Raw genomic sequence first — 72,089 nt, forward strand, 5'->3', positions numbered from 1 at the left:
AATTCAATAACTTAAAGACTTAATTTGTTTCATGAATGAGACTTTTCAAGTTTCATAACATGAGGACAAGTTATGAAAGTCTTCAAGAAACATTTAGATCAAATTTTAACTAATGCAATTATCATATAATTTATCATTTACCAATTTGACCTAATACTTGTGTAGTAAGATAATTTCAAATTTTCAAATAGTTGATTTTTCATATAAACTATCAATTATCATAAAATTTTGACAATTATCTTTTAATTAAGATGAGGATAATTATTTTTATAACATAAAAATCGATTTTTTTTATCAACAAAACAATTTATAGTAATTATCCAAATCCAAATTAATCCATGAAATCCGAAATCTGCCATCAGATGCATCACCACATCGTGGCAAGCATTTCCACGTTGTGGTGGTCATGTAGAATCGAAATTGACAAATTTTCCATCTTTGAAAATAATACCAATGCATCAATATAACTGAAAACACCCATGACTCTGATACCATTGTTAGGTTTTATGTACTATAACACTCCTATGGTGCACATACAACCCTATTACTTTGGATCTAAGTTTTCTAAAGTTATACATGCAATAAAAAGTTATACAAAGCATGAAACCTATCTAGCATACAAATTTGGTACATGAATCATAAAACTAGTTAGAAGAATACCTCTTATTTGTAGCTTGTAGTTGTTGGCCTTTCAAGAGCTTAGCACCTCAAGTGTGATGCCTCAAACAAGTCACAAACACCAATAACAATTGCATGAATTTGAGAGAGAGGTAATGAACCTAAAATCGGCTAGGCATTCACCTTAGGAGTCTTAGGGGTCGATTTTAGCAAGCTAGGGATCATTTTATAGTTTGGAATTCCTAGGGTTTCAACTTGTAAACCCTAATTCACTAGGGCTTTTAATCCAATAACTTATTAGCCTTTTGGACCAACTCTTCATGGACTCTCACAAAGATTTAGTCCAATCCTAATCAACATAGATCTTTAGCCCAAACTATAAGTATTACTGATTTACCTAATCAGTCCTCGTAAATTTAATTAGTCTCTTTTTATCACTAAATTAATTCCAGGTTAATTCTTGATCAATACCAATTAAATAATATGATTTCTCAATTAATAGATTATTCTTATAATATATTAATAAATCACAAATAACTTTTTTCTCAAATATCCAGCCTGTCAAATTGTTCTAGTGAAGGCAACCCGAAATAGACCATGCTACTCTCGGGTCAAGTACATACCAATTATAGTTATGGGCTTAGACACCTAATCCAACACTTTTATCCTGAACACAAAAATGATTGAAATACCAAGGTAATTTCGAATCAACTATAATCTATTCTTATGAATTTAAAAGACAACCACTCAAACTCTGATACCAATTGTGAGTTCAAGAAATAATGCGCAAGGACAAGGCTTGAAAACTCAAACCTTGAGTTAATCAAAAGATCGATGTTTGCTCTTAATTGATGTTTGATTCAAGTCTGGTAAAACCAGTCGATACTTGAAGTAAATGTTCAACAAAGTACACAAGTGATTAATGAAGAAACTTTGAGAATGATAAATGTAAAGACAATAAATGAACAATGAGAATGTTATGAAAGATTTTGATGTGATAGTAAAGTGAAAGTGAAGTAAATGAAGTTTTAGCTATCTTTGGAAGAACAATCCATTTTTATCTTGTCATTCAAAACACTCCTTATATAGGAAAGGAGGTACATTGTACAAACTTGTGATATTAACATAGGACTGAATAATAACCAGTTATCGACATCTGATTATCTATCTTACACAAAAGGCTAAGTCGTACGAAATGTTACATCACATAAAAGACAAGTATAATAAATCTTCAAACATATGACTGATCTCGGATCTTCATTCTTATTCGGACTAAACTCCATCTTGTACCAAAAGCTTATCTCGGACACTTCACATCTCGGACTCAAAACTGACTTCGGATCTTCACAATTTGTGATTGCTAGAGGTTCACTTTCAGGTTCCAACACATATTTACTTAGGAACATGAGGATTATATGAAATAAAAATACCCCCATATTTTTTACGATACCCTGACCATGAGTCGAATGTCAGGACAAAATTCTTTTAACGAGAAGAGAATATGATAATGGTAAAATTAGGTCAATGTTCGTTGGTCAAACCACCGTGCACCCACTTTGTAATAGACCTAATGTAATGCATCCCTCACTTTTAATGAAAAAAAAATTTACACTTAGAAATACATACGGAATAACACTTTAGTCTTTGATGAATGTAAATCGTAAACAAACATTATTCACAATACATAAGGAATAAGTACTACATTGAAAAAACAAGTCTTGTATTAAGTTTTTTTATGTACAAAAGAAACTCTAAGTAGATAGAGCACGTAAATATTATTATGTGGATATAAAGAATGCCTAAAACGAAAATCGTGCGCAAAAGTTATAACCATTTTAACGAAACAAATCAGTAATATAACTGATTTTCCCATAAATGAAATTTAAAATGCATTGTATTGTTAGATACGCATATCGTTAAGTATTTTTTGAACACATTTTTGGAATCAGACCATACTCTAGTATTTAATTCTACTTTCAAAGATTTTGTACTATAGTACTTTTGTGAAAAAAATTTAATCGCAACAACCGGAATACAACTGAATTTCAACTTTAAACATGTTTTTGACATACTTCCGTCTTTCGTTAGAAAACTTCATTTACATATTTAGAAACGCCATGTCTGGCACATCTGACTAGGGGTGAGCTTGGTTCGGTTCATTATTATTGGTTTTTAAAGCATTAAAACTAAACACAATACCCAAACCCATAGGTTCGGGTTCTCGGTTTTGGTTTTTAATGGGTCGGTTTCGGATTGAAACCCAAACCCAAACCAAATCACGAACTTACTTAGTGAGACTTAGAAACTTTCATATATATAGATGATGAAAAAAGTGAAAGTTATCTTCATGAATTGATGCGGGATCTTTGGTATGTTATATAAGAGATGAAGAGGGTTGTTGTTTGTATACACAGGAGATGTGGAATGCATTTTATGACTTCCAAAACAAAAGATGAGATAAATGTTGGTAGGGGATTTGAACCGCAGACCTATTGTAACACCCAGTTTTGGAAGCATTTGATTTTGGTCTCGGAGGCCAAGGGTAGGGCGATTCGGTATTTTATGGGTCTTGGGTTTTATCTAGAAGGTTTTAGGGTTAGGTGTGTAGTTAGGAGCGTAGGGCTTCTTGCCACCTTTTCGTGGGTATAAAGTTCGTCGGAAACAGAATTAGAATGAAGAAGATATAGCACTTTGAAGTTATTGGCAATATTGGTCCTTAATAGAGAAAGATGGCAAGAAATGACCATGCATCCAAGGTGGTAGACGCGAGTGTACGCCCAACGTATAAAGGAGAATGATCGAGGGTGCGGAGGGGCGTACGCCCAACGTACGCTCAGAGTTCCCAAACCCTAATTTTAGGGTTGAGCCCTATATAAAGAACCTTATGTCTCGAAGGCCAACCTACATTTCCACCCTAAAGGAGCTACTACAAAACCCTGATCCATATTTGAGTGTTCTTAGAGCTTAGAAGGTCACTAGTGAAGCATCTTGGTGTTGTGGATCCATTTTCCAAACAAGAAAGGAGCAAGGAAAGGTGGTGGTTCAAAGGAGAGGTTGTAGATTTGGTATTTTTGCTTCATTTCTAACCATTTCAATGTATAAAGATCTAAACTTGGTGATTATCTCCTTATATCTCTTAGATTGAGTTTTTGGACCATTTTGGTCCAAAGGTTGAAGCTTTGTGGTTCAATCCGATTTCGAGCACTTGGAGTTGCTACTCTCAGTTCTAAATAAGTCCCTAAGGCAAAAAGTTGCCATCTTGGATGTCATAATGGGTTCATGCATGAGTTAAGACCATTTCCATGGAAGTTAGTTATCATATTTCAAGTTTGGGCTCTATTGGTGGGTTGCAAGCCACCAAGTGAAGGACTTTATGGTTTAAGACGTCGAAAAGGACTTGGATTTGTGTTTGTAGCTTCTGGAGTAGAGCATTAAGCACTTAATGGGAAAAGTGACTTAACAGGGGAGTACGTTGGGCGTACATGCATGTACGCGCAGCGTACACACCATACAGCCAGTACGCTTAGCGTATAGAAGAGTGTGCCACGCGTACTCACCAATTATGAGCTTGATGTGTTTTGGGCCTCGGATTGGGCCAAGCAGTGGACTTTAGGTCTTTAGGACTTAGTGGGCCATCAGAAGTCGGATAATTTGGGCCAAAAATATGTTTGGGCTTAGGGTAAGGCCCGTTAGAGGGATTGGGCCCAATTTAGCAAATCGGGTCATTAGTGGGCCACTAGTGGGCTTGGGAATCCTACCTAGTGTTAGGCCATTTTGGAGCATGGTTTGGACCTTAGATATGTACCAAGTTGGTCTAGGGGGTAAAATGGTCATTTTACCCTAAGAAGGATTATTGTTTTGGACTAAGTGATATTTTGGTATTGGTAGCTCAGGGAGCCGAGGGAACAGCAGTTCTGGGGAATTGCCAGTTAGCAGCCAGCGAAGTATTAGCAGGACTTCAGCAGTGCAAGGTGAGTTTCCTCACTGTGTGCATGGTTCTAAGGCCACAATGTTGGCCCATTATGTTTGTGTATAGTAGGAAGACCCGGGGGTTAGCCATGGGCACTGTATGTTATATGTTCCGGATCACGATCCGATGTCGGGCGAGGCCCGAGGAATGTTAGTATGCTAGAGGTCTTTGTGATTCTAGCCGGGGCAAGCCCGAAGTATGTGTAACATCCCAAATTTGAGATCCAAATTGTTTTTCATTTTTAGAGTATATTACTTGTAAAAACAGTTAACGGAAAACAACATTGATATCATTTCAACATAAAGTCACAAATCACAAGTCTCAAACCATATGATCAAATAGTGTAATATCAGAGTACAATCCCAGGTTTCTTAAATGCGGAATATCATGTGTGAATGTGTAATGTATTGCTACCCCTCCATCTCCTTCCCCTTAGATAAAGAGGTACCTGAAACCAAAACTAAAAACCGTAAGCACAAAGCTTAGTGAGTTCCCCATCATACACATACCAAATAATTTATAATATTTGGTATCTTTCAAGCAGTATCTGTCAGGCTTAGCCAGGAGCTGGGCTCCTCCTCGGTATCTTTCAACCGGTAACCGGGAACTAACCTCCCCTTCGGTATCTCTCAACCGGTAACTGGGAGCTACCCTCCCCTTCGGTATCTTTCAACCGATAACCGGGGACTATTTCACCCTTACTACTGCTAAGCACAGTAAACATATCAAGGACAATAATCATATCAGGCACAATAAACATATCTCATATCAACCCTAGAAAATTATCACAAAGACAATCATCTATCCAACACTCTTACTTGTGGGTCGGCATTGTGGTCGTAGACCCACTCCTACTAGGAGAAAACTCACCTCAAAGTCGTGTGGTGTTTGCACTGATCTCGGTACGAAAACCAACTCTCCTCGAATCCTCAATCCCTACACAACAACTTTTCTAAATTATCAATTCATACTCGTAACCCTTACAAGAGCCAACTCAAGTCCAAGATAAGGTCAAGGTCAACACCTTGATCAATGGTCAATCCTCTAGTCAAAGTCAACATATGGTTGAATCGACTCACCGAGTTGGTCCACCTACTCGCCGAGTTGGTCCGCCAACTCGCCGAGTCCCCATGTTCACCTACTGCCATAATCTTGTCCTTACTCGTCAAGTCTAGCAAGAGCTCGACGAGTTCACCTTCAACAATGTAACGCCCGCGTTTCCAGGCTAGGCATTTTCGTTGATGTAATAGTCTAGGTTAACCTTTGTAACCCATTATGAAATAATAGAAGTGTATTATTTGAGTATTATGTGTTTTGTGCTTAATTGCTTAATTATGTGGTTTGATTAATTAAGAATAAAAATAAGCGTCAAAATTTAAGTGTAAAATAAACTTGATATCTTTGGATAATGTTATAGTAGTTGAAACAAGGTTTCCGAATATATAAAGAACGCCCAAATCTGACTTCGTATGAGGAAGTTATGATTTTCTGAAGTTTCGACTTAGCGGTATGCAGCCCGAAATACTCGATTTGAGATCGAGCGGTTTTTAGTCGAATCGATCTAAACGAGAATCGAAGATCTCGTTGTTGGTATCGAAACGATGAAAAGTTAGGCGAGAACGGACGTCAAACGAAGAAGTTATGAATTTATAACGAAGTTTTTCTGTCCCAGCCTACTAAAAATAATTAATAAAAATAAATTCAAAATTAGCCAACGGAGTCTAAACGAGAGTTGTAGAGCGTAGTCTCACCTATGCGTGGATATAAAGAACGTCGAAAACGGAGTTCGTATGAAGAAGATATGAATTTCCGAAGTTTATTAAGTAATTTGTATTTAAATTTAATCTTTAATTCGGATGTATATCCGAAGGAGTCACCGATCTGATCCGAAGTACGCCCAGCGTACCGCGAAGCTTGACGCACCTCGCACTCGAGTTCTTCGAATGACGCATGCAGTGACGCATTCGAAGTCCTACGCCCCGCGTAAGGCAGTACGCCCAGCGTACTGCGATGCCTCAGCCTCCTATAAATAGGATGGGAGGGTTCCGGGTATTTTTGCTCATTTCTTCTCCTTTTTGTGCCGAAGCTCTGCGCGTAAACCCCTGAAGCCATCCCGACACCCCGGATCTCATATCCAAATTAAGAAGGAAGTTTCACACTCCCGGGATCCCGAGAAGTGCGATTCCCGAGCCGAAGCTCTGCCCGCGAGAAGTTCGATTTTTGTAGAGATCTTCCAGATCTGCTGAGGATTACTACTTCTGCAAGCTGTAGTGCTGTCCGATCATCTTCTGATCAAGTGAGTGTATACTACCTTTCATAAACACAATAATAATACAAGTATGTTTTGAGTGTATTAAGTATATTGTTGTTTATATGCGTGAGTGTGTGGTTACTTTCTTCTAACGCATAATTATAAAGTATTTTATACGAAATACGTGTTATGTGTATATTTTGTGTTATATGTGTGAATGTATATTCACCCTCTTCTATCTCATAGATCTGATTTGTTTTCTATGAAATACGTGGTATGTGTGTGTGCCTCATCTGTTATGTGGAATATGTATTGATTAAAGCATGTTATACAGGTTTTTAAACTATGTATAAAAATGTATATTTTTATCTACTAATATGTTGGGTAGAACATGGGTAGATAGTTGGTGTGTAATAAACAGATGAGAGGCCTCGTTGTTGTTTTGATTCAGTCATCTAGTGGAGTTTAGATGATGACCACAGACTATTCTAGACAGTCATGTGGAACACTAGCAGGTTCGCCACCTGTAGGTGTTAATGAACTTGGGTGTTCATTCGTTGTACTCCATCCCCCTCATGGTTGCCTTATTTGACTTATATTGTTGAGGAACCCCTGAAGCATGTGTTGTCGCCCCGATGAAATATTCTTAGACTAGGTCTCTTATGTCAGTTGTCTTAGGGATGTAAAGTGAGAATAACGGGAATGGGTAATTGGGTTATTGTTGGTTGGTGGAATTAAATATGATTATTTATTGTGGGTTGAAAACCCTATATGCTCACCAGGCTCCCAAGCTTGGCCCACTCAGTTTTATTTGTATTACAGGAAGTGGCGCAAGGGCATAAGATGGATGAACCATCAAGTTGTTTTGTTTACAAGTCTGTATATGTATATATTTGTTGAATGACTTGTAATGTTATCGTTTATGCTTTATGGTCTATATATCGGAACATGACATCCCGAGTTTTGATTATATAATGAAAATACATTTCTTTATGAAATGCTTTGGTAAATATTATTTTACCACGTTTTGTTTTTGGGAACAAATTCCGCAACTCTTTCAAATCAAAAGGATTTACTCTGAAATTATTTTAAAAGCATAAATGAAAATCGGTCTTTTCTGGCCGAGATTTTGGGGATGTCACAAACAACACATCGGACAATCTTCAACCGACTCGGCGAGTTCGTCCTCGAACTCGTCGAGTTCATCTTCATCCATATGAAGATGTTCAATCTATGACTCGCCGAGTTCCCCTTGAACTCGCTGAGTCCGTCTTCATGTGGCTGGGACATTGCCTTGAACTCGCCGAGTCTGTTCATCCACTCGCTGAGTCCTATGATTTCCAGGTCCCTAGTGAACCAAAGAAATTGGGGAACCTTCGATCTTAACATCTGGTCCATAAACAGAAAGGGTTTGGGGGAAAATAAACCCCGACTCGCCGAGTCCCATGAACGACTCGCCGAGTCCCTCTTTGTCCAAAACTATACAGTCGATCATAATGGGTCTTAACGCATCCAAATCATAGATCTGGCCTCGTAGGGTCCATTTTATGCGTAAAACTACAAACTTGATGTACATGCATGGGGCCTTTGGCTCAAAAAGCCATAAAAGGAGGTCTACAAGATGCATGGGGTGTTTATGGCAACAAAGTTGGCATCTTTATGCCATAAAGACCCCCAATAGCCCCAGATCCGAAGTGCAACTCAAAGCACACCCACAAAATCCAATTTTTGCCTCTCTATACTCATAAAAAGGGTAGAAATAGCCCCAAATCAAATTCTAAGAGATAGATGGTCAAGGTTCCAGCTTTTTACCTTGAATGAGCTGAGAATGAAGTAAAACTTCTGGATCTCCTTGCTTTTACTTGAACTTCCAAGCTTTCTTCTTCTTCTTCAACTTCAAACACACACAAAAAGCACCAAAAAGGCTCAATAACACTCAATAAGGGTTTAGAGTTTAAATCTAGGGTTGCTTTGAGTTGGGAGGGTGATGAGGCTAGTAACATTAGAGTTTTGTGCAGACAGCTCCTACTCGTTGAGTCGGTCTCCCAACTCGTCGAGTAGATCATTAAACACCCCCGTATAATGTCGAGTCTACTCAACGAGTTGGGCCTCCAACTCGCCGAGTCACAGACTAAATTACAACAATACTTGAATTTAAATACATATTAGGAATCGGGTGTTACAAATCTCCCCCACTTATTTTAGACTTTGTCCTCGAAGTCTACTGTTGAGCCCTGAAAAAGCTCGGGGTAGTGCTCCCTCATCTCGTCCTCCAGTTCCCAAGTCCATTCCGAGCACTTGTGGTGTTGCCATTGTACCTTCACCAGTTCAACCCTTAGTTCCTTAGATCCTTCAACTTCCTGTCGAGGATAGCTACTGGTCGCTCAATGTAATTCAGGCTGTCATCCACCTGAATGTCCTCGAAAGGCACCACTGCATAATCGTCCACCAGACACTTCTGTAACTAGGAGACATGAAAAGTTTTCTGAATCTGACTGAGTTCGGACGGCAGGTCCAGCCTATATGCCACCTTGCCCACCCAGGTTGCAACCTTGAAAGGTCCAATGTATCTGGGGCCCAACTTGCCCCGCTTCCTAAACCGGATGACACCTTTCCGAGGTGACACCTTTAGGAGCACCATATCCCCGACCTGGAATTCCAAGTCCGAACGACGCTTGTCGACATAACTTTTCTACCGACTCTGAGCAGTCTGAAGCCTTCTCCGCACCTGCTGGATCCTCTCCGTAGTCTTGAGTACCACTTCGGTACTCCTCATGACTCTCTGTCCAAACTCACCCCAGCATATCAGGGTCCTAGACTTCCTCCCGTACAACATCTCGAAGGGAGGGCGGTCAATACTCGCATGATAGCTGTTATTATAAGAAAACTCAGCCACAGGAAGGAAAGTATCCCAACTACCTCCGAAATATAAAACACATGCCCGTAGCTGTAACAACGTAAATTTTCAAAAGAAATTTTTGATTTAAAAACATATAAATCCTCATGACACTTTTTGTTAAAATCTCATTTGTTCAATTCACAAAACATAACTCCATGTTTTAGTAATTAATAATCCAGGATCCTCATAACTCTTTCTCTGGTGTGAACAATTAACCGGTGTCGTCCCGCGATCCTGAGGACCTGAAACACATAACACATAACACAGTAAACACAAAGCTTAGTGAGTTCCCCAAAATACCACATAAAACACATATTAGCCACTCGAGGCTATAACTCTATGGACCCTTTGGTCCTAACTCTGTGGACTCTCTGGTCCTAACTCTATGGACCCTATAGTCCTAACTCTGTGGACCTTTCGGTCGTAACTCTATATACTCTGGAACCAACACACAGCATAAATCACATAGAAATAATGTAGTGCATCACATCACATAAATAGCATAAAAAATAATCTATCACATAACTCTAATTACCACTCTAGGTAAAGTATAGTGAGAAGACTCACCTGGCAAGCAGAAAGTAGCTATCCTCACACTTGAAGCTCGTGCATGGTGTATTTTGCTCTATACACCATTTTGACTCCATTGAAGCTCCATAGCTTCAAAGCTCCAAGGTTACTCACTCATGGCTGCCTACTTTGTGGATCTCTAGACCTCACAAGGTCCAAATCTACAATTGACTCGAAAAAGGGTTTGGATGCACCCAAAACCCCATCAATATGGATAAAAGCCTAACTTTACAACCAAGGAATTCTACTCAAACACAAGGGAGGCAAGAGTTGTACCAGATCTAAAGCTTGAAATGAAGATGAGACTGATCCACCAACTCTCCTCTGAGATCCTTGCAACTCCCTTGATCTTCTTCTCAAAGAAATGACCTCCAAGAAGCCTCTTTCCTCTCTAGCTCATAAATAACTCTAGGGTTTCTCTCAAGGGACGAAGACATTGTTGGGAAGGGGCCTAGGAGGCTATAAGTGCCTTTAAATAGGTCCCAAACCCCGAAGATTAGGGTTTCTCTGCCCAACACCTACTCGGCGAGTCCGTCCTCGGACTCGTCGAGTCCACTCATTAAATCCACGGAAGAAACCCGGCTCGACTCGGCGAGTTGGACCCTTAACTCATCGAGTCTCTCCTCTAATCACAAGATTAACCTACGCCATAATACCTCTGAAAATCTGGATGTTACAATTCTCCCCCACTTGAATTAGATTTCGCCCTCGAAATCACTCCGTAACCACACAAAGTTCATTAACACGAAAGACACCACCGGAAGGATCTCATACTACATCGATATCTTTCTCAATGGACACCTGAAACCACACAGAAAACTCCCAATTCCCAAAACTAAACCAACTCTTCGCCCGCTAATATACTCTTTCCTAATATCTGGAAACTCTAGTGACCTAACTCGCCGCCAGACCACCTACCCATGCGATCACCAAGATATTCGCTCCTCGAGTGTCAACCCTGATTACCCACTGATCCTCTGATTCTCACAAGACCGAATCCAACAATCGGATACCTCTCACTCATACCAACATGCTAAAAGATCTGAATCACGCCCCAAAAAAACGGAAGGGTCCACACCTCACTAGGGCTCATCCACTAACCGCTATCAGAACCCATCCGAACACAGAATGCTTAACACTCTGCCCTCAGACACAAGGGAAAAACCATACTCGTTCATAAGTGTCCTCATACATCACATTCGTAAGCCCCAACTTTGTTTCTCATATCCATTTTCAATATTGGGCACTAAGTCAACTCCTAACTCCATAGTTGAACCTCCAAAGATCACCTATAACATGTCCCGAAATGTCTCACCGACTTCCTTCTCACAACAACAATCTCGGCCCGGTGACACACAAGTCACGAAGCCCTCTTTACCCCCCAACGAATACCACAAACCCGTTAAATCGTTTCACCCTCGACCTCTTTCGAACACCACTCCCTAGATACATGCGCCTCGCGGTACCTCCCATACCCGAGTCTCGACCTACACAGGTCTAAGACATCAACTGATAAACAATACCCCTTAACTTGGGACCTATCTCAGAATCTAGAATCTCATCTCACCTACTCAAAGCACCACTAGAGCGAAACTCAAACTCGAGAGTCTGGTCCAACCCAGAATTGGAACCACTCGTCCCTATGAACCACTCAACTCATGACTCATGACCCGCAACCCATGTGTACATCACTTCCCAAATTCCTTCTGATTATGATAACCACACCTTACTCAGTATATAACGATTCCTGATCCTTAAGGAGACCACAGTCTCACTCCTGGTCCGACCATCAGGTCCCTAAAAACTTAATAATAAGGGTACCCAAGCCTAACACTCCTCTGTGTCATGCTCTGACTTGCGAATAATACGGCTTCCTGTTGTATCACGACACCCTCTCGTTGACTAGTGAATACTATGGCTCCCCGCAGTATCACAACACCATCTCGCTGACTAGTGAGTACTATGGCTCCCCGCAGTATCACAACACCCTCTCGCTGACTAGTGAGTACTACAGCTCCCCGCAGTATCAGAACACCCTCTCGCTGACTAGTGAGTACTACGGCTCCCCGTAGTATCACAACACCCTCTCGTTGACTAGTGAATACTACGGCTCCCCGCAGTATCACAACACCCTCTCGCTGACTAGCAGCTCTTTCTCTTATCATCCCACAGTCTCATACTCATGTTAACACCACATTGCGTCCTCTAACTCATGCTCCGTGGACTAACATAGATAGGTACCCACACTCATCCAAACTATACATCATAATATCTGACGACAACCGCCATAACAAAACACCTTTCCCTGCTGCAATCCACCTTCTTAAATGATCCCTCTTGATGTCAATACCCGAATGGCTCCAACTGGAACCATAGATATTTGATACACCACATGCCACCTCAACTCAAGACTCTAAAAATAATTCGGAAATCATGGCATCATACTCAGACACCCCGAAACACCATCGCAGAACATCACGATGTCCTGCCTTAACCACCGATCCCATAGTTACGGCATCATACATGGATATCTCAATGCATTCCCTCGGGATATCATAACTATCCTTCATTTCACACAATGCGCAACTTCAGAGTATCCCAACTCTCAATTGAAACATTGATGAATCGACAATGACTCGGAACATGATGACAACCATCCGCAACTCCCTCCTCTATTGCTTAAAACTCATGCAAGAATACACTGACCGACCCTGAGGTTGGTTGTCTAATTCCACATCTACTCTTCCCAAACTACATATAACAGCACATACATCGGAGCGGAATTTCCCAACCGCCGAACTAACCTTACAAGCCAAACCACCTCGAAGAATTTCTAACCACTACAAGTTCCCTGACCAACGGCCACCGGCCGTGGAGACACTCATCCTTTCACGAGTACGAGCCTCATGCATGAACTTACTCTACACCTCACCTTAACCACCAATAATGCTGGTATTCTGAATCCGTACCACAGGTCTCTATATCCAATTTTCTAACCGCTCTTGAACCAACCTCTGATTCTCTCATTAGAATACCCGGTTCTCCCCCACTCAGGGTTTGAACCATTATCATTTGACGCACCAACAATCTATCCCACAGACTGTTCCCACCAGTAACATCGCACCTACTCCTGGAAGGTGCTACGCACGCTCGATGATCTCCCGACAGAGATCAAGCAACCCCAAATAACCCCAATCTCAGATGAAATCCTTAGAACTTCCCATCATGACTGTCTCTAGTCATTCAGAAACTCACACCCTCCCATCACCGGACCTCCCCAACTGTCCAGTACTAACTCTGACTCTTAGTCTGGAAATAATGAACTATCATTCTCTTCATCCTCGACTCCTCAACCGACGCTCTATCACATCACTCATCATAAGAGTAGAGACTCCACTTCCACTCTCGATACCCATCATAGACAAAAATCCATCGCCCGATATACACTTCTTGATCATCCGTTGCTACAACTACATGTGCCCTACTATACTCGAGTAGGGTGTGTCCTGGTCCTTGACCATCTTAGTTCCCACCGACAGCCTACTCATGCTATATCATTACCTCGCAGCAGACATACTGCCAAATACTCTGGTGGAAGATCGCCATCACTGCTACCCCGCAGGGCTTACCCCCAAGCTCAAAACCGAAGATCTCGACACTGCTTATCTTTCCCACAGGAAACGGAAATAGCACCACTCAGATCACAGAAGGTGACGTCTCCACTATCGTTTGATTGCTCAACTCAAGCCGCAATCCTTCATATAATACCATCTCCACTCATCTTTTAGTCTTGCGACTCTAACTGACATCTCACTAGAAATCTCTCAGAAATCAACTCAAATCTCTTCTTAAGGTATGCTCTATTGAAACTCGTTCAACATGGCCCTCTGGCCCCATATTCTATCACATTCAACCATAGAATAACCCAAACACGACAGGATAACTGGAAAAAGCACAAACACTATCCGCTACGAAGCATAATACTCGAACCATGACATCACCCCTCGCTCTTCTACCAATCATGCTACCCAAACCATGACAACACCCCTCGATTTGCTACTGATCATGGTAGCCAAACCATGACATCACCTCTCGATCTGCTACTAATCATGGTACCCGAAACATGACATCACCTCTCGATCTGCTACTCAGAATTTCTGGAATACTCCCTGCACCAAGTATGGGTCCTCTACTTTCAGTAGTACAGGCCCACACTACCTGCCACATCTACCCATACTCTTTACACGGACTATCCTAGATTCCCTGAGTAACTGCTCAACCCTCTCAATCACCAATCCCCATACGCGTACTTGCTTCCCAACGAAATGCTCTACTTTGCCAGCGTACTCTTCTGACTAAGGTCATTTCCAAGGCTCTTCCTAGGTTCTCACATTTCTCCACCATCAGCTGCTGAAGAACTCCTAATGATGCCAGCTACCTACCTCCTAAATATCGTCATATTCACTTAGTAGTTGTCTCCCGTCACCGAGAGTTCTACAAAGCACGAAGCAAGCAGCATTCGGGCATTGAATAATCTCTACCAACACGATAAACCACTCTAGGTACAACTCCACTGGCTCTACTCACGCTCAAAAGATATCACCGAAATCAAGTAACTCTACCCCTCGTGGGTGTCTAACTATTCTCGCAGTAGGTACCATAAATGCTCATCTAGGTATCTATCCTAGATTACTTCTCTACTCAAGTCCCTTCTCTACAAGGATTCCCGCTGGCTAATCTTACCCAGCACATACTCGAAAGCACATCACAGATAACAGCAACTCCTAGACTAAGTCATCACAAATCAGGCCACTCTAGTCCTAAAATATGAAATACCTAGCCTGTCTATAGCAGGTATAATATCTCATAACATATAAGGTAAGGGTATTATGGGAAATCACCGTTCGGGCTCTGGCTGATTGTACACACTACTCTTTCTTATTTTCTCTTAAAACTCCTGCTCGTTTTAGAAAAATCACTTATTTTGAAAAACTTTCCTCAATTCCTCAGTTTGAGTTCAGACATACCCGAAGGTGCATCCGAATCCCTCAAACCAAGGCTCTGATACCAACTTGTAGCAACGTAAATTTTCAAAAGAAAATTTTGATTTAAAAACATATAAATCCTCATAACACTTTTTGTTAAAATCTCATTTGTTCAATTCACAAAACATAACTCCATGTTTTAGTAATTAATAATCCAGGATCCTCATAACTCTTTCTCTGGTGTGTACAATCAACTACTACCGTCCCGCGATCCTGAGAACCTGAAACACATAACACATAACACGGTAAGCACGAAGCTTAGTGAGTTCCTCAAAATACCACATAAAACACATATTAGCCACTTGAGGCTATAACTCTATGGACCCTCTGGTCCTAACTCTGTGGACCCTCTGGTCCTAACTCTGTATACTCTGGAACCCACACACACAATAAATCACATAGAAATAATGCAGTGCATCACATCACATAAATAGCATACAAAATACTCTGTCACATAACTCTAATTACCACTCTAGGTAAAGTATAGTGAGAAGACTCACCTGGCAAGCAGAAAGCATCTATCCTCACACTTGAATCTCAAACTCGCCACCGCCTAACACATAGGATGAATATCTCTTATAATAACTCTTTTTCACGACTCAGATAATCAAGGGCGGTTCCTTCTCTTTCTAACTCTCTAAAGTGGGTAGAAGACCATTTTACCCTTCAAAGGCCTCTATTACTTATGTTGACCAAAATCCAAAAGTCAACATAAGTCAAGCTCAAGTCAACAGTCCACATTTGACCCTACTCATCGAGTGCACCCATGCGACTCTTCGAGTCCCCTCGCATCAACTGAACTCTACCTAGGACTCACTCAGCTCGTCGAGTTGACTCCCAACTCGGCGAGCCAACACTGGGTTGAGACTACTCGGTCAAACCCACTGCGACTCGTCGAGTCACCCATGGACTCGGCGAGTTGGCTCCCACAGATTTCTCATTCAGCCATTTGAGGTCAAATCTGCAACCCAAAATCATAGATCTAACCCCCTACTACCCAAAAGTCACGCAAAGGTCTGAACTTGAGGCCCGTGTATGGTGTATTTTTCTCTATACACCATTTTGACTCCATTGAAGCTCCATAGCTTCAAAGCTCCAAGGTTACTCACTCATGGCTGCCTACTTTCTGGATCTCTGGACCTCACAAGGTCCAGATCTACAATTGACTCGAAAAAGGGTTTGGATGCACCCAAAACCCCATCAATATGGATACAAGCCCAACTTTACAACCAAGGAATTCTACTCAAACACAAGGGAGGCAAGAGTTGTACCAAATCTGAAGCTTGAAATGAAGATGAGACTGATCCACCAACTCTCCTCTGAGATCCTTGCAATTCCCCTGATCTTCTTCTCAAAGAAATGACCTCCAAGAAGCCTCTTTCCTCTCTAGCTCATAAATAACTCTAGGGTTTCTCTCAAGGGACGAAGACATTGTTGGGAAGGGGCCTAGGAGGCTATAAGTGCCTTTAAATAGGTCCCAAACCCCGAAGATTAGGGTTTCTCTGCCCAACACCTACTCGGCAAGTCCCTCCTCGGACTCGTCGAGTCCACTCATTAAATCCACGGAAGAAACCCGGCTCGACTCGGCGAGTTGGACCCTTAACTCGTCGAGTCTCTCCTCTAATCACAAGATTAACCTACGCCATAATACCTCTGAAAATCCAGATGTTACAGTAGCTTATCCTCCAGAGTCTGGATGGTCCGCTCACTCTGACCATCCGTCTGCGGGTGAAAAACAGTGCCGAAGTGCAGACGATTACCCAACTCTTCGTGAAACTTCTACCAGAATCTAGAAGTAAATTGCACGTCTTGGTTCGAAATCACCGAAACTAGCACTCTGTGCCGAGCTACTACCTCTCGGATGTAGATATTGGCCAACTTCTCGGCCGAGATGCTCTCCTGGATTGGTATGAAATGGGCACTCTTGGTCAACCGATCCACGATGACCCAAATCGAATCCACTCCCCTTGCAGTCCTGGGAAGCTTTGTGATGAAATCCATTGTGATATATTCCCATTTCCACAGCTGGATATCCAACGGCTGGGTCTTGTCGTAAGGCCTCTAATGTTTGGCCTTGACCTTCCTGCAGGTCAGGCATCTCTTAACGAACCAAGCTACATCCCTCTTCATGCAGGGACATCAATAATCAAGGCGAAGATCCCTATACATCTTCTACGCCTCAAGATGGATAGAAAACCTGGATTTATGCGCCTCCTCCATCAATACCTGGCATACACCTCCATGATATGGATCCCACACTCTATGGTGTAAGGTCAACAATCCCCGACTGTCATAATAGAAGGAGGAAACCTGGCCCACGATACGCTCACTCTTACGATGTTCCTCTTTCATAGCCTCCTGTTAGGCCTCTCGAATCCGCTCCAACAGCGGAGTCACCACGGTCATCCTCATGCAGATGTCTTTGATCAGCACTTCTTTGCGGCTAAGCACATCGGCCACGACATTGGCCTTCCCCGGATGATAGAGGATCTCACAATCGTAATCCTTCACCACATCAAGCCACCGACGCTGCCTCATGTTTAGATTCGGCTGATCCATAAGGTACCTCAAACTCTTATGGTCCGTGTAAATAGTACAACGGACCCCATAGAGGTAACGACGCCAAATCTTGAGGGCGAAAACAACTGCCCCCAACTCCAATTCATGTGTCGGATAGTTCGCCTCATGTGGCTTCAGCTGCCTCGAAGCATAGGCGATAACATGCCCCCTCTGCATCAATACCGCGCCCAAACCCGAGATGGACGCATCGCAATATACCACAAAATCATCAATGCCCTCTGGCAGGGCTAAGATTGGCACCTCGCACAATATTTGTCTCAGAGCCTCGAATGCAGCCTGCTGCTCTGGCCCCCAGCGAAAGACCACGGCCTTCCTTGTCAACTAGGTCAAGGGCACGGATATCTTAGAGAAGTCCTAAATGAATCTCCAATAATAACTTGTCAATCCCGGGAAGCTCTGAATCTCAGATGGAGACTTCGAGACCTCCTACCTCATCACGACCTCCACTTTGGCCGGATCGACTGAAATTCCGTCCTGATCGACAAGATTTCCAAGAAACTGCACCTCGCGCAACCAGAACTCACACTTGGAGAACATGGCATACAAAATCTCCCTCCTAAGAGTATCCAATACCTCCCACAAGTGCTCTTCATGTTGCCCCTGAGTCTTGGAATAGACTAAGATGTCATCAATGAAACTATCACAGACCGATCCAACATCGATTTACACATGCGGTTCATGAGATCCTTAAACGCGGCAGGAGCATTGGCGAGCCCAAAATGCATCACCACAAACTCATAATTTCCATATTGCGTCTGAAACGCAGTCTTCTACACATTCTCCTCTCGGACCCTCATCTGATGGTAACCCGAACACATATCTATCTTAGAGAACCAAAATGCTCCCTGAAGCTGGTCAAAGAGTTCATCAATCCTTGGGAGTGGGTAACAATTCTTCACCGTTACCTTATTCGGCTCCCGGTAGTCTATACACATCTTATGCGACTCGTCCTTCTTTTTCACGAATAGTATCGGGGCTCCCCAGGGCGAACTACTCGGTCTGATCCATCCCTTGTCTAACAGCTCCTGCAGCTGTGTAGACAACTCTTGCATCTCAAGAGGAGCCAATCGATATGGTTCCTTGTATATTGGAGCCGCACTAGGGACCAATTCGATCCTGAACTCCACCTACCTCTCCGAAGGTATCCCAGGCAGCTCCTCTAGAAATACATCCACGTACTCTCGTACCACTGGCACATCACTCACCATCGCCTGACCCGCCTCTTGAGTATCCAAAACATAGGCGACATACCCCGCGCAATCCTGTTGGAGGTAGCGCCTAGCCCTCGCTGCTGAACATAAAGCTGGTCCACGTTGTGGCCACTCGCCTTGAATCACCAGCTCTCCCCCACATAGGGTCCTGATTTGAATTAACTGTTGCGCACAGTCGATCACTGCCTCATTGGGGCTCAACCAATCCATCCCTATGATGACCTTTTTCCCCCGCAATGGTACAGGAACCAAATCTACCAAGTAGCGATCCTCGTACAACTTTAGAACACAATCTCTGAAAACCTCCGACGCTCGCACTGACCGGTCATCCGCAATCTCGACCTCTAGAGGGAAATCTAACATGCCTGAAGACTCAGGAAACCTCTTGCTAAGCGCAAGAGAGACAAATGATCGGGTATGACCCGAATCAAACAACACGTGAACCGGAATATCGTTCACATGGAACGATCCTAAACAAAACATATAACATAATACATCAACATCACAAGCGGCATATATAATATATATATATATATATATATATATATATATATATATATATAGAGAGAGAGAGAGAGAGAGAGAGAAGAAACCATACCCGTCACCACATCGGGTACGGCGCGTGCCTCCTTGGCTGTTAACTGGAAAGCTCGGCTCCTCATCACTGGAGCCTCTGACTGTACATTCTAGCCATCCGTAATCCGCGTAGTCGCTGGAGTTGGCGCCACCACTGTCGCTGCTGTTGTTGCTGTCAATCTAGGACAGTTAACCTTTTTATGGCCCCTCTGATTGCAATGAAAACAAATCAGATCCGAAGTCTGAACAGTGGGCACATGAGCAGCACAATCTCTGCCAAAATGCCCCGTCTTGCCGCACTTGTAGCAACCCGATCCCGACCCAGTGCGGCAAACTCCCTCGTGTGACCTACTGCATTTCCCACAGTGGTCCCGGCCCTGCTGGCCCTTCGACCTAGAGTCGAATCCCTTGGGTTTCTTCCCTGAAACCCCAACAACATGTCCTGTCTCCGCTTTCCTTTTCTTGAGGTGCTCTAAATCAATCTCTCTCTCCCTCGCCCTGGCAATCATGGAATCCAAAGTCGGGCAAGCAGAATAGCTGACATGCTCCCGAATGTCAGCCCTCAACATATCATGGTAGCGGGTCTTCCGCATCTCCTCATCTCCTGCGTACTGAGGTACCAACAAGGCCCTATCCCAGAACTTGGCGGTGATCTCCGCCACAGTCTCAGTGGTCTGCCTCATATCAAGAAACTCACTGGCCAGCTGCTGAAGCTCCACAACCAGCGCAAACTCAGCACTGAACCTGGTCACAAAATCTGACCAAGTCATAGCCTCAATGGTTGGGGCCCCCAGTGAATCATCCACTAACTCCCACCAATCTCTGGCTCGATTCCTCAAATCACCCGCAGCAAAGCAGACCTTCGACCCCTTTGGGCAGAAGCTCGTCAACTATGCAGAATCGATGTCTGCAATCCATCTCCTAGCCATAATGGGGTCCTTCACCCTGTGAAAGTCTGGCGCACCACTCCCCCGGAATTCCTTGAAGGATAGTGTGCGCATACCTGACTGGCTAGACGCCAAGTCACTCCTGAATATCCAAAGGCGATCCTCCATCAGCTCAATAATCCTCTCCTTGATCGACCCGAAAATAACTGTGGTCGCCTCAAGGATACCTCTCGTGATCTCATACGCGATGAACTCGAGTAGCCCGTCATCAACCTGCTCGGATCCCACACCCGAGCCTGTCCCTGATCCCGACCCAGATCCTGCTCTATGTCGCATGATCGCCATACTGAAAATAAACACAATGATGTCAAGGTCATACATACTCTCGAGAGGTCTCACACACTCTCCAAGTATCCTGGTTCTATCTCAGCCCTCCTTGATTTGAGTATGGATCCTCTACTTCTAGTAGTACGTGCCCATACTACCTTCCACATCTATCCGTACTTTCCTCAAGAATTGCCTTGACTTCGCCAAGTCCCTTTTTACTTCCCAACTAACCTCATCCTAGGCTTGTCCTAAGGCACTCTCCGACCTACTCTCCGCCATCAGTTGCACGACGAGTCCCTACCATCTTTCCCTAACTAGATTGTGGATACTATTACATATCCGCTCACTACTTAGTTAAAGCTAGCCGGAACCCCCCATTAGCACAAAGCAAGCAGCATTCATGCATTGAGTAACAAATACCAAGCATAACCTAATCAGGCTACCATACTGCTGACTAACCAGCCCTAGCATATAGCTTAGTAAACTCACACAATAGGCATATAAGGCATCCCTCCTAGATCCTTAGCCCTAATCTAGCATGCAGTTCTCATACTCATATCATATAACATAACATAGAATGTATGGGTATCTTGGGGAAACTTACTTGAGCTCGGTCGGTTGCACGCATCACACACCTTGTTCTTTCTCAAAACTCCTTATTTGAAATTTTAGAAAACCATTTTTCTTGTAAAAATCATTCAAGCCCTCGATTTGAGTTCAGACACCCCCGAAGGTGAGCCCAAATCCCTCAAACCAAGGCTCTGATACCAACTTGTAAGATCCCAAAATTGAGACCCAAATTTTTTTCATTTTTAGAGTATATTACTTGTAAAAACAGTTAACGAAAAACAACATTGATATCATTTCAACATAAAGTCACGAATCACAAGTCTCGAACCATATGATCAAATAGTATAATATCAGAGTACAATCTTAGGTTTCTTAAATGTGGAATATCATGTGTGAATGTGTGATGCGTTGCTACTCCGCCGGCTCCTTCCCCTTAGATGAAGAGGTACCTGAAACCAAAACTAAAAACCATAAGCACAAAGTTTAGTGAGTTCCCCCATCATACGCATACCAAATAATGCATAATCTTCGGTATCTTTCAACTGGTATCTGTCAGGCATAGCCAAGAGCTGGGCTCCTCCTCGGTATCTTTCAACCGGTAACCGGGAACTAACCTCCCCTTCGGTATCTCTAAACTGGTAAATGGGAACGACCCTCCCCTTCGGTATCTTTCAACCGGTAACCGTGGACTATTTGACCCCCTACTACTGCTAAGCACAATAAACATATCAAGCATAATAATCATATCAGGCACAATAAACATATCTCATATCAACCCTAAAAAATTATCACAAAGACAATCATTTATCCAACACTCTTACTTGTGGGTCGGCATTATGGCCGTAGACCCACTCCTACTAGGAGAAAACTCACCTCAAAGTCGTGTGGTGTCTGCACTGATCTCGGTATGAAAACCAACTCTCCTCGAATCCATAATCCCTACACAAAAACTTTTCTAACTTATAAATTCTTACTCGTAAACCTTACAAGGGCCAACTCAAGTCCAAGACAAGGTCAAGGTCAACACCTTGATCAATGGTCAATCCTCTGGTCAAAGTCAACATTTGGTTGACTCGACTCACTGAGTTGGTCCGCCAACTCGCCGAGTCCCCATGTTCACCTACTTCCATAATCCCATCCTTACTTGTTGGGTCTAGCAAGAGCTCAACGAGTTCGCCTTCAACAACACATTAGACTATCTTCAACTGACTTGTCGAGTTCGTCCTTGAACTCGTCGAGTTCACCTTCATCCATATGAAGATGTTCAGTCTATGACTTGCCGACTTCCCCTTGAACTCGCCGAGTCCGTCTCTATGTGGCCGGGACATTGCCTTGAACGCGTCGAGTCTGTTCATCCACTCGTTGGGTCCTATGATTTCCAGGTCCCTAGTAAACCTAAGCAACTGGGGAAGCTTCGATATTAACATCTGGTCCATAAACAGAAAGGCTTTGGTGGAAAATACACCCCGACTCGTCGAGTCCCTCTTTGTCCAAAACTATACATTCGATTATAATGGGTCTTAACGCGTCCAAACCATAGATCTGTCCTCCTAGGGTCCATTTTATATGTAAAGCTACAAACTTGATGTACATGCATGGGGCCTTTGGCTCAAAAAGCCAGAAAAGGAGGTCTACAAGATGCATGGGGTGTGTATGGAAACAAAGTTGGCATCTTTATGCCATAAAGACCCCCAATAGCCCCAGATCCGAAGTGCAACTCAAAGCACACCCACAAAATCCGATTTTTGCTTCTCTATACTCATAAAAAGGGTAGAAATAGCTCCAAATCAAAATCTAAGAGATAGATGGTCAAGGTTCCAGCTTTTTACCTTGAATGAGCTGAGAATGAAGTAAAACTTCTGGATCTCCTTGCTTCTACTTGAACTTCCAAGCTTTCTTCTTCTTCTTAAACTTCAAACACACACAAAAAGAACCAAAAAGGCTCAAGAATACTCAATAAGGGTTTAGCGTTTCAATCTAGGGTTCCTCTGAGTTGGGAGGGTGATGGAGGTTGGTTTGGGACGAGATAAAGTGTTTAAATAGGGTGCAAACCCTAAACATTAGGATTTTGTCCAGACAACTCCTACTCGCCGAGTCGGTCTCCTGACTCGTCGAGTAGATCATTAAAAACCCCCGCATAATGTCGAGTCTACTCAACGAGTTGGGCCTCCAACTCGCCGAGTCCTAGAGTAAATTACAGCAATACTTGAATTTAAATATGTACCGGGAACCAGGTGTTACAGTATGTTTATATGGTAGTATGTTCCGGAATAGGGTCCGATGCCGGGGCAAGCCCGAGGAAGATTTATATATGCATGTTAGACTATACTTGTTGTCTTTGTGATACTTGTATGTACCTAGTAGGGAGGTGAGTGTGGGCGAGGTCCTGTATCTTATCACTAGTTGAGTATGGATGGGGTTCCATATCTCAACATTAGCATAGTAGGGGCGAGGCCCGAGAGTAGTGAGTATCGGCATGGGCCCGTATCTCACTGACAGTAGGAGTGTCGACGGGGTTCCATAGCTCATCAGTAGTAGACCATGGGTGGGACCCAAGTTAGGCGAGACCTTCGAACAGAAGTACAGTAGAGTATGTTTCTTTATGTGCTAGTATGTTATATGTTTTTATGTATATAGCGGGCGAGGCCCGGAGACAGGCGAGGCCTAAGAGAGACAGATTTGTATACCGAGCGGGGCTCGATGCTAGGCGGGGCCTGATGCCTGGCGAGGCCCGATGCCGGAGCGAGTCTGATGTCGGGCAAGTCCCGATGCAGCGGGCGGGGGCCCAGTATGTGGTTATATGTATGGTATGTGGTAGGTTGGGGAACTCACTAAGTTTCGTGCTTACAGTTTTCAGTTTTGGTTTCAGGTACTTCCGGTAGCGGATGGAAGAGCTCGGGATGACTGCATGGCACACACCAAGAAGTTCAGCCTATGGTGTTTTACTCTGATAAAATAATCTTGTTTTGAATTAATATTCTGTTTTGAGAAAACAACTTATGTTATGAAAGGAATGATTTGATAATTATGGTTTGTTTAATGATTTAAAAATGAAATTTTTGGTCTGAATTTTTGAGATGTTACACCTATGAGACGAGTATCCTTCAACATTCGAGCACTTACCATCAGACCAACCTGTTTTATATGTTTTTAACTCCCGGAATGAATATATATATATATATATATATATATATATATATATATATATATATATATATATATATATATTTACGGAACATATATTATATTTTATAAAATTCAGTTCGGTTCAGTTTTTCTCGGTTTTCCTCGGTTTCTAATATTTCTGAAAGCGAACCCAAACCAACATTTTTAGTTTTAAGAAATTAAAACCCAAAACAAACGATTAGGGTTTAGTTTCGGTTTTTTAGTTTCACTTTCGTCAGTTTTTGTCGATTTTTGGGTTTCGGGTTCGGGTTTGCTCACCCCTACATCTAACTAGTGCTTTTGAAAATTTTGAGAAACTTCTTTTTCGTCGATTTTTGGCAGGCAGATCGAGAGGCCACACCTCCCATCTCCTCCCTATAAAGAGAGAAGGTCGGTTATGACATCCCTAATTTTCGTGGTCCAAAAAACTTTTTATTTATGCTTATTTTAAATCAAAGTGATATTTAATTATTTATAAATATGGAATTTGTCCCATAAAAAGTATTTCCAAAGAAAATGTTTTTCATTGATTATTAAAATTTGATATGTCATAACTCATAACTGATATAAAACATAAGTATAATTGTAATCCTTGTAGGCCTTACATTAACTTATTGTACTATTGGTCTAAACTCCTCGAATCTCTCAGTGGATTGTACCTTCGTACCACTACTTGTGATATAAAGAAACTGAGTGGGTCAGGCTTAGGAGCCTGGTGAGCACATAGGGTTTTCAACCCATAATATTTTAATAATATATTTTTCACAATAAACAAATAATCCTGATTACCCATTCTGTTATTCTTACTCTCTAATCCCTAATGCTAATCTCAAAAGACCTACCCTAAAGGATCTTTATGAGTAGACAATACCGCTTTGGGGAATCTGTAGCAATATGTATCAATAAGCAACCCTGAGGGGAATAGAGTACCCAAACGAACAACATTCCTTTTTCTCTGAAAAGTATGATCGTTAACACCTACATGTGGCGAACCTGCTAGTGTTCCACCAGGCTACCTAGAATAGTTATTGGTCGTCACTTATACTCTGTTAGATGACAGGTCGCGATAATACAATGTGTGACATCTCACCATTATTTTATTTTCCCAAAAACTTTTTACTACCCAGCCCATTATTGTATCTTTCTCAAAACCCTTTTACTTCCTAATGCAAACTTGAATATGATAAAGTAATTTATATACGTAAAATCATATCATATTATTGCACATAGCAAAGGTATTAAGAACACGAATAATAAGCACACATTGCATCTCACCATTATTCTATGTGTAAGTTGAAAGTAACTATGCGCTCACTGTTAAAGTGGATGCCTTAGAATTTGGGCAGCATTTCACCTTAGCACCTTGACGTTTCCCTTGACCTGAACTAGGTATCATTATTGCTAAGTCTTAGTCTGATATTCATTATGACTAATGATAGTCTAGATTCCTCAACAGTCTCAATGTCTACATCAAGATCTATCAAGTAAGGAATAACCAAGTAGGATCATATCGGAGGTAAGGTTCGTTTGGTATACAAAATATACTATTTGGAAATCCCACTTTAAACACCTTACTGAATCTAGCCTAGAAATTATCCCCGTAAGTAGATCAATCAGTATAATGACTTGGAATCACTAAAAAATCTTATTTATAGGTTCATAATAACGACTATGAACATAAATAAAAGATACACTTGAAAATAAAACAAGTGTAGCTTAACTTACAAAGATTTTAGCGAAAACCGAGAAATTATGCAGGTACAATCCCGACACAAAAGCTTCTATTTTTCAGACCCTCTGATGCACTAGAGCCTCACTACTAACCAATGAAAACCCCTAAAATTAGACCTAAAGAAATATGGAGGTTTGAGAGTGTTTTGGTGGGTTTGAGTGAGAAATAAAGTGAAAAACGGAGGGATATATATAGGCTGCTGAGAGGCACGCCGCACACAAAAAAGGGGCGTAATGTGTACTCTTGTCATGCTAGCTCCTCTTAGCCTTTACCACGTGTCCGATTTCCCTTGGGCCTCCTCCTCTTCTTCTAGAACATATCACGGGTCAGCTTATGATGGCGCCACGTGTCGCAACCATGTGGTGCCACGTCATCGTGTCTCTAGGAGGAAATGGGCGGCTGACCATGTGACGTGGCGCCACCAGGTGGTGACACGTCATCAGCCTAGGCGGTTTCTCGCAGATCTTGGACAGCCATAACTTTCGCATACGAGCTTCATTTTTAACGTTCTTTATATCCTCATAATCATCTCGATGAGCTATACAACTTTCATTAAGGTCTCAATAGCTAATTCTCACTTTAACTAAAATTCATATTTAGACCAGTTTAGATTGTTAAAGTATGTGCTAAATTCATAACTCCTTCATATGAACTCCGTTATCGACTGTCTTTATGTCGAAGAGTTTATATTTACGAGATCTTCAATTCTCGTTTAGATTGTTTTGGCTAACAATCAATTGATTTTAATTTCGATTTCTATGTCCGCACTGTTGCGTTGAAACTTCGAAAAATCATAATTTCCTCATACGAAGTTAGATTTGCATGTTCTCTATATACACACTCTCGGTTTTACGACTGTTATGAATTTCATTTAGATCACTTAGACTAATAAGTAATCTATCAAAATTCACTTTTTACGATACGTAGAGTCGTTTCGGTTTAATCGTGAAACTTCGAACAATCATAACTTCTTCATACGAAGTCGGATTTCAAAATTCTTTATTGTATGAAATCTTTGTCACATATACTATAACTTTGTTTAAGATTATTTATCCTACATAACCTTCTATAAAAATGTCGGTTTATTGTTTATTATATCTTAATTATCTAGCCCGAATATACGGGTATTACATCAGCCATCCTCTCTCTCTCTCTCTCTCTCTCTCTCTCTCTCTCTCTCTCTCTCTCTCTCTCTCTCTCTCTCTCTCTCTCTCTCTCTCTCTCTCTCTCTCTCTCTCTCTCGGTTTTTTAGCCACTGCATCGCCCTACACCTCCATTGCTCCGACAAACATTATAGACCCTCTGCTTCCACCTGTTGTCGTCACTCCCTCCTACCAACAGTGCCATCACAAGCTAGCAACAACCAAGGAAGAACCACCTTCAAGCGGTTTTCCGGCAACTCCCGAGTAGTTTTCTGACGGATTTGGGCAGTTTTCGACGAACACTTTTCAGCCTAAAATAGTTTCTTATCAGCCCAATCTACAACCCTCTCACGACATTACGTTGAAATGAGGTGTCATTTGTGACGTCCTGAATCACAATCCGATTCCCGGTCTCGACAACAGTTTCTACACACGCTTCGAAAGCGAGTTCATGGCCCCACCTTTGAACTCTTTAATGTGAATGCATGCAAATTTACTTGATATTATTTTATATAAACGTTTTAAATTGTTATTTAATTGTTTATATATTTGTAATAATTTTTATATATGGGTTTGTTAAAAAATAGTTATTTAAAAGATATACACTTGTTTTTAATATTTATTAGCCAAATTGTTTATAAATTTATAATTATAAATGAAATATTGTTATAGTTATAAAGTTTATAATTCGTTAAATAGTTGTTGTATTTCAAAAACAATATATATACATATATTTAAACTTGCTCCTATATTTCGAATTGTTGGTTTTACATTGGTTAAAACCTGGATTTGTTCAATTTACAACCGTTAAGCTGTCCGATTTTTGTTAAAATCTTTATGTAGTTTTTGTAAACGGTAGAACCTTTTGTTTAGTTACTTTAATATTTGAAGTTTAAAGTCACACACTGGCTCACTTTTAGAATTTTTTTTTAAATCACGAAATCCACGAGTTAATCCAAAGAGTAAAGGCCTCTTTACTATAATTGGTAATCCAAAAAGAGAGCGATAAAGTTTTGTATAGATCTATACAGGTTGACACCCCCACATGTGATTACTAGATACAATCTTTGTCTGGCGAGACATAGCGGGTTATAACTATCCATTGTTGTTTTCATCGATGAAGCATTTGGAGAATTTGCTTCGGCATGCCCCCTTTGTAGTACCAAGCAAAACCGCATTATATAATTCGATTATAAGCTCATGACAAAGACCGAATGCACTCTCAAAGCACTCATATAAGATGAAACAGACTTATATGTAGCTCGAGCACATGTTTAAAGCGGTTTATAAAAATCTATATTTTTATACAAGTATTATATACACTTATAAACGAAATACATAAACTCTTCTGTTATAAAACTTATATTTTTATAAACAAACATTTATACACAGCACGCATACTGTTATGGATTATAAATACGATAACCCATCTTTTAATATTTATCTTTAAGAAATTGTACTATTTTTCATATGGTCTTGTCTTTGCCATAATCAACCTGATTCCAAGAGCCAAAAAGGATCGGACAAACTCTTCAAACCATTCCAAACAGAACCAAAAGTGTAAGTCGTTCTACAATATTATTATGCACAACCTACAAATTATAACTGAGAATAAGCCTAGAAATATTATTCAGTCTTAAACAATTCAGACTTCGTGAACATTACTTATCAGATATGATCCCATAAAAACCAATTTCATAATATCATTATACATGCAAAATGGAAATGTCTCTAACAAAAAAAAACTAAAATTAAGAAACCTGACAACAAATTCAAACCCAAATTTATCTTGGTTGTGTGACATCATCAAGCTGCACTTTTGAACTTTGCATCATACTCGTATGGTTGCTGAATTTAACACAATAAATAAATAAATAAAATCATAAACACAAGCACATATAATAATTAATTATAAAGCAAGTAAATTACCAAAAATATTGCTGAAATCAATCTGCGTGCAAACCATCTTTTATGCATTGCCTGTTGAGCTCGTGAAGCCGCCTCCACACTTTCAAATCGCACATACACATAACCAGCACTGTGCCTGATAATATTATTATAAAATTAACATATTAAAATAATAAACAAATAAATAAAACAATGTTTATACTTTATATACAACACATACTTATCAACATGGATATGCTTCACTCTTCCATAATTACAACACTCGTCTTCCACATCATCTTTTATATCCAAATCAAAGTCCGGCTCAACCTGTAATTAAATACACCGCAAATTTAAATCTAAAGAAAAACATGCTGAATTTATTTAATAATTTAATAATTAAAAAAAAAGTAAAAAGAACAAAAAAAGAACCTCGGTGGATGGATCAAACATGTTTTTTAAAAGCAAACACTCGCTAGGGTTTCCAACAGGCTCTGAAACAATTTGGGCTAAAGCTGGAACAGGGACTGTTGTAGATGGCCCATTAATCGCTTGAATTGGGCCAGACCCATTCACCAGATTTGCCCCTACTCCAAGAGCCCCAGGAACAACACTGCAAGGGTAATATCGTCAATTCTGCTTAAATAAAATGAAATTAAGCATGCGATGTGTAACTTACCTTGATGCAATACCACTTCTATCAAGCTTTGCCATAAGCATTGCCCTTGATTGCGCATTTAGAGCCTGTAAAATACCCGATAAACCCTCTTAACTAGACTAAATGACCATTTTACCCCTAACACAACATTCCTAGAAAAAATACTCACCAAACCTCCACCATCATCATCATCAAAGTCTGCAGCTTTTGCTCCTGAATCTTGTGCAACAACATGATCAGTAACCGAAGATACCTACAAAAAAAAATGTAACATTGACCCTAAAAGTCAACATTCACATAATATATATATATATAAATAAATAAATAAATAAAACAGGCACAAAATTTCACCTTAATTGTCCTCCCAGCTATCTCAAGCTTCCCATTTAAGCTTTGTGCAGCCTTCGAATGCTCAAGTTGAGCAAACTATAAAAATAGTTAAAAAAAAAAAAAAGAGTTATATATTAATAATAAATAAATAAGAGAATAACTAAGAAGGAAATTTTGAAATAAGAATTTTAAAAAGTGACCTGAATAAAGCCGAAACCTTTACAATGACCTGTTTCAGGATCCGTGGGGAGTTGGACGAGCTCCACGGGTCCAAAAGCTTCAAAAATCTGTAAATGATTATGAAATATTTAAAACTTATATATTTTATCAGTTACAATTGACTGAATAAAACGTGTTGACTTTTCACCTGTTTGAGTTGAAGTTCAGTCATGTTGAAGTGTAAATTTCCAACATAAAGTTTCCGGTCAACTGCTCCGTAGGGACCCGCAATGCCACCTGTCCCGCCAGCTGTAGCATTAGATTGGACAAGATTCTTCTCGGCTTCTGAAGGTTTGACCATGACAGGTTGACCAAGAAGCAAATGACCCGAAAGGGCAATTGCCATTGGCACAGACATTGCATCATAAAACTCAATATACCTGAAAATTAAACAATTATGATTTTTGAGACATAAAATAAAACAAACAAAAATAGAATAAAGATTAAAGACATGTATGACATACCCAACTCCTTTTGATCTTCTTGAATTTCTATCCATGATCAGTCTCACATCTCTAACCTGAAAAGATGATAAAATAACAAAAAAATTTAAAACAGAAACATAGTTTTAGAACGAATATACCCCTGCTGCTATACCATCATTTAATTTTTTTACCACATTGGAGGGTGCTACTGCTACAGCTCACATTCACAAAGATCATTGACTAACATATGTCCATAAAAATTCACTCACCCCACTATAATAGAATCATGTTGGGATACAAGAAAGTCAATAGAGGAGCATTTACTGCAACAGGAAGGAGATGTATCTCAATAACAAGTAATTATATTGTGTAAATAATAAATCATAATTCATAAATTATAACCTGGTGTATATAAGTTGATCATGCACTACGTGTGGAAACTAAATAATAATAATACACAAAATAATTAAAAGCAATTGATTGACATTTGCCAAAGATAAAGAGTAAGCATTGTGTCCATTACCTTTCCTGCTTTTGAAAAGAACTCATAAACATCATATTCAGTTGCCTTCAGTGGCATCTGGAAAGTGAAAACAACAAAGAAAGTGGTTAATATTGGTTTTTATGGAACAAAAAAGTCAAATAAAGTCAAAATTATGAAATTTCTATCCACAAGATATACCTGGTAAGCAAAAACAGTCCTTTGGTCTCTTTCTGGATCAGCTTCAGGCTCTGCTTCTTTTTTATCTTTCAATCTCCTGCAATATAAACAACTTACAGTATAATGAGAAAAAAAATAAAGGGTGAACACTGATCAAAATGCCATAAGGGCCCATAACTACCCTTTTTTTTTAAATCTTAAAGTGCACATAACATGTTCTTAAACATCATGATATTTTCCCAGTGATTTGAAGAAACATGTGAACAATTATATTTTTTTTTACTGTTCTAAGACTGCTAGCTTCATAATGTTAAAGACCATGTTGGCAAAAGTCTCACTGTATCATATATGCATCATTTATAGTATTATATAACTGAATCATTCATCTCAGAATTCTGTAAAGTGACTTTGACTAGCTACATTTCTTGAATTTTTTTCCAAGATATGACATGTAAATGGTCAAAGAAAAGATAATCTGTCATTTAATCGAATTTTCACAATCGTATGTTAAGAAACTTAGATTGAATTAGTACTTAGTTAAGCTAACCTAATTTTTTGTTCATATTATCTACACAATGCTTTAAGCTCTTGAGTCAACTAAACAGTGCTTCCACACACTGCAGAAGAGTATAATCTGGTAATGGAATACTCCAACAGATTTTAATATTGCATATTTTTATCCAAAGATCACTGCAAGAAACTAAAATATGGAGTTAAATCAATAATGTCTTCTCAGAGAACAAAAACTTCATAGATTGAGACAGCACCATATGCATTGCCAACCTAAAAATTCAATACATCATTCGTTAACATTGAATTCATCCCACAAGTAACCTTATTATCTTCAAAGCCAAATCTTAGAGGTCAAATATAAAATAAAGAACCAAACAGACCTTATGCAACTCAATTTGTGGGAAAGCACTTTCTTCAATGAATCCGTGAAGAAATTTCCGCATTGTTATAGCTCATTAGTATGTGCAAATACTCCATCTACGATTTCAACCCAAGTTAGAAGCTACATACTTGGTTTGCTAATTAGCTAAACTAGATAGTTTTTATAGTCTCTTAGGGGAATTCTCCATGAACTAAGATGGATCAACAAGCAATTGCAAGAACTCTTACGTGAAACAACAACAAGAGGCACTCTTATCATAATAAACCCTTAACTAAATGCAGGGAGATAGTTAATGTAAATGATATACTGATAATCAAACCTATGATTTCAACTTTCAACTCACAATCATCCACTGGGAAACCAATCTGCGTATAAGACGACTACAGGAATGCATTGTGGAAGCAAAATTAGTAAAAGGAAAAGACTTTTTCACCTGCTTTCCCTTGATTCCAGTTCTCTTTCTTTTTCTCTTAGCAATTCCTTCTCACGCTCTCGCTCAAGCCTGGAGTGACTGCGGCTCCTTCTGGACCTTTCTCTTTCCTTCTCCCTTTCTCTCTCCCTCTTCTCTCTGTCCCTTTCTCTATCCTTCTTCTCCTTCTCTCTATCCTTATCTTTGTCCCTCGAACTCCTTTCTCTATCTCTCTCTTTATCCTTCTCCCTATCCCTCGAACTCCTCTCTCTATCTCGGTCTCTCTCTCCATCTCTACTGCTTCTGCGCCGATCTCTTTCTCTATCCACATCTCTCTCCGAATCTCTACCGCTACTCCTGTGACGCTCTGACCTGGAAGACCTCTCCTCACGGTCACGCTCTCTGTCTCTCCTACTCCCGTTCTCTTCCTCTCCTTTGCTTTTCTTACTCTTCCGATCTTCTTCTACGATTCGGTCATCTTCCTCGTCGCCTTCCTCTCTGTCCCTCCGTCTGTAACCCTTCTCGCTCTGTTCGGCGCCGCCGTCCTTGGCCTTGGAAGAAGAGCCGTTCCGGTTGTCAGCCTCGTCGACTGTCTTCTCCAAGTAATCATACTCGTCGAAGTCCATGAGATCACTTTGCCTAGTCCAAATTGGGATATGCAGGATTGAATTGATAGCCGAAGTTTTCGTGAATTCTTCGACAGAGATGACGGACTGGAATTTGGCTTCAGAGAAAGGATTAGATTTAGGGCTTCTTCTTCCGGTTGCGCGTAGAGAATATAAAATAACTTTATAGTAATATTTTATCTGAAAGGTTGTTATTTTATTTCCAGAAAATTCATTTAAATTTATAAAAGTTTTTATAAAATCATTTATCTTCCTTAATAAATGAAGGTTTTTTTTACCCCTTATCATTCTCTCATGAGATTTGATACGTTCATTTTGTGGTAATTTTGAAATAAATATTATCCACTTGTCAATTTTTGGTTTGTTTTCATTTTTAGTTAAAGTCATATACTTATATATGTAAAGTGTTAAATATCATATATATATATATGATATTAAATTGTAATAAATACGTTTCTTTCTTTCTTATTTTAAAGTTGTATATTAAAAAATATTTCATTTTTATACTTTAAGTTTAATCATTTTTTAAATTAACTCGTATAATATACGGGTCTCACACCTAGTATTTATTAAAGTTTAAATAATCTATAACTTTGATCGAACAAAAGTGGTAAGATCTGCAAATTTATCATGTAAGTAACTAGAGGTTGCATGTGTGTTAAAAAATAGTTACAAGATTGGAGAGAGTAAACTAACCCATTCAATAAATCCAAGTGCGGTAAACACCACGCTACAAACTCGGCATGACTAGTTTGGCACCCTAACAAGGCCCGACTTCCTCTTTCTTTCTCACTCATATATCTTCTCCTCCTCTCTTATTCTTTTTCCCTTCCCTTTTGACATGGACTTCAGCAAAATGAAATAGAGACGGAGAATGTTGTGGAGCTCGGTTAGTCCGGCACCATTCCTACGGCCTAATGATTTAAAGTACTTTTTCATATATTATAACTGAAATACAATTTTTACCGACGTTCGGATAAACATGATAAGCTATATGTTATTTTCTATGTGAAGAAATATATTTCATTTGAAAACTAATTAAATCATTAGGCCTTAGGAATGGTGTCGGACTAACCGAGCTCCACAACATTCTCCGTCTCTATTTCATTTTGCTGAAGTCCATGTCAAAAGGGAAGGGAAAAAGAATAAGAGAGGATGAGAAGATATATGAGTGAGAAAGAAAGAGGAAGTCGGGCCTTGTTAGGGTGCCAAACTAGTCATGCCGAGTTTGTAGCGTGGTGTTTACCCCACTTGGATTTATTGAATGGGTTAGTTTACTCTCTCCAGCCTTGTAACCATTTTTTAACACACATGCAACCTCTAGTTACTTACATGATAAATTTGCAGATCTTACCACTTTTGTTCGATCAAAGTTATAGATTATTTAAACTTTAATAAATACTAGGTGTGAGACTCGTATATTATACGGATTAATTTAAAAAATGATTAAACTTAAAGTATAAAAATGAAATATTTTTTAATATATAACTTTAAAATAAGAAAGAATGAAACGTATTTATTACAATTTAATATCATATGATATTTAATACTTTACATATATAAGTATATGACTTTAACTAAAAATGAAAACAAACCAAAAATTGACAAGTGGATAATATTTATTTCAAAATTACCACAAAATGACACGTATCAAATCTCATGAGAGAATGACAAGTGGTAAAAAAAACCTCATTTATTAAGGAAGATATAAATAAAAAAAAATCTTTAACAAAACGCATAAACATGTTAAATATGTTTTAAAAAATTCATTTACATATCAATTATATAAAAACAAATCATCTCTAATAAATGAATGTTTTTTTGTCGTTTGTCACACCATCATTCAATTTGTCAAATGTCATTTTATGATTATTTTGAATTAATTTTTTTTCCACATATCATTTTATGAGTTTTTGTATTTTATTAAATCTCACATAATATTTTAATGTAGCAATTGCATACTTGCCACGTGTCATCTATTAATTTAATCTTATTTTCTAAATTTCAAATTTTTTATAAAACACAATAAATCTTAAAAAATCGTATAAACTGCATAACTCTAGGAAAAATCCCGAATTTTTTTCATCTTTATCATTTTCGGATCATATAACATTCAAATTTCAAATTAAAAATCCATGTTATTTTGGAAACAATAACAATTTACGTTCAATTTCATTGATTGCATATCTTATCTTTTTTAGATTGTTTTCAATATTTAAATGAATCCAAAAAAATCAGGAATTTCAATATAATATTATAACTCTGGTTATATTCTGCTTTCTCGTCTTCAACATCCATTTTCCTCTTCAATATTACGATTTCTGCATCTGCATTCTGCACGTTGTCGACATAACAAATCTGGTGAGTTCATCTTCATAACTCAAAATTTAAAACCATTTTGTGAAAATATATTAATATCAATGCAGCTCTGTTTGCTAAAAAAATTTGTTATGAAATGATTATTCGTAATTTATGTTTTGATATTCTTTGATGTTCTTTGAAGTTTGATCTTCATGTTTTTGTTCGACATAAAATGTTCACAGGGTTATTTTAGTTTTTTATTGACGTTTTTTACTTTCGTTTTTTGTGTTTTGTTTTTCTATGAAGTGTGATAGGTTGTTAATAAAACTGTACCCAACAACAACAAATTGATGATCAGTATGATTGTTAATGATCAACAATGTTGATATTGTTTTTGTATTTGAATGTGTGTTTTGATGTATAGATTACCAACTTTGTGACAAATTTTATTTTGAAAGTTCCAGCACTAAATACCACTCTGGTCCTTTTATTTTTCTTAAAATTGAAACATATTTGTTTTTTTTTTTTTTTTACTTTTTGGATGATTCAAGTTGGTAAAGTTCTGGTGATTTTAAGTTATTATTTTGTTTTTGTTTACTTTTTTGCATATAATAGCATCCTAATTTTGTGTTTCGTTTTTTTTTTACTTTTGTTTTTTCTGGAGGGCAAAATGGGCAGATGGGTGACATTTTCAAGGTTGTGTTAGACAGAAAATGGTCCCTGGGGTATTTTAGTCTTTAATTTACTTTTTTATTTTCTGTTTTGTCTAACAAATAACTTATTTATTAATACATCATTTATAAGTACTTTATGTAATTAATCATAACATAAGTTAAAAGTTTTTTTAGTGGAATCGATTATGTTTACTTTTTTGTTCATTTTGGTGATTTTTAGTCACATCACATTACTCAGTAAACTAATAATTTCAGGATTTATGGCTTTCAGTTTTTATATAATTGATTTTTTTTTTTAATTTCGTTGTTCATCTTTATATATCAAGTAAACTTATTATAGTTTATATATGCTATATCAAGTAAACTATCCCCTCAAATGTTTAAAAGAAAACTTTTTATTTGTTTTTTCAGTTTTGGTAAATAAAAAAAATTGATACCAATACAACTATAGAAATAAAAATAATCGAACAGACCGATAATTTTAAACTTTTAGTTTATTTTGGTGATTTTATGTTATTTTTTAGTTTTTTTTTTTTTTGCATATAATAGCATCCTACTTTTTTATTCTGTTTTTTTTTTACTTTTGTTATATATGCTATTTGTTGTGTTAGATAGAAAATCGCCCCAGGGGTATTTTAGTCTTTAATTGACTTTTTTGTTTTCTGTTTTGGCTCTCAGTTTTTATATAAGTGATTTTTTTTTTGAATTTTGTTGTTCATCTTTATATATCAAATAAACTTATTATATAGGTTATATATGCTATTTGTTGTGTTAGACAGAAAATCGTCCCAGGGGTATTTTAGTCTTTAATTGACTTATTTGTTTTCTGTTTTGGCTCTCAGTCTTTATATAAGTGATTTTTTGTTTAATTTTGTTGTTTATATTTATATATCAAATAAACTTATTATAGACTATATATGCTATTTGTTGTGTTGGACAGAAAATCGTCTTAGAGGTATTTTAGTCTTTAATTGAGTTTTTTGTTTTCTGTTTTGGCTCTCAGTTTTTATATAAGTGGTTTTTTTCATCTTTATATATAAAGTAAGCTTATTATATATTACATATGCTATTTCAAATTTTTGAGGGGATAGAGTAAATACAAGTTGTAATATTTATTCTCATTTCATTGACTTTTCTAATTATTTTTACAGATATGGCTACTTCAAAGATTACATTCATAAAAGACATTGACCCAGTAAATTCGGATGTCACTATCAAAGTGAAAGCATTGAAGTTATGCACGCTCAATTCTAAATTTAATGATAACGAAAAGTACTCCATCGAAACGATTTTATTGGATGAACAGGTATATTCTTATTGTTTTCCAAAAAAAAATATAGCATTTTATCATTCATTTTTTATAAATATCTTACATGATTACAATTTGATAATGTTGTCTTCTATAATGTTTAGGGATCTCTAATTCAAGCTAATGTTTTCCAAAACTTATTTTATAAGTTTGAAAAAAGTCTTCGTGAGGGATCCGTTTATGAAATTACCACCCTATCTGTTGCAAAACACAATCCACATTCGAAATCTACCATCTTTTTTGATCTTCCAAATAAAATAACCTTCGTAAGGGAAACAGAACTTAAGGATTGTCTTGATTTTCCGAAAAATGTTTTCGGATTATCTTTTGTGGATTTTCAGAAAATTAATTCCAAGGTTATCCCAACCCAAAGATCTGTTGGTACGTTTTCATTTATTTAATAAATACTAATTATTTAATAGTTTACCTAACATTATTTACTAATTTTATATTAATACACAATGAATTTCATAGATGTTATTGGCGTGGTTGTCTCCCGTACTACTATTATCCCCTCTCAGAAAAAAGACAAGCAGAGAATCCATCTTGAGCTCAAAAACTTGGAGTTAGAAAATTTTCATTTTGAATATTTGTTATTTATTATAATTTTTTATCACCTAATCTTTAATTTTGTGTTTTTTTCAGTGGTGTACTACTTAAGGTCACTTTGTGGGGTCATTTTGCCAACAAAGTTTCTGATTATCTTGACAATCATAACACTGATGATTGTGTTGTTATAATTGTGCAGTTTGCAAAAATAAATGATTATAGAGGTTTGTCACATAATAATTGTCAATTTATTTCTTATTATAAATATCTTTATAACATTTATTATGTTGTCTATAGGTAATATCGTTGTTGCAAGTTACTATGATGTCACAACTGTCTTCATCAACACTGATATTGATGAAATCAAACAGTTTAGAGAAAAGTTGGTTACTTTCTTTTATGTTTTTTTTTAACTTATTGATTTTTTGTATTTATGTTTACTTTGTTACTTTCTTTATAATAAACATTCGTTTTTTTATTATATGACATTATATCACACTGAAATATACTTATAATTAAATATTAATCAGGTTGGCTAAGGATAATGAATCTTCACAATCATCCGGTACCATCAGCTTGATTCGAACAAAACATGTTTCAATCAATGATGATTTCCTAAAAAATAATGATGTTAAGACAATTTACAAAAGTAAAGAACCTGTCCAGGTAAATCAATTTTTTAGTTTTTTTTTTTCTTTTGCATATAATAGCATCCTACTTTTTTGTTTTGTTTTTTTTTTACTTTTGTTTTTTCTGGAGGGCAAAATGGGCAGATGGGTGACATTTTCATGGTTGTGTTGGACACAAAATCGTCCCAGGGATATTCAAGTCTTTAATTGACTTTTTCTTTTCTATTTTGGCTCTCAATTTTTATATAAGTGATTTTTTTTTGAATTTTGTTGTTCATCTTTATATATCAAATAAACTTATTATAGATTATATATGCTATTTGTTGTGTTGGACAGAAAATCGTCCAAGGGGTATTTTAGTCTTTAAATGACTTTTTTGTTTTATGTTTTGGCTCTCGGTTTTTATATAAGTGATTTTTTTTTAATTTTGTTGTTCATCTTTATATATCAAATAAACTTATTATAGATTATATAAGCTATTTGTTGTGTTGGACATAAAATTCTCCTAGGGGTATTTTAGTCTTTAATTGAGATTTTTGTTTTCTGTTTTGGCTCTCAGTTTTTATATAAGTGATTTTTTTAATTTTGTTGTTCATCTTTATATATCAAGTAAACTTATTATAATAGCATTCTACTTTCTATACAAACATATATTTATATATTAATGTTTATGTTTGTTAACATCTTGCTTTTTTTTGAAGCAGGTTGAAGAGTTCATCATTGTCGGTACTATAATAGGAATCCGCCAAGACAAACCTTGGTGTTACCATAGTTGTCCTGATTGTCACGTAAAGGCAGTTGAAATTCCAGATTACAATGAAGATGTGAAACTTTACAAGTGTACAAATGTTGAATGCAACAAGTCTACTAAAGTTCCTATCCCAAGTTTTTTTTTTAAAATAATTTTAAATAAATAATTATGTTTTTCTCTTTTTAATTAAACAATTTGAAATTGTTATAACTTTCCTTTTTAGATACATGATTCCAGTTTGTGTTCAAGACGATTCTGCTTCTACAATCTTAACTATGTTTGATCGGGAAGCATATGGGCTCTTGGGAATTTCAGCCAAAGATTTAGCAGAAAAACATACTAGGGTACATTAGCAATACATTTTCAAATTTATTTATTTTTACCGTTCAACTCCAAATGTAATAGTTATTTTTACCATTTTTTCAGCTTGGATTCAGTTTGGGCATATATCCTCCTGAACTCAATTTTTTGAAAAACAAACATTTAGCTTTTAAAGTGAGTGTCACGAAATACAATGTGAGATTTCAAAATAATGTCTACACAATCTCAAGGGTAACAGAGGAAAAGCAAATAATTGAGACTTTGGAGAGAAAGCTACTTCAGTTGCAAGTTATCATTTACTATTATTTGGATTTATTATGCAAATTTAAAATACCAATTACTATTATTTTAAAGTATTTGCACGTATATCACATATAAAACATATCTTGTCACATCTATAGCCTGCAACTTTAGAGTCTTTAAATGATGGACCATCCGACTCCAATTCCCATGAAAAAAATACTTACCAAGGTATAATTTAACACTAATATAATGCCAATATAAGTATTTTACTTCTTCATTTTTTACATAATATGTTTTCATTTTTTGTTTTAAGGATTGGGTTTCACATTCGGATGAAAATGTTATACCGTCTACCAGAGATATTTTGACACCAACAAGTTTTGATCATGTAAAAAGTACTCCGATGAATTTAACACGCAAGTTTGAAGAAGTGTATGATGTGGAACAATATTCGAATTCGTCATCAACAAAAGCACCACGTCTTTCAACTGGAACTGGAGAGGGGATCAAGCTTTTGATACCAAAAGTTGAAAAATAACAAGACATACATTTTTTGAAACATTTTTTGCTTTAGCTTTATTTATAACTTCCCATGAAGTTTTTAATAATTCTTCAAACTTGGTGATTAAGTTATTATGACATTGTACTTTGAAAAGTACAATTGACTACTCTTTTGCATTGATGCATTTTAAGACATTTATGTTTGGTTTTGTTTTTAATTTTATTGAATATTGTTTTTTTTCATTTCGTAACTATTTTGACATTGTATTTTGAAAATTACAATTGACTACTATTTTAATTTTCTTTTCATATGAATATATTTTTGTCCCTAAATGTTTGTTATGAAATTTTATGTCTTTCTTATAATTATTGAGTTTATCATTGTATGCAACAAATTTTATGTCTTTCATTTGTGTATTTTATGCCTTTCAGTTTTGGTACTGATGATGTCCATAACTTCAATACATTTAAATAAAATAGAGGTTTTATTCCTTTTTTTATTTTTGGAAAAAAACGATAATGTAAAATTTCATTCCTTATTTCTAGAGGGCAAAATGGACAGATGTGTGACATATTGTTATATCTAACATATATATATATATATATATATATATATATATATATATATATATATATATATTAATCATCGTTTTTTATTCACTAATACAGATAGATTGTTATATCTAACTGAAATTTGAGTGTTAGATACCCTTATCTAAAGCCTAAGAAAAACCTTATTTGATACCTTAACAAGAAAAAGCTATACGTATGGAAATTTGTGAACTACAAAGTTTTTGTTTAAACTTGTGTAATGATATTGAACTGATTGAAGCACAATAAGTAGAAATTTATAAATGCTCATAAACACATAAGTTAGAGAAAACTATACTGAAATTATTGTAGTGTGATAGTTTCTTCTCAACCTAATGCAAACAAAGATGCATCATAACCCTAAGAAACAAACATATAATTAAAATTCCTATTATACCCATTTATAATCGTTTGATTTTATTACATTTTATACACCCCCTTAATATGAACACCGACTTATTTTTAAAAATTCATCATTTTTGTTAATTTCAAAATACATGATAAAACACATAAGCGGGAAATCGAATATAAAACCAAAATTTCACATGTTGTATTTTGAAATTTACGCACATTAACACTGAAATTTCAATTTTCAATTTTCAAGTTAAATCACCTAAACAGTTTAATAAACAAAAAATCTTCAATCTATTAAAACAATTATTTCTGCATCTTCTGCAAAAAAATGAAAATTAGGTTTTACCTTGATTCCTCTTCTTCAAACGTCTTGCAGGATTAGAGCCATTAATTCTTGAAAACCTTTTATCAAGATTTTGACCTCCATCCAGGTATCTTTCTTCTATAATATCTATTCGTTCTCTTTCAAAACCAAAATCGGCACTGAGGTTGAAAAAAAAGTCATTATTGATACATAACTGATAATTTTTACCACAAAAAGTCGGATCCAGTCTTCAATTAGTAACCCTTTTATTCGCCTAGCACAAACCGACTCACCGATTCCACAATCGGCCGCCGTCGCTACCCTCTACATCTTCGTTTTGTCGTTGCTTTCTTCTTTGCCTGTCAAAGTGTTTTGTTTGTCAATGTATGTTTTGGGTGAGCCACATAAGTTTAAAATAATACTAAATGTTGTGGTAAAATTGCTTTGTATCTATTCGGAAAAGCTGATCTATTTAATATATGTAATATGTACATTCACATTTACATTTTTTTTTATAACTATGCGGATTAATACTTTTAAAATGATAACTTCATATATGTTATTAATTAACAAATATGATATTATATGCAAAAATAATTATAATAATAACAATTTTCATATGTATATCCAATGTAATTTTTTTTATTGTGATTATTTAACTCTCCATATATTCTTATAACATTTTTACATGTATATATATCATCTTTTTTAACATTTAAATACTGTTTTTTTGCAGATTTAACGAATAATATGGACTATAGTCATGCTAAAGAAAAGAGAAAACTTAGAAAAATATATTTGGATAAAAAAAATCCAAAATTTATTTTTCTACTTCAGTCCCTGATAATTCATCAACCGTATATGTTTTAAACAGGAAACAGAATGGTGATAGTATCAATTTTGTTTTTTTTATCAAACTTTTATTGTTGTCAAGATTATTATACGAACGAATTACATATCAATCTATTAAAATGATTTATAAATCCTTTTATGTATCTTGAAATATTTAAAAATTTTCATTATATTTTGAATACATTTTATTGTAATATTATTATCGTCTTTGTTACTTTTGTTTTATAGAACCGATGAACATGTATTATAATTATGCTAGAGAGAGAAAAAAGATTAGAAAGTTATATATGGATAATAGAAAATTCAAAAGAATCTCCACCGCATCAACCATTCAAAGTCCATATAATTTAGATGTTTTGAACATGCACATCGATGGTAATCGGTTTTCATACCTTCATTTCTTATAAATGATTACATATTTTTTTAACAAATGTTTACATTGTATAACAGAAATGTGCAATCCTTCTGGACAACTGCTACCTTCAACGAGCTCAAAAAATGTTGGTAAAGAAAATACAAGCAACTATAAAGCGTTTTCAAATCAACAAAGAAGCTTACAATCTCCTTCTTTAATTCTAAATGTTAGAACACCATTATCTAACATTTCCAATGGTATGAGTCATTTTTTACAAGCTACTATCCAACTTTTACTATTTTCGAGATTATTATATGAACAAATTACATATCAATCTCTTAAAACGTTTTTTTAAATCTTTTTAAGTATCTTGAAACATTTTAAATTTTCCATTATATTTTCAATACATTTTATTGTAATATTTTTATCGTTTCGTTACTTTTGTTTTATAGAACGAATGGACATGTATTATAATTATGCTAGAGAGAAAAGAAATATTAGAAAGTTATATTTGGATAATAGAAAATCCAAAGGAATCTCTACCGCATCAATTATTCAAAGTCCCTATAATTCTAATGTTTTCAACATGCACATCCACGGTAATCGTTTTCCATTTCTTATAAATCTATATATTTTGTTCTTTTCATACCTTGAATTCTTATAGATAATTATATATTTTTTTAACAAATGTTTATATTGTATAACAGAAATGTGCAATCCTTGTGGAAAGTTTCTACCTTCAAACAGCTCAAAATTTGTTGGTAACGAAAATACAAGTAACTATAAATCGTTTTCATATCAACAAATAAGCTTACAATCTCCTTCTTCAATTCGAAATGTTAGAACACCATTATCTAACATTTCCAATGGTATGAGTAATTTTCTACCACCTATTGTTACTATCATTCATTAAGTGTATAAAAATTCTAGCAAAAATTATACTGTCTAATTCTTTTATCGTTTTTTACAGCCATATATAGTTCTTATAATAACATCCAAACACCAATATCAAATAACAGACATCACTCTTTCTTTTCCAGTGGCATGCAATCCATCGACTCCTCGACTATAATTCAACCTTCTTCTTCTGATAATTTAACAAGACGAACCCAAAAATTAAAAAGGAAGCCTACCAACATATCTGCAATTCCTATGTTTGAATTTACAATACACGGAGAAGTTAATGATCAACATACCCATGCAAACATAGATAAAGGTGTATCAAAAGGTAACCATCACAATAAAAAAAGTTATTTGAATTTATTATTATCTTAAATTTATGCAATTGTTACAGCTACATAGATTGTTATATTTGACATTGATTTTTTTTAAACAGATTACATTGATCATGGTGACCAGAATGTTATATGTCAAATATGTAATGCAAAGTTATGGACAACAGAATCTATTAGAGGAAAAGATAAACAAAATACAAGTTTTTCACTATGTTGTGGTTATGGCAAGGTTGAGTTGCAAACCGTCTGTTGCATCTTCAATGCTCACATCTTGGCTTGAGTGTAACAAGATCTATAAACAAGCCCGAGATCTTACTTATGTTGAATTCCCTACAAAGTTTGTGTGGAAAGCTAATTCACGGAAATGAGAACCAAGGGAAGTAGGATTTTCAATTGGGAGATCTTACTGAAGTTATTGATTTTAGATAAGGATGGTAATTTGACTAATAAAACTTCCAATGTTGTGTTTAAGGAAGTATTTCAAAATCTATGTTGAACTTTTATGTTTATTTTTTTTAAATCAAATAAAATTGTACTTACTTACCATCCACAATCAAATGCTTTTTTATATTTATTAATTTTTTTGTACTATATAAAATTTCTAACTTACATCTCGTGGTTTCCACGAGTTTTAACCTAGTAAATGTAATATAATCCTCTCTAATAAATGAATGTTTTTTTTTGCCACTTGTCACACCCTCATTCAATTTGTCAAATGTCATTTTGTGATTATTTTGAATTAATTTTTTTTCCAAATCTCATTTTATAAGTTTTTCTATTTTATTAAATTTCACATAATATTTTAATGTAACAATTGCAATAAATGCAGTAATAAATTGATATCAATTTCATTAATAAAGTTACCTTTTAATTTCAAAATCCTAAAATTAAAGTTCATTAGTTTCTTTTTTTATTTAAATTATTTGTTTAAATTTAAAAGATAAAAAAACATTTCCATTATAATAATTCATTGTTTTTCTTATTTTCTTATAAATTCAAAGTTCTTAAATATTTTGACATTTATATATATATATATATATATATATATATATATATATATATATATATATATATATATATATATATATATTAAATTAACCCATATAATATATGAATCTTATAACTAGTTTCTAAATATTATAAAATAAGATAAAAATAGTTGTAAGAAAATTAGAAAAGTACAAACAAAACCTGAAAAACATAAATCATATTCATAAACAAAGCACAAATGTTATGAAAATACATTAAGTGACATCTTTTTCTCTAGTTTTAACATTAAGTTTTCCAATTTTGTCCAATGATTACCAATTTTCCGTTCGACATAACACTCTGATGATTTGGCGTTGACATAGTATGATAATATGTCACTAGTTTGTGACATCACATTCTCGGTGTCAGAATTGAAAGAAAAGAAAACACAAAAAGAATAAAAATACAAAAATAAAATACAGTTGAAATTTATGACAGTTATCCAAAATCTAATGATTTTTGTGTAATGTCAAGATTCTTTGTGACATTGCATACTAACCTATCTACTTCAACTTATCCACAATATCCAATAAGAATTCATATATACTTTTATTAAGCTTTAAAATATTGTATTTGTCCGTCTTAAAATAAATATTTGGAATTTAAATTTTTTAACTTTTAAAATATTGTATTTGCCTAAATTTATATTTTAAACATTCTTAATCAGTTTTTATATTCTATACTCATTTTAATTTATAAAAAAAGCTAATTGACCAAATTGCCCTTCAATATTAAAACCCTTTTGCCCTACATTGGATTGACCAAATTACCCCCAACTATATATATCCCTTCTTCTGATTATGTAAATGGAGATTGACGCCTTCCGATATGATCGACATTTGAATACACACAGATGAACAACTAACAACCAAACCAACGATCACTAAACATACATGACCAATAAAACATGAGACTAATGTAACACCCTTAAATTAGGGCTAGACGTTTTAAGTGATTTTAGTTGCAATTATTCATTTTATTGAATAATTAAAACCATCGCATAGGACAGTTATTTGTTATAAGCGTTACGGGCTACATAAATATCCATTTAATATATGCACATTATGTGAACACATATTATAAATATATATAATATTTATAGAAAATCTTATTTTAGAATTTATCGTTGATGTGATAAAATAAAGTGTAAAATAAAATATTATAAATAATCTTAATATGAGTTGTCGTAGTCATGATGACGATCTCGCAGACGTAAAGAATGTTCAAATTTGACTTCGTATGAGGAAGTTGTGATTTTTTTCAAAGTTTCGCGCTTAGCCCTACATGACAACGTGTGTCATAAAAAGTAAAATGGAAATTGGTTGCTTGTTAGCCAAAACAATCTAAACGAAAGTTGGTGTCCTCGGAAATACGCATCTATAGATATATAGAACATCGAGAACGGAGTTTGTGTGAATAAGTTATGTTTTGTAATAGAATAATTACCTAGTAAAATAAAGTATAAATCATACACACACACACACACATATATATATATATATACATACACACACACTCACACACACACATATATATATATATATATATATATATATATATATATATATATATCATAAGAAATGTATCAATGATGTGGTCGTTATAAGACTAACACTTAATACTTTCGACATTAATTTAATACAAATATCGTTAAATCTATTTAAAATAGTATTATAAAGGGTAATTTAGTTGTTTAAGCGTTGGGAATAATCTTTTTTAGTTGAAAGTGTCAAAGACGAAGTTCTGCCCACAGAGTTTCTAAGTTTTGCTAGAAAACTTTGTCTTTCGAAAGAAAAGCTAAGGTGTTAGGCGAAGCGTCGACCTAACAACAAATCATCCACTTTTAACAAGTGGATGCATAGTTACTTTCATCTTACACATAAATACAAACTATCTAACTGCTTAAATGTTATACCTTCTTACTATATGTATTTATGATACTTGTGCTAGACATGATTATACTTGATTTAAATCGAATTTTGTTAAAATACTATTTACTTATTTTATTGTACTTAATTTACATTGGGTTGAAAAAGGATGTGAAAGATAAAACAATTATGTGAGGTCGTGACTACTATAGTACTATTGTACTAATGAAAAAGTTATCTAGTAGAGTGTAAATGATGACCACGTACTATTCTAGACAGTCTAGTGGAACACCGACAAATTGATAATCTGTAGGTGTTAATGTATTATGTGTTCATTTGATGTACTCTATCCCCCATGGTTGCCTTAATAACATATATTTCTATGGAACCCCAAAGTTGTATTGTCTACTTGTTACTTACAGTGATCCTTAGAATAGGTCCTTTGAGATCGCCATATTAGGATCAGGAAGTGAGAATAATGAGAATGAGTAATCGGGCTAATTATTTGGTGTGATATATGTTGGAAGAATTAGGGTTTATGTTGGAGATGTGGATACCCCTTGGATCGTGTGAACACTTTTTGAATTGATATTTCTATCCTATGTCTGAGTTATAAGAAAATCATCCTAGGATAATCCAAGAGGATACTTACGAATCTAGGCACAGAAAACATAAGCCAAATTGCTAAAAGGATTCTATGTTAGTTTGAAGAAGAGTGAACTAATCATCATGTCTCTTCTCAAAGAGAAGTGTCGTTTATATAATAAACAAGATTAGGGTTTGCCTCTTAGGGTTGGCCATCATGAGTTGCTTTGGAAGCAAGCCAAGAAATTCGGAATTTAATGAGGATTTAGGGTTTCCAAAATTGACGAATTTCATCAGTTTTACCATATACACCCTCAAGAATTTCGTCAGCGGGACCCCAGCTAGGGGTTCTGCCCTTTAGACCCCGCTAGGGACGCTTCCCCTAGACCCCGCTAAAGGGCCGCTGCCCCTGGACCTTGACTTGTCGTCGAACCAGCTTCTAATTCGATCTTATACATGTTGCACTCTGCACAAACTCGTATATATATAAGTGTACAAATTATGAAGCCCTTTAACTCACATGTTAGTTCCAATTACATAAAATGACATGGTGACACTAAAATCACGATATATATATATATATATATATATATACACACACATATATAAGATTTAATTATATTATTGCAGGTTTAAAATCCTATGTGATCATCAGACTTCCAAGTATGACTCACTCAATTTATATGTATCACATGTACCAGTACGAAGGCACATGAATAGTGATTTAAGTCCACCGAGAGATTTAAAGAGTTTAAGGCCATTGGTATAATAAATAGTTGTAAGGCCTGTAATAAGTAGTTTATGCTTATGCTTTCTATATCAGTTATGACATCCGGGATTTTTAAATATTAATGAAAAACATTTATTTAAAAATTTCATGATGTTAATTTTATCTTACAATGAAAGTGTTTTGGGACAAATTCCGCATTAATATATTCTTTTAAAGAATACTCTGTTTTAAATAAACATAAAGAAAAAGTTTTATTATATTTGATCATGAAAACTGGAGATATCGCAACTAACCTTATGTAACTTGTCAAAACGTCCTAAACTTTCCGGAATCAATGGCATTTATAGGTACTAATTCACATTTCCACAAATCAAATATGGGATTTCCATTAGCACATTTAAGGAGACAACCATCTTCTTCTACCCATCTATACGCTTTTTGATTTCCAAACCAGAGTATTACAATTTTAAATTTTAACTAAAAAAACTGTCAGATACTAAAAAGATAGAATAAAATAAAGATGATATTAGTCCACTTGCAAATTGTCCATGCTTCACGTGCATCTCCTTGAAATCCTTCAAGAATGATGTATTCTAATGTAACATATGCTCGGAATCCAATACATGCTCCTTTTAGAATCTTGATTTTATGCCTGAATCCCAAGATTTTCCTTTCCGCATCACAACTTTGTGAACCTTAATAACTGCAACCAAGATCAACATGAGTATCACAAAATCAAGCCATGGAGTAAAAATAAAGTTATATTTACACTTCAAAAATCCAAATCGAAAATTTCGTTGTTTCTCGCAATCAATGCTATGAACAAGGAAGAGTCACATACATACCTTAGATTAGATTGTGGTTGATGATTCGATATCGCAAGCGATAGTCATTGATCTGTATTAACAACATGAGAAAATGGAACCTGAAGATGCTGATGAAGATTGGGCATTAAACTATGGCTCTCGTTCTAAAGAGCGCGAGTCTCTTGATCATTCAAGAAGGTTAGGCTAAGGGGCAAGATCGCCATTCAATTATATGTTAAAAGAGTGTCGATATTTAGGGGCAATAAGGTCAATCTATTTAATTTTTTAAAATTATAATGATTATAAATATAAAAATTAATTATAAAATATTAAAAAAAATACTTGGAAAAGTTTATGCGATATTTTGATTTTACGCAGGATAAATACGATATTTTGAAGTCTAACAATAATATATACGAAACTTTTCCAAAATTAAAATACAAATAAAAAATTTTCTCAATTTATATTTTGTAGTATGTATCAGATGTATTAGTTAACTGCTCCAAAAATATTGGTTAAGTGTCATGTTAATATATATATATATATATATATATATATATATATATATATATATATATATATATTATTAAACAAACAAATGTTTTTATTATTATAGAATCATTATTGATGGATAAAACAAAACATTCCTTTTAATTTCATTTGTTTATTTAGTCAAGAAACGATATTATTTTGGAAAAATACCGGGTATAAACATTATTTGGGGTTGAATTTTAAAATATAAAAAATTGAATTTTCGGGTATAGACATGGATTTCATGGAGGTAGCTCCGCGGAATGGCAAATGCGTAAACAAGAGGAAATTAAAAAAAACTCAATTCCGCGGAGCTACGAGCTACAGGGGATTCCACGGAGGTAGCTCCGAGGAATGGATCTTCAGGGAAAAAAATTCTCCTCAAATGATTTTTTTATGTAATGATCTCTAATTAAAAAACCAATTTTTTTCCAATTCACATTCATTCCAAACATCGTCAAAAAAAATTTATACTATCAGAATCTTTTCTTGAAAATAATTAGTTGGGGGAATGAATATAAACCTGAAGAATCGATTTGAAAAGAAGAAGAAGAAGAAGAAGAAGAAGAAGAAGAAGAAGAAAACTGAAGATCCATTCCTCGGAGCTACCTCCGCGGAGCTCCGCGGAATCCACTGTAAGTCCACACAGAATGGATCTTGAGTTTTTTATTTCAGGGAGAATTTCATATATACCCTTATTAAACATTAAAATATCATATTTGTCTGACCTAATATCTAATATCATATTTGTCTTTCTTAATGTTTTAAAATATCATATTTATCCAAATCTATTTTTTTAATGATTTTTAATAATTTATAATTCCTTTTTATAATCTTCGATCATTATAATTGAAAAAACATATCAAATTGACAATAATACCCTTACTGGAGTTATATCACAATTCACACTTAAGGATTTACAATCGAAGACTCCCATGATCACATCGCACGTATTAAAATTGAAGTCGCCTTCCTTCTTCCTATGTTGTCGCGCCTTCCTTCTTGCAACGAGTGAGATTATTTGAAAGCCTAATTTGATGATATGACCATGGAGTGTTCTTGATCGGGTTACGGAAAGGAGGTCACTTACGTTTCTCTAATTTTGTTCAAATCTGAACTGGATTCATTCTTGCATACATCGTTGGGAAATATGAAGCATATTTCGAGCAGATATTTAAGCGCCACCCAAAAGCTATGCAACATATACAGTTATAAATTGACGAAAGATAGTAAAGGATGATTTTACTTTTTCATTTGAACAAGGGTCTCCAGTGAGAAACTAACAGAAACCCCTCCGTTATCCAAGAAATGCTTTTTTTTTTTTTTTTTTGTACTTTAAAGACTGAGTTTAAAAGAGTGATAAGTGAAGGGAAATGTGCAGAGAGAAAAGAGGAGGGGGTATTAAGTGAAATGAATGGGCAAACATTTATATGAATTTTCTTTTAATGGCGAATGCAAACATTTATATGGATAACTGTGTGTTAGTTGACTATTGACTATTGTAGTATTTGGATGATATTTACGAAAACTAAAAATAAAAAAGTCATGTTTCCAGTTCCAGCTGAAATGAGAGCTTAAAATTGGAACATAGGAATTTGCGGGACTATTGATAAAAGAACATAATGAAGGCCAAATATATGGATTCACAAAAAAAAAAAAGAAGTTGATATTAAGATAAGATACTTTTGAATGGTGTAACGCCCGTAGATCCGGGCTAGTCAATTTAGAGATGATAAGCATCAAAAATGACTTTTTTATGGAAGATTATTTAGAAGGATTAATCTTAACCAAGTTTTAGTATATGTCACAAGGTTTCCGTGCATATAAAGAACGCCAAAATCTGAGTTATAACGAAGAAGTTATGACCTGTCGAAGTTTCGCGACAGAACCGAAACGACCTAGCGCGACCCAGCGCGACGTAAATAGTGAATTTAAGGTTGATAGATATCTATCCTTAGTGATATAAATGAGAATTGAAGATCTCATCGATAGTAGTGCAACGACGGAAAGACAGACGAAAACGGACGTCAGACGAAGAAGTTATGAGTTTATAACGGAGTTTTCCTGTCCCGGCCTACTAAAAATAATATATAAGTAATATAATTATAATATATTTAAAATAAATTCAAAATTAGCCAATGGAGTCTAAACGAGAGTTGTAGAGCATAATCTCACCTTCGCGGCGATATAAAGAACGTCGAAAATGGAGTTCGTATGCGAAAGTTATGAATTTCTGAAGTTCGGGGCGCGAAACCCCAAAACTGTCAGAGACCACGATGTGGCAAGCAGTGCCACGATGAGGCAAGTCTCCTGACACCTTCGGGAGGCCCCTAGATGCAACTTGGGATGACGCATGCAGTGACGAACAAGCCCACGACGTGGAAAAAGGTTGCCACGACGTGGCAAGGGCCAAATTTGCCCTATAAATAGATTTGAAGGGCCAACCGAGTTTGGTTGCTCATTCTCTCATCTCTCTCCCATATTACATTGATTTACGTGCAAAGAAGTACCCCCGAAGCCCCGGTATCAACCCCGAGACCCGAAGCAAGTCCCGAAGCCCAAAGATCCCGAGAAGAAAAGAGTTTCTGAGCCGAAGCTCTGCTCGCGAGAAACCCGGTGTGTGAAGTGATCCCGGTTTCACCGAAGAATACTACTTCTACAAGTCGTAGTGATGTCCGATCATCTTCTGATCAAGTGAGTGTATAGTCACTTTCATCTTAAACATAGATATGAAGTATTTTATAAAATACGTGCTATGTGTATATATATTGTTGTTTATACGTGTGAGTATGTGATCACTTTCTTCTAACATATATATATATATATATATATATATATATATATATATATATATATATATATATATTAAGTATTTGCTATGAAATACGTGCTATGTGTTTATATATTGTTGTTTATTTGAGATGAGTGTGGAATGGATGTTTTATATAGGTATTAAATGAGTTAATATGTATATGTATTTTATATCTACAAATATGTTGGATAGAACATGGGTAGATGAATTAGATGATGTGTGATGATAATTAGGTGATGAGAAATAAGTGATGAGAAATAGGTGATGAGAAATAGGTGATGATAATTAGGTGATGAGAAATAGGTGATGATAGAAAGGTGATGATAGATTGGTGATGTGAGATGAGAGGAGATACCATAACCTTGACCGGCGATGTGGCAATTTGGCGATGTAGTCATCTACCAGAGTATAGATGGCGACCACGGACTATTCTAGATGACCCCGTGGAAACACCAGCAGGCTCATAACCTGTAGGTGATGAATTACGAGTCCAAGCGATGTTGTGGCTACGTATTCATGCGATGATAGACTAACCCTTACTATGAATTACGAGTCCAGGCGATGTTATGGCTACGTATTCATGCGATGATAGTCTAACCCTTATTATGATTTACGAGTCCAGGCGATGTTGTGGCTGCGTAATCATGCGATGATACCCTAACCCTTACTAGACATATATTGAGGGAGTGATCCCCGAATTAGTATTGTCTATGCAATGTAGGCGATGATCCTTAGGAAAAGTTCTTAGGAACAAGCATATAAGGATATAAGATGTAAGGAGATGAGTGGTAAATATGATATAGGAGATGACCCTTAGGATAATATCTTTAGGGAAGATTAAAATAAGATAATGGGGATGGGTAATTGGATTGATTATTTGATAATTAAATATAATAATTATATTATTGTGGGTTGAAAACCCTATATGCTCACCAAGCTCCCAAGCCTGACCCACTCAGTTTAATTGTATCACAGGTATCGATACGAAGCTGCTTTGCACTGAGAGATTAAAGGAGATGTAAATCACTAGAGTAAATAAATGTATGTTCGGTTTATGCTTATGTGAACATGACATCCCGAGGTTTTATTATTTAATGAAAATATATTCTCTTTGAGAAATGTTTTGATAAGTTTTTATCATATCTTGTTTTGGGAACAAATTCCGCAACCGTTTTCTTTAAACGATTACTCTGATTTATAAAACAAAGCATAAACAAACCGGTCTTTTCTGGCCGAGAAATTGGGGATGTCACAAATGGGTGTTGAAAAAACAAAGTGGGGCAGCTTCATGTACATAGATGTATTAAACATATGAAACTTTGAAACTTTGAACGGGTAATACATGTGATGCGATCATGAGGAAGAGGGAATCCTTATGTATGAAATGTGATATAAATTAATCCAGTAAGGGCATTATTGTCCATTTGATATGTTTTTTCAATAATAGTGATTGAAGATTATAAAAAAGAATTATAAATTAATAAAAATCATTAAAAAAGTTGATTTGGGTGAATATGATATTTTAAAATATTAAGAAGGACAAATATGATATTTAGATGTTAGGCTGGACAAATATGATATTTTAATGTTTAGTAACGGTATAAACGAAATTCCCTTTTTTTTAATACACCAATTTATTTACGATTTTGTCATTTCGTGGAGCTACAGTAGATTCCGCGGAGCTCTCCGCGGAATGCATGTATATACCCAGAAATGTCCATTTTCATGTCTAAATTTTGAAAATACCCCTCATTTATTTACTATTGCCGATATTTTCTGAAATAATTGACACAGGTGAAGATTGAAGACTCAAAATCTGATCTCTTTATTAAACGCTATATAGGTATATATAGTCATCTGTGAGTCCTTATCAGAAACCAAAGCAAACTAATAGGATAAGACTAATCTAAACATTCAAAATACATTTATCTATCAGATAACACCCAATTCTAGATAACTCCAATTCAGGATAACTCCAACACCACCCCCCCCCCCCCCTCAAGTTGGAGCATGGGGATCAAAAATGCCCAACTTGTCAATAATGCGATCAAACTGTGTTTTTCCAAGAGCCTTGGTTAGAACATCCGCCAGTTGTTCAGAAGTATGCACATACGTAGGAGACACCAGTCCATCAGTAATCGCATCACGCACAAAATGACAATCTACTTCAATATGTTTTGTTCGTTCATGAAAGACAGGATTGTCTGCCAAATGTAAAGCAGCTTGATTATCACAATGAAGCTTAATAGGTTGAGAATGACAAACTCCCAAACTTAAGAGAAGATTTTTAAGCCATTTAAATTCACATGTAATAGCTGCCATAGATCGATACTCGGCTTTTGCGGAAGAGCGTGAAACAGTATGTTGTTTCTTAGTTTTCCACGCTATAGGCGAGTACCCAAGATAGACAATCCATCCGGTTAAAGAACGACGAGTAATAGGATAAGCAGCCCAATCGGAGTCACACCATCCTTCTAAAACTAGTTTACTATCAGAACTCAAGAGTATGCCACGTCCTGGAGTTCCTTTGAGATACTTAACCACACGAAGTGTCGCCTTCCAATGTTCTATACGGGGAGCTTGCATAAACTGGGAAAGTATATGAACCAAATAACCAAGATCAGGCCGTGTAACAGCTAAATAAATAAGTCTTCTCACCAATCGACGATAGACTTCTGGATCAGATAACAATGCTCCACCAGCAAGCCCAAGTTTGTGATTTTGTTCCATCGGGAATCCAGCGGGTTTGGCACCCATTACACCAGCTTCTTTTATGATATCAAGTGTGTACTTGCGTTGCCAAAGAAATAGCCCTTTGGGGCTTCTTGCCACTTCAATTCCCAAGAAATACTTCAAAGCTCCAAGATCTTTCATGTGAAAACACTTATGAAGATATGTTTTGAAAGATATGATGGCATTAGAGTCATTGCCTGAAATAATTAAATCATCAACATAAACCACGACATTAATTTGAATAGAGCCTCGTGTGTAGGTAAACAAAGAGTAATCTGAATATGATTGGCGGAAACCATAATCTTTAAGAGATCTAACAAGTTTAGCAAACCAGCAGCGCGGAGCTTGTTTGAGCCCATAAAGAGATTTGCGTAATCGACACACAAGATTAGGGTTAGAGCACCTGAATCCAGGTGGGAGTCGCATGTACACCTCTTCAGTCAAATCACCTTGTAAGAAAGCGTTATGGACATCCATTTGATGTAGCTCCAAGTTTTTGGCGGCTGCTACAGCAAGAAACACGCGCACGGTGGTCATTTTAGCCACAGGTGCAAATGTCTCATTATAATCGATTCCTGCCTTTTGATGATTCCCAAACACCACCAGTCGTGATTTATACCTCTCAATTTCACCTGTAGAGAGATATTTGATTTTGTAGACCCATTAGCTGCCAAGAGCTTTCTTTCCTGGGGGTAAAGTGGTCAAGATCCAAGTACCATTGTCTTGAAGTGCTCTTATTTCCTCTTGCATTGATTTTTGCCAAACATCAGATTTCATTGCTTCTTTAAAGGAACGGGGTTCATGACCAGCAACAATGGCGGCTAAAAAATGCTGATATTTGGGAGAAAATTTATCACAAGTGATGTAATGAGCTATAGGATAGGGATTACCTGAGGAAACTGATGAAGTCGGGTGTGAGTGAGACGGGACAGTACGCGTATGAGAGATGAAGTCGCGAAGGAGAACCGATGGAAATCTTTCACGATGTCCCCTACCAAGTTGATCTTTGGTTGCAGCAGTAGAGGATTGCAGTGATGATGCATTGTGAGGGTGTTCTGGGATGGGCTGTCCAGGGGAAGATTGTTCTGAAGTAGGCTGTGACTCAACAGTGGGCTGTTCCGTAGTGGGCTGTGACTCAACAGTGGGCTGATTGGAAATTGGGTCCTCTGGTTCGAAATAATTAGGTAACTCATTTAGTGTAGGTGCGTTTGGTTGAGTTTGTAGATTAATGTCAACATAGGGGAAAATGTCTTCAAAAAATTTGACATCTCTTGAAACAAAGAATGTTTTGGTATCAAGATCGTATAGCTTCCACCCTTTCTTACCAAATGTATATCCCACAAACATGCATTTACGACTTCGACTGGCAAATTTATCACCCTTAGCTTTTTGATTGTGTGCAAAGCAAAGACACCCAAATGTTTTGATTGTAGAATAGGATGGAGCGTTACCATATAAAATTTCAAAAGGAGTTTTATTATCCAATAGAGGAGACGGTGTGCGATTGATCAAATGAGAAGCAGTGAGCACACATTCTCCCCAAAAAGTGACTGGCAAATGAGCTTGAAACATTAGGGCACGAACAACATTTAAAAGATGTTTGTGTTTTCTTTCAACACGACCATTTTGTTGGGGGGTACCAACAAATGAGGTTTGAAAAATAATCCCTTTAGTGGTAAAATAATCAAGTAAACAATTGAATTCAGTTCCATTGTCACTTTGAACAATATTAATCTTTTTAGAAAATTGTCTATCAATCATAGCAACAAAGGACATGAACGTTTGAAAAACTTCAATTTTATCAACCATAAGATAAATCCAAACAGCCCGAGAGTAATCATCTACTAAGGTTAAGAAATATCGCGCTCCACAACTAGAAGGGTATTTATAAGGACCCCACAAATCATAATGTATTTTCTCAAAAATTCGACTAGTTTTATTATTACTTAAAGAAAATTTATCTCTAGAATGTTTAGCCTGAAAGCACACTTCACAGGCTTTATTCAAACTACCCCTTATATCACTAGTAGGAAGGAGGGATTTCACCACTTTTTCTGAAGGATGACCCATTCGTTTGTGCCACAATTCCAATATTGATGAAGCTCCATTGACCGCAACACGATGAATAGATTCTCCTTTCCCAAAGTAGTACAATCCGTCCCGTTTAACACCCGCTCCAATCAGCTTCCTCGACCGGTCCTGTATAGCACACATATGAGAATCAAATTGAGTAATACATCTCATATCATCATTTAATTGTGACACCGAAATCAAGTTACAATTCAAACGAGGAACTAAGAGTACACTTTTGAGTGTGATTTTGTCAGACAAATTGACACTACCCTCACGGGTAGCCATGACTTTCATTCATTAGGCAATCTGACAAGAGTTTTTGGAACCTGTCATATATTATGTAACCAAGTAACATCACCAGTGACATGATGGGTTGCCCCAGAATCAATAATCCAAAGTCGTTTTTGAAACATACCGTTCAATTTTTCTTCAGGAATTTTAGAAGTACTCATTAAACCTGTTAGAGCCTTCCACTGTTCAGCAGTGAACAGTAAAGGTGTTCCTGTTGAATGCGCCTGGCCTGACCCAATATTCTGAGTAGGCCTAAGTTGTTGTCCAGTAGAGATGGAGTGGGCCCGATGAGAACCCCTTCCACGTCCGCCTGAACGACCACCACCTCTACTCCCTCCATCATTTTTACTTCTGTCCTCCCACCACTCTGGATATCCAACCAATTCGAAACAGGAACTCGAATCATGACCAGATCTCTTGCAATGGGAGCAATGCAAGGATGATTTGTCCACTTTCTTTGCACGACCTCCTCTTCCTTTGTTTAAGGTTGCTCGAACGCTAAACCCTAGCACATCCGCGGGTTTATCTTCTACCACTACATGAGAAGTCCTCACCCTCTCATCTTGAAGCACAAGCTGATAGGCCTTATCAAGAGATGGAAGTGGATCCTGTGACAAGATACTAGTGCGCAAAGTGGAGAAAAGGTCAGTGTTCAACCCATAAGAAACTTGTGAAGCATATCAGTTTCTCTTCTTTCTTCATGTTTAGATCCGGCTGTACATTCTTTACAACAGGAGCAGTCAATAAGAGGTTCATGTTTATGCAATTCTTCCCACAATCCAGTCAATTTTCCGAAATACTCAGAAACTGGCATATTTTTGCCTTGTTCACACTTGGCGATCAATGACTTCAGCTGTTGAATTCTTGGTCTATTGACCACAACATATCGCGATTTCAAAGTCTCCCACAATTTCTTTGCATCACGATGTTTGGACAAGGAACACTTAACCTCAGGATCAATTGTGTTCATAATCCAGGATACTAACATCGCATTAATCGTATTCCAATCAGCTTCTGTAACAAGTGGCACCCTTTCAGTAATCGTCCCATCAAGAAACCCGAACTTTCTTCGTGCTTCCAAGGCCATCTGGATGTCACCAGCCCAGTCATCGTAATTGTCTCCTCGGAGCCTAGTCGGTGTGATAAAATCCCCTGGTCGATCTTGGGGACCAAGGTAAAACGGCGAGTTGGCTTTGATTGTCTGAGAAGCATTCGCTCCAGAGGATTCTTTTCCCGATTTTGTCATGGCGCAAGGTTATATTTCAAAACCACGCTTTGATACCATGAAATAATTGACACAGGTGAAGATTGAAGACTCAAAATCTGATCTCTTTATTAAACGCTATATATGTATATATACACATCTGTGAGTCCTTATCAAAAACCAAAGCAAACTAATAGGATAAGACTAATCTAAACATTCAAAATACATTTATCTATTAGATAACACCCAATTCTAGATAACTCCAATTCGGGATAACTCCAACATTTTCCCATATTATTTTTTCAATAATTTTTCAGACAAATACAATTTATCCAAAAAAACATCACTTCCTCAAATATAAGAAAAGGTCAGCTTTCATTTATTTCTTTCACTGTTTTCCTAATAGATTACTTACTTTTTCAATCACTTTCTCAAATACAAGAAAAGGTCAGCTTTCATTTATTTCTTTCACTGTTTTCCTAATAGATTACTTACTTTTTCAATCTAAACATGTAATCAACAAATCATGCTGATGATCGCAAACGAAATATAAGTACAATTATTAAAGGTACAATATTACAAGAATAACCAGTTGATCTTTAACATATCCTACTTGTTAAAGTTTTTAAAAAAAATATCAACATAAGACGTTTAATGTAACTTTTAATTATTATTGTTCAGATAAATTGAAAGTGATTGTTTAGTTTCTTAACTGTAAATATATTAATTTGTCTTTTTCCAAAAAAAAAATCTTTTACAAATAAACTATGAATTTAACTTGAAATCTTATACACTTCGTCAAAAGTCTTTGGTTTTTGGCTTGTATAGTTGATTATTAGCTCCCACTTCGCTCTTTCCCACAGCAATGGTGACATTTTTTCCAAGTTAGTTGAATATTAATTATACACACAAACGGTCTATATAAAGAACATCGGCTTCCACAAATCATAAAAATATCAAACACTCTTCCCATGGCTCCATGCTTAAATCACTTCAACTTGTTGCAATTGCAAACCATCTCCTTTGTATACATGTTGATCACAGTCTCATCATTAAGCCTTGATGAAGAATGCTCAACCTTGTTTCAGTTTAAGCAAAGCATCATTATGCAAGATGATGCAGTTTGTGATGCTCGTTGGTTGCAAAAGTTTAACTCATGGAAGCCTACAAGCAGCTCATCGGATACTGGTTTCGATTGTTGTTCATGGGATGGAGTGGTGTGCAGCAAGGAAGATAAGTATGGTCAAGTGATTTCCCTTGACTTGAGTGAAAGCTTTCTTTGTGGGCATATCAACTCTAGCTCCACCCTCTTCAACCTTGTTAATCTCCAAAGACTCAACCTAGCCATGAACAACTTTTTTGAATCTGAAATCCCACCTCAGATTGGTCGTTTGAAGCAGTTAAGAACGCTTAATCTCTCTGATTCTGGATTCACTGGCGAAATCCCGAGTGAAATCTCGCAGTTGACACAATTGTCTTCTTTAGATATGTCAGGGAATCCATTAAAGCTTCAAAGTCATGGTCTCCATCTAGTGCAAAACTTAACAAGACTTGAAGAACTCCATCTCTCCGGGGTTGATATTAATTCTTCGGTGCCTCGTTTCTTGGCAAACTTTTCTTCTTTGAGTTCCATCAGGCTATTTGGTTGTTCACTTCGGGATGAATTCCCTGTAGCCATATTTGAGCTACCACAGTTGAAAATTCTTAGTTTGGGATCCAATACCAATCTCATTGGTTCCTTTCCTGAATTTCGTAACAACAGCTTACTTAAATATGTAGACGTAGCTTTAACAAGTTTCTTTGGAATCGTGCCAGAATCCATAAGCAACCTAAACCATTTGCTATATTTGCGCCTCACTGGATGCTCTTTCTCGGGTCCCATTCCAGGTTCGCTTTCCAACTTGACCCGACTCACTAGCTTGCGTCTTGCTGGAAATGAATTCACAGGCTTTGTTCCTTCACTGGTAAGTCTTTTGGAACTTGATTATTTGGAACTAAGTGGTAACAAATTCGAGAAGGGTCCTTTTCCTAATTGGATTGGAAAGATGACTAAACTTAGTAAATTGTATTTAACTGGTACGAACATGTATGGTGAAATCCCACCTTTTCTTTGAAACCTAACCAAACTTAGGGTTGTTGCAATAGGAAAAAATTCTCTTAGTGGTCATATACCATCCTCGTTTTTCAACCTCACTCAACTCACAATCTTAGACCTTCAAGATAACGAATTGCAAGGGCCAATTTCAAGCTCATTTTCCAACTTTAAAAGTCTTCAAGATCTTCTCCTAAAGTTGAACAACTTCAGTGGTAGGGTAGACATAGACATATTCCTAGGTCTCAACAAACTAGAAACTCTCGCGTTAGGTCATGGTACAATATCGTTAGTGTCCACCAAAAACTACACCAATAGCACCATACCACAATTGAGCCGATTAGAACTAACATCATTAAATTTGAAGGGTTTTCCTGTTTTTTTGAGGTTTCAAAATAGATTGTCAGCCTTACTTCTTAGTAACAACCTAATTGAGGGTCTTGTACCGGTGTGGATTTGGAACAACAGTCAAGAAACATTAGGGGTGATTGATCTTACGTATAATAGTATCACTGGCTTTCATCAGAATCCTCGTATTCTACCATGGATACGTTTAGAAGGATTTTTCATGATGAATAATCGGTTACAAGGACAACTACCAATTCCACCACAAACCACAGTTGTTTATGATGTCTCGAATAATAATTTGACACGAGAAATCCCACCATTGTTATGTGAAGTGAAATCTCTTCGAGTGTTAGATTTGTCTTCTAACAATATGAGAGGAACTCTTCCTTTATGTTTGGGTAGCTTAAGTAATTCGTTGTTCATTTTGAATCTGAGAAGCAACAACTTCTATGGCATAATGATGAATGGGTTTACACATGGAAGCCAGTTGAAAAGTATTGATTTGAGCGAAAATGGGTTTACAGGTCAACTTCCAAGATCATTGACAAATTGTACCGATTTAGAGGTTCTTTCTCTTGGAGATAATTCTTTTGATGATGTCTTTCCAATTTGGTTGGGAACTCTTGCTAAACTACAAGTTCTAGTTTTGAGGTCTAACAAATTATATGGTCCAATTCAAGATTCGACAAATGTTTCTTCACAATTCTCTAAGTTACGTATCATAGACCTATCTAACAACAATTTCAGTGGTCTATTGCATGAAGAATACTTCCAAACTTGGAATGCTATGAAATCGGTTTATAATGGCGAATCATCTGTTTTGGAATCATTGATGTCCTTGAACTCATTCACGTCACAAAGGCCATACTCGATGACATTAATACACAAAGGTGTCAGAACACAGTTCGAACGTATCTTAGACATATTCACAGCTATCGATCTCTCTTCTAACAATTTTGAAGGGGATATCCCATTATCAATCCAAGATCTTCGAGGGCTTGAATCACTTAATCTTTCCAACAATCATTTTCAGGGACGCGTGTTTCCATCATTGGGGTACCTAGAGAATCTCGAATCTTTAGATCTCTCTCGAAACAAGCTATCTGGAGAAATTCCTCAACAATTGGTGCAACTCGGCTTTCTTGCTATTTTCAGTGTGTCATTCAACAATCTTGATGGGCGTATACCACAAGGGAAACAGTTTAATACATTTGAGAATAGCTCTTATGAAGGGAATCCTCGATTATGTGGAGAACCTTTATCCAATGATTGTCGAAATTGGAATGTATCAAGATCTGAAACAACAAGCGATGAATCGGAGTCCCTATTCCCAAGTGAAGGAATTGATTGGGTGTTTGTATTTTGTGGAGTTGGAAGTGGGCTAGTTATTGGGAGCTTTCTATCTACAAGATATATTGATCGATTCACAAAGAGGAAGATCGTATAGAGAAGAAACCCAGTCAAGTTATTTTACAAAGATGAAAGAAGCTTTTAAATGTATTTTAGTCATACTATTCTTTTGTTTTCAAGCTACTTTTAATTTAGATCAATTCCATTTATTTAAGGTGCAGTATTTGGTGTTTGTGTAATTGGAATCAAGGTTTCATGTTCGTGTCATATGTAAGTTGATAAAAAATTCAATGTTTAATCTTTTTAACAAAATAGTGAAATACCAAAATAACATCGCACAATTTAAACCTTATTATAAATTAAATAAAAAAATTAGTAACTTGTTTCGCAATTTCTTTGGAAATATCCTATCAATAATTCATAATCGTGACAAGGACTTTCTAAACAAATGGAAAATGCATATGTTTAATGTTGGAGCCCATTTACAACGAAATAATACTAGTTTGACGTTTTATGGAAAAGATAGATAGATAAATGCCGCTTAAATTAAGCATATTATGTTTATGATTTGTAGTACGTATACATTTTGGAAAGTGTTAATATCATTGCATATTTCATCGAAAGGACACATTGACATAACTTTTAACTTTTAAGATCTGAATTTTCATAACTTTTAACTTTTAAGATCTGAATTTTTTAAAAGCTTTTACTTTTTAAGATCTAAACTTTTAAGAAATGGGATAGGACGGTGGATGGAAAAAAGGAGCAGACCTGTGAAATAGAAATATAAGAGAAATTAAAATGCTATTAAACATAAAAATTATAATATTTTTCTCTTAAAAATTAAGAGATTGTTGAACAATTAAGATTGTTGAACAATTAAGATTTACTGGGAAATTATAATATTTTTCTCTTAAAAATTAAGAGATTGTTGAACAATTAAAACACAAAAATTAAAATGCTATTAAACATAAAAATTCAAAATCTTCATATAAATTCAAAAAGTAAAAGGCTACCAAACAACCATTTAAATGTCTCAAACTTTTTTAAATAAGTTTCACTATTAAAGTTCAGTTAATTAATATGAGTACAAAATTAAAAAAGTAAAATGTAATTTGTTAGTTGTTTGACTTTGACTATGTTGTGACAATAACATAGTGACGTGTACTTTATGTTATACTTTCAAAATTAACAACATTCAATTAATGATTAGAAAAGAAAGACTAAAAACATAATCATAATTATTCAACACATAATCAAGATTATCAACTAGTAAAACTACATTATGCGAATGTATAAGTTATTAAGTTATACGATTAAGTCTATGCACAAAGTTCATGATTGAGTTAGCCATGAACGGCTAAACACATGATCAAGTTTATTCAACAGCAAGCTTCAAGAGAAAAAAGAAAAAAAGAAAAAATCTAAACAGAGTAAATTGCCTACAACAGTATGCACTATCGATCAAATGATCATATAACTTATGAACTTAAAAGCCATGGTTGAAGAACTTGTAGAACTTCAAGAATTTACTCACTGATTACATACATAGATTAAGATTTCTTATTTCTTATTTCTTATTACCTCCTCATTGACCTCAGTTCTTCCAATTGTGACTTGATTTGATCCTGCACCAATTCCAATCTCTTTGAACAAACTTCCAATTCTAATATGTGTTGCTTCCTCCATTTCTCATCAGTAATATCCCCAAATGGGAAATTCATAGATCCGAAAAGAGAAAAAGGATCAAAATTCATCCCTCCTGAGCTTAATCCCCTGAAATTGCCACGACCCATGTTCTGTGAACCATCGAGCAACTCCTTGAACAATGGTAGTAAGTAATTCCTCACAGTTTCTTCAACCACGTTACGGATTGGATTTGAATAATTCGAAACCCCTTCTACCACAGGTGGAGCAGGGGGTTGTTGCTGAATGATTTTTTCCTCGATTTTGACTCCACTAGACCTTGATCGCTTTCTTGATCGGGGAATTTTCTTCTCTGAACTGTTGGGATGTGGATGTGGATGTGGATGCGCAACGCCGTTCCCGTTTTGCTCGTTCAAGTTAAAAGTAAGGTTTAGGTTAGGATTTGGGTAAGGGTTAGGGTTATTGGGTTCTTCGTCTTCGAATCTGGCAACATCTGCAGTTGCAGGAGTGGATACGAGAGCAGCTTCGGAGCTCCATATCTTACATGATAGCTCGAAAGTGATCTGATCATGGGCGCTCTTGAAGACATATTCTTTGCCGGAACTGATCTTACTGAGAACATTCCGGTACTTCTTTTTCAATCTCCGGAGCTTCTCAACCAATTGGTTCTTATTGAAATCCAACTGCAATTTATTCTTGATCTGATCATAAAAAGCAGTTGTATCATGGTGATGGTGGTGGAACGGGTTATTAACAAGACGCTGGTTGGTGTAATCAAGGAATCCCTGTAACAGCTCAATCTCATCTTCATCTGTCCATAGCCGCTGGAACAAACGTCGAGACTCGTCTAAAGGCACGATCTTCCTCTGTTCTAGAACACCATCAGATCGGGAGATGGGAGTGGCGTTAACCGTACCAGTTATTGCTGCCGTTGGTGTAGCGGCGACGGTGGTGTTGGCGTTGGGAACACCAGCTACGGCGATGGTGACTCCGCCGACGCCGGAGGACACGGAATCATCCTCTTCCTCGTCATCAACCAAATCAACATCGTCTTCATCAACGTTCTGATTGGGTAGGGTTAGATCGTCGTCTTCGCTTTCATCGTCTTCGTCTAGATCTTCGCCGTAGACGGTGGCGATGTGGTCGTCTTCTTGGGAACCCATGGTGGTTGAATCTAGGGTTGGGTGCCAAACAAAGAAGGGGGGGTTAGGTTGGGTGCGCTGGGTTAGGCCTGTGGTGAAAAGGAAGGCTTGGGTGGAGGACCACGGGAAGGAGCGTGGCGTGTTGGCTTCTTTTTCTCTCGTACCGTTCAGAATAAATTAAAATTTCCTATTAAGAGATACAACACTTTACTCATTGAATAATAATTAAACGAGACCAATTCTTTTAAGACAAAATTACATATGTTCAATTATGATTATTAGTTTTGTTGCAATTAGCAAAATTAGTCATTCGTACGAAGTACTAACGTTCTGTCACTTTGCTTCCGTCAAGAACCCTTATACGTGAGGGTATTTTCGTCTTTTTCATTAACACGTGTCCTTGTTTTTTCCAATTTCGTTTATAGTTCGCTAGTGTAAGTCTCATCATCTATCACCATTGAACCCTAAACGACAAGTGAGTTGATAAATTAGACAATGTATGCAATATGTACTTTTGTTCTTCTCATTTGATTGTTAGTTTGTAAATTATGATTGTAAACGTTTTACGGTTCTAAAGCCTCAATTCTATGGTTTTTTTAATAAATTTCTGAACATTTCTTTATTGTATTTTATTTACTTTGCTTGTCAATTCTTCCATATGAAAACTTATTAGTCCTTAAACCCATTATTGACATACATGCTTATCCATAAGAGGCTATGATAACATATTAAACATAAAGATGCATCAGTTTGTTCACCCCATCCCTTGGAAAGATGTATATTAATGGTAGGTTGACTACTTTGATATCATAGACATAAAGGGTTTTATCATGTTAGATCTTTATACCATGATGAGGGAACCAAGTAAGATAAAAGTCTTCTTGTTTATCATTGTTTCTTGATCCCCATAGATGATCTAGACAATAGCCTAATAACCATAGAGGCTGGTGAAGACATCACCTTTTATGTTTAATTTTGTTTCACACAAGGAAATCTATATTTACATAAATCATGACATTTCTTCCTCCCCAATAATGGAATGTAAAAATTATCTCAATGATGATCCATTGGATGAAGATTGAGTACATTCTAATTATAAGGCTGATAATTCCCTAGCCATCATGGTATATGAAGGAATAGAGATTGTTGAAGAGGCTAGCAAATCCAAGCCATAATTATGTATGAAGAAGAACATTTGACAATTCCAAGTGTGGTGGAGAATGTGGAGAATAGTATTGTGGAGAATAACAGTCGAGAATACAACAATGTGGAAGGGCAGCGTGTTGGTAATAGTAAATATGATGGTGGGGATGTTGAGATGAAGGACATTTAGTTGTCTATAATGGAGGTTATTAATAGGGATGAGCATATGACCCATTGGACCGGATATACATATTAATGGGCCGGTTTTCGGGTTTTGTTTTTACCACTAATCGGGTTTCAGGTTTGGACCGGACCGTACCCGGAATACGGGATTTAACCCGGACCGGACCGAAAAAAAATTTCTCCTTAAAATATATAGATAAGGATATTGAATTATTAGTTAATGTTATATATACCATTATCTATAAAACTTGATGTTTTTATTGTAACATTATTTATAAATCTTGATCAACGTTTGTTCCTATCACTTTACAAGAAAAAATGTATCTAGCATGCTATTTTTTGTTCAAACATGCAAAAAATTTTTTATAAAAACATGCAATTTTTTTTATAAAAACATGCAATTTTTTATAAATAATGCTGTTTTTTTGTTGTTTTTTATACAAAAAAAAAGCTGTTAAAATGCAGTTTTTTTATTAACAATGTTGTTTCTTTTTTGTTAAAACATGCATTTTTTTTATAAAAAGTGTAGTTTTTGTGCTAAATAGTGTAATTTTTATTTGTTCCAAATGTTAATAAGGTTTGTATTTTTTTGTAGACACCTCATTTGCACGTGATCTAAGTAAAGTCCCGTATTGTACCGATTTCAAAGCCTAGTTCGGTCAAAAACCCGAAACCCGGTTTAGTACCCGAGACCGGACCGGACCGAACCCGAACCCGTACATCCAAAAACGGTCCGGTTTTCGGGTAAGAAAATTCACGATTTTCGGTCTTCGGGCCGGTCTGGTCGGGGTTTGGCCCGTTGCTCATCCCTAGTTATTAGTATGGTTGTGTAGGTAATTAAGTAGGATATATGTGGATGGTTGTAAGTTTTTGTTAATTTTTATTTTGGTAATTGGATTTTGGTAAGTAGATACTATGCTTTGGATTAGTTGAATGTAAGTTATTGATGGTTGTGTACTTGTATGAATGGATTATGATCAATGGTAGCCCGTTTTGAAGTTTCTATTTACATCATTTGTTTAAAGTTAATCAATTTTGAATTTCCTTTAAATGTCATACATACAACCTACTTCTGAATTTCCTTTTAATGTCGTACATATATCTTACATCTCTGAAGTTGTTTGAAATTTGTAGTTTCAACATTTGTTTGAAATTCCTGAGCAGGGTCCTCAAGCAATGGACCCAAAGGAAAGGCCACTTCTGATGCTCCTCATGCCTCTGATCCTAAGGATGCCACTTACTCTTACCGCCATGATAAGGGGAATTAGAAACGAAGCTGCCCCAAGTACTTGCAAGATATAAAGGATGGCAAGGTGAAGCCAACCTCGACAGGTATTTACACTATCCTATCTAAAAACTCATCACATTCAAATTCTTGGGTCCTTGATAGTTGATACAGGATGTGGTTTTCACATTTGTTCTGACTTGCAGGGACTAAAAAGAAGTGAGGATGTGGAGGATGGGAAGATGAACCTGATTATGGGCAATAGGAGATCGTCACCTGTTACCAAGCTTGATGTTTATTCTTTAGTGCTTAGTAGTGAGTTATGTTTAGATTTGAACAATTGTTGCTATTCGTCAGAAATGACAAGAAACATAATTTCATTTCATGGTTTATATAGACAAGGTTTTAGATATTCTTTTGATAACGAGAATGGTTCTATTTATGCTTATAAAAATGGTGTATTTGATTTTGAAGCATTACCTTGTGATGGCGTGTATGAAACTGTGATGGTTGTAGACAATTTAGGTAATAGTGTTTTGCAAATTGATTCGTCTAATGGTTTAGACAAAGCATGTGTGTGACATTGTCGTCTTGGACATGTCAACAAGAAATGAATTGCCCAACTCCAAAAGGATGGAGTGTTGGAATCATTTGACTTAATGTCAGATGATACATGCGAATCTTGTTTGCTTAGAAAGATGACTAAATCACATTTCACTGGTTCTTGTGAAAGAGACGAAGGATTGTTGGGTCTCATACACATAGATGTGTGTGAGCCCTTCAGATCCACCACAAGGGGATGCAAATTGATTATATGTGACTTTCACTGATGATTATAGCATATATATATACACACACACACACACACACACACTTAATCAAACATAAGTCAGAAACCTTTGAAAAGTTCAAAGAGCTCAAACAAGAAGTCGAGAATCAATTGGGGAGGAAGATTAAGATGCTAAGATCTGATAGAGGTGGTGAGTATCTTAGTATCGAGTTATGATAGCAAAAGTGGAGAGAGAATTATTTTTATGACTGCATACAATAAAGGATTTTTATTTTTTATTATTATCACAACATTTTGTTGTGGAAGTGTTCTTCATGTGAATGGAGGTTAATGATGGAAGTGAACAGTGAAGTTAATTTGTGGTGTGCATATTTGATATTAGGAGATATGAACATGGAGGGTGGGTGGGTATTTTAGTCTTTAGTGTTATTGTTTAACCTTGTTCCATCATTTTGGATGGGACTAAAGTTTGGAAGTTAGTCCCATTTGACTTAGTATTTGTTCCACCTTGTCCTAGTCCCGTATTTGCCAAACACCAACAAAAATGACTTAGTTTTGCTCTGTCCCGTCCAGTCCCATGCACCAAACAGTACCTAAGGGACTAATAAATCCTCCTAGAAAGTATGAGACTTATACTTAATGAATTAAGTGCTTAATGAGAAAGAAATCTGCCAGAAGAGTTGTAACGTGGTCAAGGGATGACCACGACGCATGGACAATGAATTCTCGTGACTGTTTTGTCGGAACTCGGCCACGACATGACCAAAGGTTAGCCACGACACGACTTACCATTGACTATTGACCGATTAACTTTTTGACCAATTTGGATTTTGGTTAAATATTAGTAAAAGTATGTCTTAGATCAATAATTAAGGGTGTAATGGTCTTTTCCCTAAGATAAGGATTAGTAAGAGAAAGACTCGTTTAGAGAGGAAAGTTAAGTATTATGCCTTAATTTCTAAATTAGGGTTAATTATTGTGTAGTTATTTGAGACGGTATCAATACCTCCTATTTCACTGTGTTGATTGTTTTGTCGGTCATTCATGCCAGTTCTCATGAACTTACTTACTATGTAGGCAATGTGTTTTATGTATGCCGACTAGAGATAGACCTCTTTGAGGGAATCTAGTTGAGTCAAAACCATGATAGACCTCCCGGAGGGAAGTAGTCAATAATACTAGGTCAACTAGAGATAAACATCTCAAATAGGATATAGTGGATTGGGGTCAATTATGTTAGCATGCTATCATGTATTTTGTGTTCAGTTATATGTGATCACTACTTGATATTTATTTATATGATGCAGAAATGCATATAATATGCTTATTGAGTGAGTGTCATGATTTCCCACTAAGTTTTAGGCTTACGGTTGCTATTTTATGTTTAGTCGAAGGTTCGAAGGGCAAGGAGCTAACTTACTTGGGATATCTAGACATTCTTGAGGCATGACATTCACTCTATGTTATCTTTTATGATGACTGTTTTAAAAAAAATTTATCTTGTGCTTATGATGATGATTTTGTGTTACTATTTGGGTGATGTTATGGATAACATCCCACATTATTATACTTTGATTTTTAAATTTCTTTTGATGATTTGGGATGTTACACAAATGATTATGCCTCTTTCAGTAACGGGTGGGGTTCTTGAAATGAAGTTATTAACACCCCTGACTTTAAACATCTGCAAAAATTCTCAAAAGTTCAAATAATTTAAGCCTCATAATAAGCAAATTGATGAAACCAATGACATGGGTGTTGGTAAATTGTTAGTTATTTCTCCGCATATCCACCAAAAAATTATGCAAAAACTCAACAATAATCCAACAAATAATAAGCATTACTCCACCACGTGGCATGAAAAAGGAGTTGGGTGCACAGCTTCTCTGCGCCACTCATTAACCAAAGAACACAACAACCGAGTTGCTCAATAACTTTCAATTATGTCAAGGAAATATCAGATCGAAAACTTCAACATATCTAATCTAACCCACTTCTTTTTTGCATCCAATTTCAGAAAAAAAAAAAAAAAAAATCCATGACCCTACCCCATATACACAGGTTCTATATACTAATTTGACCAATTTGATGTTGCTCTTATTGACCGAAATCTATTGTTTAAAAAGTCAATACAAGGAAACATATATGTTCATTTCTTACGAGCTATTTTGGTGTCAACACCTGTTGGCTCTTCCAAAAGCGTTATGATTTTTTTGCCAAAAAAACTTAAGTTTTATAAAAGGGTTGTACTAATTATAATAAAAATCTTTAGGTTTTTATAAAAGGAATTTTCACTTTATAAATTTCATTGGATCATTTAAGGTGATGCCAATCAACGATTATTTGACGATTAATCTAGGTGTCATTCACACAATCTAAGAGCACTATCTATGTGATAATTCGTTTCACAGTAAAAAAAAAATGGATACAAACAATAATAAAGTGGATATGTTGGGTGTCATCATCATTAAAACAAAATTGTGATTTTTATTTTGTGCATGTTTGTGGTACATGTTAAACGGGTTAGTTGATGCTGTCATAAAGCTAAAATGAAAAAAGAACTTTGGAAATCGTTGGATCATACATATAAAATAGAGGATGCCGATGTAACGCCCTTTTAACATATCATAAATGATATAACATGTTATTAACTTTATTAAAGCAATATGATGGAGGGAAGTCATGAAAGGAAAGGCTTGTAGAATAAGCTTTATGAGATGGAAAATAGTCAAATACAATGAAACTAACACAATCGTTCCTGAAAAATCAAAGGCCCTATACAATTTAGTCAAAAAGGACCTTAAAACTTAAAAATTCTAAATATCGTCCTTTTAATATATTTGTAAAAAACAAAGATTCATTCAAAATATTACACAAAAATCTAA

The 72,089-nt window shown here is 36.3% G+C and overlaps 4 protein-coding genes across 4 annotated transcripts; 2 read left to right on the forward strand and 2 right to left on the reverse strand.

The window, feature by feature from the left end:
- Nucleotides 1-29,179: 29,179 nt before the first annotated feature.
- LOC111918886 (uncharacterized) lies at nt 29,180-33,806 on the reverse strand. Its single transcript, XM_023914504.3, has 13 exons — nt 33,052-33,806; nt 31,745-31,820; nt 31,586-31,642; nt 31,102-31,157; nt 30,786-31,017; nt 30,619-30,705; nt 30,440-30,514; nt 30,258-30,341; nt 30,110-30,174; nt 29,863-30,043; nt 29,672-29,760; nt 29,473-29,587; nt 29,180-29,391 (listed from the first exon to the last, which is right to left on the reverse strand). Exons 1-13 carry the CDS (start codon nt 33,651-33,653, stop codon nt 29,350-29,352), a joined length of 1,761 nt encoding a protein of 586 aa, XP_023770272.1. The 5' UTR covers nt 33,654-33,806; the 3' UTR covers nt 29,180-29,349.
- A 26,313-nt stretch (nt 33,807-60,119) lies between these two features.
- Nucleotides 60,120-63,341, forward strand: LOC111918929 (receptor-like protein 7). The gene is made up of 2 exons (XM_023914552.3): nt 60,120-61,248; nt 62,249-63,341. The coding sequence occupies exons 1-2, from the start codon at nt 60,256-60,258 to the stop codon at nt 62,267-62,269; spliced, it is 1,014 nt and encodes a 337-aa protein (XP_023770320.2). The 5' UTR covers nt 60,120-60,255; the 3' UTR covers nt 62,270-63,341.
- On the forward strand, nt 62,512-63,171 carry LOC111918885 (receptor-like protein 33). Its single transcript, XM_023914501.2, has one exon. The coding sequence runs from the start codon at nt 62,512-62,514 to the stop codon at nt 63,169-63,171; it is 660 nt and encodes a 219-aa protein (XP_023770269.2).
- A 1,058-nt stretch (nt 63,342-64,399) lies between the features above and the next one.
- On the reverse strand, nt 64,400-66,060 carry LOC111918884 (probable transcription factor At3g04930). The gene has a single exon (XM_023914500.3). It carries the CDS (start codon nt 65,882-65,884, stop codon nt 64,655-64,657), a length of 1,230 nt encoding a protein of 409 aa, XP_023770268.1. The 5' UTR covers nt 65,885-66,060; the 3' UTR covers nt 64,400-64,654.
- Nucleotides 66,061-72,089: the final 6,029 nt, after the last annotated feature.

This window comes from Lactuca sativa, chromosome 2 (assembly GCF_002870075.4).
Source record: "Lactuca sativa cultivar Salinas chromosome 2, Lsat_Salinas_v11, whole genome shotgun sequence".
Taxonomy (NCBI): domain Eukaryota; kingdom Viridiplantae; phylum Streptophyta; class Magnoliopsida; order Asterales; family Asteraceae; genus Lactuca; species Lactuca sativa.

What these genes read in the sequence shown, in the direction of transcription:
- LOC111918884 (XM_023914500.3), bottom strand. Translation starts at nt 65,884, where the DNA reads ATGGGTTCCCAAGAAGACGACCACATCGCCACCGTCTACGGCGAAGAT.
- LOC111918885 (XM_023914501.2), top strand. Translation starts at nt 62,512, where the DNA reads ATGAAATCGGTTTATAATGGCGAATCATCTGTTTTGGAATCATTGATG.
- LOC111918929 (XM_023914552.3), top strand. Translation starts at nt 60,256, where the DNA reads ATGGCTCCATGCTTAAATCACTTCAACTTGTTGCAATTGCAAACCATC. An exon ending in CAGGCTTTGTTCCTTCACTG is followed by an intron (nt 61,249 to 62,248) that starts GTAAGTCTTTTG and finishes ATGGGTTTACAG; the next exon opens with GTCAACTTCCAAGATCATTG.
- LOC111918886 (XM_023914504.3), bottom strand. Translation starts at nt 33,653, where the DNA reads ATGGACTTCGACGAGTATGATTACTTGGAGAAGACAGTCGACGAGGCT. An exon ending in AAGGTTTCGGCTTTATTCAG is followed by an intron (nt 30,515 to 30,618) that starts GTCACTTTTTAA and finishes CTATTTTTATAG; the next exon opens with TTTGCTCAACTTGAGCATTC. An exon ending in TGATTTCAGCAATATTTTTG is followed by an intron (nt 29,392 to 29,472) that starts GTAATTTACTTG and finishes TGTTAAATTCAG; the next exon opens with CAACCATACGAGTATGATGC.